The 65,594-nt window shown below is 52.9% G+C and overlaps 4 protein-coding genes and 1 long non-coding RNA gene across 7 annotated transcripts; 3 read left to right on the forward strand and 2 right to left on the reverse strand.

The window, feature by feature from the left end:
• The first annotated feature begins 2,395 nt into the window (after positions 1-2,395).
• SPN (sialophorin) lies at positions 2,396-5,215 on the forward strand. Its single transcript, XM_032328617.1, has 2 exons — positions 2,396-2,590; positions 2,959-5,215. Exons 1-2 carry the CDS (start codon positions 2,411-2,413, stop codon positions 4,378-4,380), a joined length of 1,602 nt encoding a protein of 533 aa, XP_032184508.1. The 5' UTR covers positions 2,396-2,410; the 3' UTR covers positions 4,381-5,215.
• A 6,560-nt stretch (positions 5,216-11,775) lies between these two features.
• Positions 11,776-26,013, forward strand: QPRT (quinolinate phosphoribosyltransferase). 2 transcript variants are annotated; one of them, XM_032327860.1, is made up of 4 exons: positions 11,776-11,884; positions 24,106-24,641; positions 25,490-25,621; positions 25,703-26,013. In XM_032327860.1, the coding sequence occupies exons 1-4, from the start codon at positions 11,872-11,874 to the stop codon at positions 25,913-25,915; spliced, it is 894 nt and encodes a 297-aa protein (XP_032183751.1). In that variant the 5' UTR covers positions 11,776-11,871; the 3' UTR covers positions 25,916-26,013. The 2 variants fall into 2 exon arrangements, with proteins under 2 accessions (XP_032183751.1, XP_032183750.1); XM_032327859.1 differs by having other exon boundaries at positions 25,700-26,012.
• Positions 26,014-30,470: 4,457 nt separating this feature from the next.
• LOC116580962 lies at positions 30,471-49,271 on the reverse strand. 2 transcript variants are annotated; one of them, XR_004281840.1, is made up of 3 exons: positions 49,077-49,271; positions 45,386-46,423; positions 30,471-30,547 (listed from the first exon to the last, which is right to left on the reverse strand). It is a non-coding gene; the product is annotated as an uncharacterized LOC116580962 (long non-coding RNA). The 2 variants fall into 2 exon arrangements; XR_004281841.1 differs by lacking the exon at positions 49,077-49,271 and adding an exon at positions 48,256-48,296.
• On the reverse strand, positions 36,666-38,617 carry C20H16orf54 (chromosome 20 C16orf54 homolog). Its single transcript, XM_032327879.1, has 2 exons — positions 38,086-38,617; positions 36,666-37,644 (listed from the first exon to the last, which is right to left on the reverse strand). Exon 2 carries the CDS (start codon positions 37,642-37,644, stop codon positions 36,952-36,954), a length of 693 nt encoding a protein of 230 aa, XP_032183770.1. The 5' UTR covers positions 38,086-38,617; the 3' UTR covers positions 36,666-36,951.
• Positions 49,272-54,846: 5,575 nt separating the features above from the next.
• ZG16 (zymogen granule protein 16) lies at positions 54,847-56,403 on the forward strand. The gene is made up of 3 exons (XM_032327881.1): positions 54,847-54,956; positions 55,147-55,279; positions 56,007-56,403. Exons 1-3 carry the CDS (start codon positions 54,902-54,904, stop codon positions 56,320-56,322), a joined length of 504 nt encoding a protein of 167 aa, XP_032183772.1. The 5' UTR covers positions 54,847-54,901; the 3' UTR covers positions 56,323-56,403.
• The last annotated feature ends 9,191 nt before the right edge of the window (positions 56,404-65,594 follow it).

The raw sequence follows: 65,594 nt of genomic DNA on the forward strand, positions 1-65,594 counted from the left end.
CCCCAACCCCGAGATCAAGAGCCCCATGCCCCTCTGTGAACCAGCCAGGCTCCCCACCCCCAACCTTAGTAATTTTTTGAAGATTGAGAAATTGGGAATCTTTGTGTAGTCTTACAAATATTTTTGCTGACTTTTTAGAATTTAAAAAGAAATCTAACCTTCAATTATTTTCCAGCCAATTATTTGTACTTTTCTGTTCACCACAGCAAGATGTTGAAATAACCTAAGTGTCTGACAATGGAATGGTTTCTTTCCTTCCTTTTCCCCCTTCTTTCTTCTTTTCTTCTTTCTTTTGTTCAGTAAGTACAGAACAAGACGTGCCAAAGACTTAATGTGACAGATGTCAAGCATATATGTTTGCGTAAACACAGACACAGAACACGACGTTTTTATGAAGGCTCCTCCCGCGGCAGAGTTTGGAGGTTTTCCTCTTATTCCATCCTGACTGTCAGGAGAGGCAATCCCCGAAGCCCCGCGCATCCCTGCGCCCTCCCGAGAGCACGCCCAGACCACCAGGTCCGGCCACTCTCCCTCGCAGCCATTTCTCAGGGCTGTGTTCGTGGTGAGTAACTCGGAGGGATGCAGGCTAGCTCTCCACCTGCTCAAGTAGAGGCAAATGCCCCCAGCTCAGTGTTCCCCAGCTGCAAGCTTCTCTGCGTCACTCCCTTGGGACTTGAGGGAAAGGAGAACTGATGCAAATATTATGCTCCTGCTGTTTGCTCTGCAGTGAGTAATAGGTTCCTCTGTCTCAGACACAGGGGTCTCATGTACCTGCGTCAGACTAACTCTTTAGCTTGAGAGCAGGGTATAACCCCGGGCCCTGAGAGGAGCCTGTTCAATCACTTATCACATACATATACTATTGCCTTTAGAATACGAAAATCGGTGTTGGTTTTTTAAAAAGAAAGGCAAAACAAAGCAAAACCGGCCATACACAGAAAGTCAAAGTTTGCACACCAGAAGAGAGCAGGGGTGCCTGTGGGTGGTTCAGTATGTTAAAGGTCTACCTTCAGCTCAGGTCAAGATCCCAGGGTCCTGGAATAGAGCCTAGCATTGGGCTCCCTGCTCAGCGGGGTCCCTCTCCCTCTGTTTCTTCCCCTACTTATGCTCACTCTCTCTCTTTAAAAAAAAAAAATAAATAATAAATAAATAAATAAATAAATAAATAGAATCTTTTAAAAAAATCAGAAGAGAAAAAAATTAAATTAAATTAAAAAGAGGGCTGCCCGGGTGGCACCGTTGGTTGAACATCGGATTTTTGACTTTGGCTCAGGTCATGATCTCGGGGTGGTAAGACCAAGCCCTGCACTGGGCTCTGTGTGCAGCATGGAGTCTGCTTGGGATTCTCTCCCTCACCCTCTGTTCCTCCTCTCAAACACACACGCACATTCTCTCTCTCAAATAAATAAATAAGATGTGTATATTTTTTAAAGATTTCAATTATTTCTTTGAGACAAAGAGCGAGAGAGAGAAAGAGGGATTGAGAAAACGAGTTGGGGGAGGGGCCGCGGGAGAAGCAGACATCCCGCAGAGCATGGAGCCCGACGTGGGACTTGATCCAGACACCCCGCAGAGCATGGAGCCCGACGTGGGACGTGATCCCAGAACCTTGGGATCACCTGAGCCGAAGTCAGATGCTTACCCAGCTGAGCCACCCAGCTGCCCACAAATAAAATATTTTTTAAAAATAAAAAGAAAGAAAAAAGAAATAAATATATATATACACATACATACCCAAAAAAAGGAGAAGGGGGAGAAAAAAATTTAAAGGAAATTCAGAATCCATCTGAATTTGGATGAAAGCAGCCTTCCAAAGAAGAAAATAAAGAAGCCCATTCACCCTTGCCTAAAGAAACTTAGATTAATGCCCCAATAGCTACTTTTCCAGACTGTTCCCCGTATAGAGGCCTGTATCTTTATTAGTCTACCATAAAAATAAAATTGAAACCTAATGAGAGCTTAGTAACCACCTTGGTCTCGTTAAGCACCCCACTGGGGTGACTGGGGGCCATGGTGGTGACCCCCCCCCCAGCTTCTTGAGCCCACCAGGGATCACCAGTCTACGAAGGCTTTCGCTGTCCCCCAGCCAGAGTCACTGACTCTTTTTGCCCTGGTGTTTCCTGGGAGCTCTCGGGGCAGGAAACGGTGCTACCCTGGCTTTGGGCCTAACAGCTTGGGGACCACAGATGCAAAGGAAACCACCTTCCCGTCCCATCTCCTCCTCCGCACCCCGTGGTTGCCAAGCCTCCGCATCACCGCAGCTCTGACCCTCATCCCGCTTCACCCCTGGCCATCCCAGTTCCCCGCCAAGTACCCGTTCCAGATCCACCCGCCACCAACCCCTCTTGCCTCGGCTGAGACCCCCGAGCACCCTTCCCCCGCCCCGTCTCAGACCTAGAAAGAGCAAGTGATGGAGGCATCACCGCGGCAGCTGTGGGAGCACCGAGGGTGGGGCAGGATGCTGGGGTGGGGTGGGTGGAGCCAGAGCCGCTTCCTTTCCCCCTGGGGCCCATCGGCCCAGTCCCGCTCCCGCTTCAGGAGGAGTTGGAGCTGGCCTGGCCCCAACCTTGTGCCCTCACCGAGTGAGCTGGTAAGGGGTCCAGTCTGGGGGCCAGGGGCCTTTGCGGACCTGGGAATATGCTACGGCTTGGAAAGACCCTCGTAGATGAGGGGAAGAGAGGACCAGCAGCCATCGGGGCCGACTAGGGTCGGGGAAGGGGCGGGAAGGGTGGCCACTGCTGGAGCACAAGCAGCCCAGGCCTGAGGGGCCTGTGGGTCTGAGGGGATGGCAGAGCCGCCAGCGTCTGCCCCCTTGTTCTTTCTGATAATAGTAAAAGCAAGGGTGGAAAAAGCCGTTAAACCACAAGTTAGGCCTGGCAGTTAGCAGGGAAGTGGGCAGAAGGGGAGGGCCTGGCCAGGTTCTCCCCCTCAGCTCTTTCTGTGTGTGTATTTCTCCAGCTTGCCCACCGTCAGTCCCCGCTCCTGCCCATGCCTGCTGCCATGAGGGTGACCCTGTTTCTCCTCCTCCTTGGGGGCTTCTGGACTCAAGAGGTGACTCCAGAGCCTCAGGACCTCACAGCCACTTCAGAGGAGCCTGTACTGGGAGGGTCCTCTGTTTCTCTGGCCTCAACTTTCTTTGAGGCCAAGAACCTCGACTTAGCGACCCCCAGCCCTGTGACAACAAAGGTCCCCGAGGAGGGCAACAGCACCGGGCGCCAGGTCTCCTCACCTTCCTCAGACCTCCGCACAACCAAGGAGGGGTCCTTTCCTGAGGCTTCCACTGCTGCTACCAGTGACCTCCACGTACCCGACCCAACAATCTTCTGGAAAGTTTCCACCCAGGAGTCAACAAGCCTGGAAATTAATGCAACAGGTAACCCTGCTGAAACACCAAGAAACTCTCTGGCACTCCACGTTGTGACTGATGGAACCGTGACACCTGGCTCTCTGGAGACCTCTGACGGAGCAGGCGGACCCCCTGTCACCATGGCAACTGGCACCCTGGAGACCTTTGATGTAACTGGTGGACCCCCTGTCACCATGGCAACTGGCACTCTGGAGACCTTTGATGTAACTGGTGGACCCCCTGTCACCATGGCAACCGGCTCTCTGGAGACCTTTGATGTAACTGGTGGACCCCCTGTCACCATAGCAACTGGCACTTTGGAGACCTTTGATGTAACCAGTGGACCCCCCGTCACCATGGCAACCAGCTCTCTGGAGCCCTCTGACGGACTCCCTGGCACCATGGCAACCGGCTCTCGGGAGACCTTTGATGTGGACAGTGGACCCCCTGTCACCATGGCAACCGGCTCTCCGCGGATCCCCAAGGAGACCCACAGCTCCCCCATTTCCACGGTAAAAGTACTCGCTGCCACTACATCAGCGTCCCTCAAAGACACAAGAAGCACCCAGCTTCCAGGTCAGGGGACAAAGGGCACCCTGCTGGTGGCCGTGCTTGTGGCCCTGCTGGTGGTCCTTGTCCTCATGGCCCTGCTCCTGCTGTGGCGCCAGCGGCAGAAGAGGAGGACGGGCGCCCTGACGCTAAGTGGGGGTGGCAAGCGCAATGGGGTGGTGGATGCCTGGGCTGGGCCGGCCCCGGTGCCCGACGAGGAGGCCCTGATGGTGGGCCCCACAGGAGGCTCTGGGGGCGAGAAGAGCCCTGGGGCATCTGTGGGGGCCGGCGTGGGCCGGCAGCCCACCCTCACCACCTTCTTCGACAGGCGCAAGTCTCAGCAGGGCTGCCTGGAGCTGGGGGAGCTGAAGGCCGGCTCGGGCCCGCGCCCGCAGGGGGAGGAGGAGCCGCTGGTGGGCCGCAAGGATGATGAGGCTGCGGAGGGCCCGGGGGCCGGGGGCGCCGAGGCCCCTCAGTGCTTGTGAGGACCGAGAGCGGAGGCCAGTTCCCACCTGCCACCTTCTTCCCGTCGCCTTGTCGCCAGCGTGTTCATCTGAACCCCCTCCAGCTTCCGAACCGCGGGCGTCTTCCCGCCAGCACCCACCTCGGTGCCCAGGGCCCTAGACCCACGGGACGCTTCCAGACTGAATCCGTCACCCTTCCTCATCCGCTCTGACCTCCCCACCGCCCTCCCCGTGTTTAGTCCTGCTGAGTCTCCACGGTAATGACCTTCTGAGATCGTGATTTCTCGGAGGACTCCCCAGGGCCCCCAGAGTGTAGGAAGGGGGGTGGGAGCAAACTCCCGCCTCGGGTCACTCTGAAAAGTACTTTGTGGCCCCATAGATTAGGACAGTCCTGCTGGGTCAGGCCAGGACCCTCCTTTAACTGCGTGCGGTGCTCTGTGGGGGGCCCCCTGGAGTCACCCAGCTGTGCTCCCCGGTGTGCCCTTGGCTCACTCCGCCGCCCTCCCAACACCTGCGGCCAGAGGCGGCCAGAGGCTACTCCCCCCAAGGGCGAGGGTGAGAAGGGTTTCCGGGCAGGTCAAGTTCTCAGAAACCCCGGCGCCTGCGTGGGTCCAGGCATGGGTGCAGTTGGTGTGCAGGAGGCCGGGCCTTGGCTCTATGTGTGAAGTTGTGGGGGTGAGTACAGCGGCGTGAGGAGGGGTGGGCAGGAGCGCAGGACGGGCTGTCCGAGGGGCCACCCCGAGGAACCGCTAAGAACATCGGGCCTCGTCTTTGCTCAGGTGGGATGGAGGTAGCAGATGTACTTGTCTGCAGCCAATAAAGACGGTGGGGCCTGAGAGAAAGCCCACGTGTGTGACCCAAGTGTGGTTCTTCAGCTCAGGCTGCTGCTCCGTCCGTCCTGCTCAGCCTCCCCCGCCCCTGCCTGCTCTCCAGGAAGGGGGAGAGCAGGGCTGAAGACGGGGAGGTCACTGTTACCCAGGTACCGTGTTTGTACCTCACCTTCCCCAGGGAGGGGACGAGCTCCTTCAAGGGCAATCGGTGAGACTGGCAGGTCCCCAGAACCAGGAGCTCCCCGTGTGGCTCTGGGGTGGGATGCAGTGGGGGGCGCAGAGGGACAAGACCCCACCCTGGCCAGAGCCTGGGGCCCACAGGCGCCAGAGGCCGTTGGTACTTCCCCAGGACAATGAGGAAATTTACAAAGAGGAAGTTGTTGACTCAGAGGGGCTCAGGGGCTGAGGGACAGGTTGACCTACAATAAGAGAGGTCCCTACCCCATGCTGGACCGGAGGGGCAGGGATCTGGAAACAGCCTGGGTGCGTCTGTTCCCAAGTGGGGGTGGAGGGGAGGGAGATGAAGGGACAGAATGGTGGCCCTGGGTCCACACAGCCACCAAGGTTTGTGCCCCCTGTGGTTGGTCTGGGGACAGGCTGAGCTGGGACGAAAGTGCAGCCCTTACCAGCCAAGCCGGGCAACGAGGGGCTGAGTGCCTTTTCGCAGCTGTTCGCTGGGAGCGATGGGGACAGGCCTTAGCCCCAGCAGCAGGGAGGAGTTCGCGGAGTCCCTTAGACACACCGCAACTGTTGTTTCTGATTTGCCCAACCAAGCGCCCCGATTTCAGGTTTAGAAAATACTGTCACGAACTCCAAAGCCATCAGCTCCACCTCCTCTTAATGGACACACTTTTTTCCCCCAAGATTTTATTTATGTATTTGACCGAGAGAGAGACGCAGCGAGAGAGGGAACACAAGCAGGGAGAGTGGGAGGAGGAGATGCAGGCCTCCCTACGAGGATGGAGCGCCATGTGGGACTCCATGCCAGGACCCTGGGATCATGACCTGAGCTGAAGGCAGACGCTTCACAACTGAGCCAGCCGGGCGCCCTGCAATCACTTTTCTGAGCTATTACCGGTTTCTGGGTCCTGGGCAGATCCTGAAGGAAATGGTGCAGGGGAGGATTGGTACGGCTCCCAAAAGGGCTCTGACAGGACGGAAAATAACACGATATGTGAAAAGTGTTCAAATAGAGGTACAGACAAAAATTTTGCCAGAGCACCCAAAGAGGGGAGTGAGACACTGCTTCTGGGGGAAGGGTAGGAACCTCCAAAACCCAAGAGCTGACTTAGCTGAGAGTCTTGTTCAAGGACTTTGAGGCACCGCTACGCTCCCAGTGGCCATGGTGCCAGCAAGTGGTGGGGCCTCAGTAAATATTCATTTGAATGAATGAATGGTGCTAAAAACCATGCTCTCAAAAACCTATGCAATGACTTTGAAAAATGTCTACAATATAACATTACCTGGGAACGAAGGCTAGTTACTAATCTGTAAATAAGTATGAATATAATTTTGTAATGAAAATGCAAAAACATAGGGGCGCCTGTGTGGCTCAGTCAGTCGGTCTAACTCTTGATTTCAGCTCAGGTCCCGATCTCAGGGTCATGGGATCAAGCCCCGTGTCGGGCTCCACAGTCAGTGAGGAGTCTGCTTGAGATTCTCTCTCTCCCTCTGCCCCTCTCTGCCCTCGTATGTTCGAGCTCTCACTCTCTCAAATAAACAAATAAATCTTAAAAAAAAAATAAGGAAAGAAAATGCAAAAACAAGACATTTATAGATAAACAATTCGAAGGAAATATCCCAGATGGTTACTGTGCTTATCCGTCAGGTGAGAGATCTATGAACGATTTTTTTTTTGTTGTTTATACATTTCTGTATTTCCGAGTTTTATAGAATGAATGCCTCTCACTTTTACAATTAGAAAAAAGATGAATAAGAAGGTGTTCCCTGAGGGGATGGGGTCTGGTTCCAGAGAGGAGCCTGGAAGGGCGGGTTGAAGCGTCTCTGAAGCGTGAGGGAGTTTGAGTTCAGCTCTGAAAGAAGTGGGGAGGTCACCAAACCTAAGTCTGTTCTAGACTTTTCCAGGGCTTTCCAGAACCATCACGAACCCCCACTCCTTCTTGTCATTTCTTCTTGGGTGCCGAGTTCGCTGACCCTTCTTCCATAATCCCTTGGAGCCATTCCTTCTCCCGGGCCCTAACACATCTTGCCTGGACCCTACCCAGTCTTCTCTTTGGGTTTCTTGACCCCCAGTCACTTCCATCCTCTGCCCATGATGGTCCCAGTGACCCTTCTAAAAGTGGCTTTCTAAAAGGCCACTCTGTCCCGATTATCTCTGCCCCTCTTACGGCAGTCAGGATGGAACCTTGCAGGGTAAGACCCCTTCAGGATCTGGACCCTGCCTGGTCAGTCCTCAGTGCAAACACTGTGCCCTCCAGGTTCATCAAAATCCTAGTAACTCCCTGAATATGCCATGTTATTTTCTTGGTGTGTGCGGGGGATGGGGTGGGGAGGAGAGTGTGTATAGTTTTTGTTTTTTTTTAAAGATTTTATTTATTTATTTGACAGAGAGCACAAGTAGACAGAGAGGCAGGCAGAGAGAGAGGGGGAGGCAGGCTCCCTGCTGAGCAGAGAGCCCGATGTGGGGCTCGATCCGAGGACCCTGAGATCATGACCTGAACCAAAGGCAGAGGCCTAACCCGCTGAGCCACCCAGGTGCCCCGGGGAGCGTATATAGTTTAAAATGTTAAAAATATTTATTCTGTCCAGGGGTGCCTGGGTGGCTCAGTCATTAAGCGTCTGCCTTCGGCTCAGGTCATGATCCCAGAGTCCTGGGATCGAGCCCCGTATAGGGGTCCCTCCTCTGCGGGAAGCCTGCTTCTCCCTCTCCCACTCCCCCTGCTTCTGTTCCCTCTCTTGCTGTCTCTCTCTCTGTCAAACAAATAAATAAAATCTTTTTTAAAAAATTCATTCTGTCCAGACAGTAAAAAGTACACATTATGATTATGGTTCCACATCAAGCTTTGTCCTACAAAATGAAAATTCCAGAGGGTAAAAGGATTTAGATAGAGAAGGTCATGAGAAATCTATTAGTACAATTCATTTTTACAGACAGGAAAAGGGCCTCCATGCATGATTCTAAGGACATTTCATTTCTGAAAATGGGTATTTATACCTAAGTGTCCTCTGTATCCCTATTTCTGACCCCGGACCATGTTCCGTTTGGCAGGCAGACCCTGTGAAGTGTGGGCTGCAGGCAAGGGAGGAGGCCAGTCGGTTCTGAGTCTTCCAAGCCCTTCTGCAGAGGGAGTGTGAAACAGACCCCATCTTTGAGCCCCAAAACTCAGGGGCCGTGCCTGGAGGCAGACTGAGCTGGAACTGTCAACAAAAGAAGAAAGGAATTTAATCAGAAGCATCTAAGATTCCCAAAGTAGTAGCAAGAGCAAACTCAGCCAAAAGTAGAGAGAAAACTGTCTTAAAAAAAATTTTTTTTTAATTTTATTTATTTATTTGACAGAGAAAGATCACAAGTAGGCTGAGAGGCAGGCAGAGAGAGAGGAGGAAGCAGGATCCCCATGGAGCAGAGAGCCCAATGCGGGGCTCAATCCCAGGACCCTGGGATCACAATCTGACCCAAAGGTAGAGGCTTAACCCACTGAGCCACCCAGGCACCCAAGAGAAAACTTTCAAACCCTCAGAGGGTACTGCTTGAGGATGCTATGCAGGGGGCGGCTGTCCGGTTCTGGGGGAGATCTGGGGTGGAATCACTAGACAGAAGCAGCCCAGGGTACTTTGAAGACAATCTATTTGCTCCAGACAGTGTGCTGCAAGTGGGCGTCTGTGTGCCTCGGTTTCCTCGGGTGCTCAGTGCCTGCCTGCCGACTTTGTGGATGGCCCGGCTGGACTATGGACCGATCCATCCCAGGAGGTAGGCCGCGAAGAGGGGCACTTCCTCAGTCTCACGCTGTAGGCCTCTGCCCGAAGCCAGCCCAGCCCCCGCGTGCCCCGGACACATGTCTTGACTCCTCGCCAGACTCCTCAACCGTCAAGATTCAGCTCAAATGTCACAGCCTTTGTGAAGCCGCCCTCGCTGCTTCCACCCCGGCAGACACTTCCTTTTTTTAAGATTTCATTTATTTATTTGACAGACACACAGCAAGAGAGGGAACGTGAGCAGGGGGAGTGGGAGAGGGAGAAGCAGACTCCCTGCTGAGCAGGGATCCCAACGGGGGACTCGATCCCAGGACCCTGGGATCATGACCTGAGCTGAGGGCAGAGGCTTTAACCCACTGAGCCACCCGAGCATCCCTAGACTAGCATTTCTTCCACGGGGCGTCGTGTGACCACACAACACTGGGCTGTAATTATGGCACAGTGTCCCTCACTCATTAGAGTGGAGCCCCTCCAAATCCACAGGCCATCTTTGTGGTTCCAGGGTCCAGGGCCTTGCCCCCAGTAGCCACTAATATGTGTTTCCTAAATGGAGGGACGAAGGAATTAATGAAAGAACGAATGATGGTTTTAAGTAAACTTGTGGCAAGCTTAGACCTGTATGGGTTTGTTTTTGTTTTTGTTTTTAAAGATTTTATTCCTTTATTTAGAGAAAGAGAGAGAACGCACATGCACTCAGACTGGGAGGGGCAGAGGGAGAGACAGAATCCCAGGCAGGCTCCAGGCCCAGCGTGGAGCCCAGTGCAGGGCCCAGTCCCACAACCCAGAGATCACAACCTGAGCTGAAACCAAAAGTCTGACTCTCAACTGAGCCACGCAGGAGCCCCTCGGATCTGCCTTTTGAGTGAACCTAGCATCCAGAAGGATGGCCTAAAGGTAATACAACCCAAGGGGAGAATATTGTTCCAGTACAATTTGGATGTAGCGGGGGGGTCAGACCTAAGGGGGAAAAGAAGGTCAAGTTTGAAATACACTTACTCGGAAAACCAGATTTCAGACTAACTGGCTATTGGGTGGCGGAGGGAAAAATGAGGCCAGACTTCAAGATTTCTTTCCTGGGAGGTGGAGGAGAGGTGGACGGCGTGACGCAGAAATGCAGAGAGAGGAGCAGTTTGCGGGGAGAACATAATGAGTTCATTTTTAGAACTTGGGAGGGAAGGCAGAGCTAGAGAGAGATTTGAGAGTCACCTGATTTTAGATAGCAATTTGAATAATAGCATCAGGGGCGCCTGGGTGGCTCAGTGGGTTAAAGCCTCTGCCTTGGGCTCAGGTCATGATCCTGGGGTCCTGGGATCGAGCCCCGCATCGGGCTCTCTGCTTGGCAGGAGCCAGCTTCCCTTCCTCTCTCTCTGCCTGCCTCTCTGCGTACTTGTGACCTCTGTCAAATAAATAAATAAAAATCTTTTAATAAATAAATAAAAAACAGCATCAATGCATAAATTATGTCCTGCGCTGTGCAGCATGGGAAAAGCGCCGTGACAAGAATCTTAGGAGCTGGAGCAGGCGAGCTGTTGTCTCAGGGGTATAACTCAGGAGAAGTTTTTTCCTGGCTTATGTGACAGTCCAGCGCTGGTATTGGAAGCCAGCCTTCCAGAAGGTCAATCAGGGACCCAGGCTCCTTCTACTCTGAGGCTCTGCGGTTTCCAGTGGGGACAGAGGGCAGCATCTTGGGAAGGCGTTCAAGAGCCTGGTCTGGAAGTGGCCCTATCACTTTTGCTCACATTCCACTGGACAGAATTCAGCCACGTGGTGGCCTCAGTGCAAAGGAGGCTGGGAAATGTAGTTTATCCGTGTGCAGAGGCGGCAAGAGAAACGACGCACTTCACCCAGGGGACACTGACCTGCGAGGTTGGATGTAGGAAGAAGGACTTGCCAGAGTCAGCAAAGAGCCTTTAAGAGAGAAGCCAGAGTAGGGGCGCCTGAGTGGCTCAGTGGGTTAAAGCCTCTGCCTTCGGCTCGGGTGGAGATCCCGGGGTCCTGGGAAAAAGCCCCGCAGGCACTGCTTCTCTCACTCCCTCTCTCTGCCTGCTTGTGATCTCTGTCTGTCAAATAAATTTTAAAAATCTTAGAAAAGAGAGAGAGAGAGAGAGAAGCCAGAGTAAAGATGACATCGAGGAGAAAATAGTCTGGAGGCCTGGACAGACTGAGGCTAGCAAAGCGCAGGACGCAAGACGGACCTCGGGAAGAGGAGTTAAAGGAGAGGAGGTGTCGGTTTCTGCTCTGTCGTCCACAGGATTTTCTCATTTGAGTATCTGTTGAGCCAGCGAAGGAGGAATTATCCCATCTTACAGCTAAGGAAACGGAGGCTCAGAAAAGGTAAAAAGGTATCCAAGATCAAAAACGATGGAATTAAAGTCTGGACCCAGGGCTAAGGCTCATGAGTCTCCTAGTGCGCCCAGAAGCTTCCCAGCACAGCAGCAGCAGCCTCACAGCCTTTGGAAGGCTGGGTGCATGGAGGGACCTGGGCTTCTGGCTCAGGGAAGCGGGGACTTCGAGTCAGACAAGCGCCAGTTCCTCCTGCGCTGCATAGAAAGCGAAAGGAGGAGGTATGTCCGGCAGGTCCAGCCACCAGGGGTCCTGGGAGTGGGCAGGAGGGAGCTCCAGAGAACTGGGGAAGGGCGGGCCGGGCCGGCCCCTTCCTCCTTCCTCTGGCAGCCCCACCCCCACTCTGGGCCTCTGGGGACACGGGATCTGAGCAGTGGACACACCAGCCCTGCGCCTCCGAGCCCTCATGGACCCTGAAGGTAAGAGAGCTTCCCAGGCCTCTCTTCCCTGTCCCTGCCTGTGTCACCATGTCCCCCAGCCTGCCTGCCCCCACTCCCCTCCCGCATTCCCAGAAAACCCATTGTCCTCCTGCCCACCTACTCTCTGCCCCCATCAGCCTCCAACCTCTCTGAGCCCCAAGCACTTCTGGCTTCAGAAAGCTTCTTCTCGTTCTGTAGTCCCCAGTGAGTTCTGGGGAGGAAGGGGCTTGAATCCCAGGAGAAGTACGGTCCAGGTGGTCTAGAGGAGGCCCTGTCTGGGGAGCAGCGCCGGACTTTGGCCCTTGCTAGCAGCGGGGGCAGGGGAGGCAAAGTCCTGTCCCTGCTGCGGCCGGTGGGGGAGGGGGCTTGAGCCCAGGGTCGCTGCCTGGGGTGGGAGCGCCACTAAGGAGGTCCCGTGTGCGATGACAGAGCCAGGGTCTGGAGTCACAAGGCTCGTGTCTGAACCCGGCTCCACCACGAACCTGCCGTGTGACCTCAGACAGGTCACCTGACTTCTTAGAGCCCCTTCTCCGTGCATCTGTAAAATGACGGTTTTAGTTCCCAGCTCTCAGGGCTGTGAGGACAAACAACTATCTGGCCGGTGCCTGGAAGACCGGAAGCCCCTTCTAAGCTCCCTGCATTTTCCCTTTCCCCTCGCTGGGCTGCTGCTTCCCCAGCTCTGACCTGCCTCCCCTGCTTGGGGCTCCTGCTGGCCCCACACATCTGGAACGTCCGGCTGGCCTGTGGAACCAGCTTTCAGGGGGGTTCCAAGGAGCTCTTGGATTAGAAATGACCTCAGAGTCGGAGCCTGGGCTCAAGTTCAATCCCTTGCCACCTGCGGCCACATGACCTGCTTCTCCTGGCCCTGCGCTGTGCGTCGGTTCCCTCAGGGACGAGGTGAAAACCTTGCCTCCCCTTGGGTTGTGGGGAGGGTTCAGTGGGATAAGACACCTAAAGAGCCTGCTGCACAGAAGCCCCTCGGGGTCCTCGTTCGGACACGGACTCCCTGCGTCCGGCGCCGCCAGATCCCGCTTCCATCCTCGGAAGCCTTGTGAGTCCGTCTCCACCGGGACATCTCCCTGGGCTGTCAGACTCGGAGACCGGCCCCTACCCGCTCTGTTTCTGTTCCTGCCTCTGCGTCCTCCTACTGGACAGGCAACCGCCGGGTCCTCTCTGACAGCCCATTCTCCCTCACACCCCAGTATCCGGACAGTGGCCCTGTCCTCGGCACTTCCCGTCACCTGAGCGCCCCCAAAACCTCTTCCCTTTCTGTTCCCTCCTCCCTCTGGGGTAAGGTGTTTGCTTCAGGCTGCCTTCACTGGGGGACGTGTGTGCAACTCCCTGCGGCACTGGGTCGCTGACCCCACGGGAACTAAGCCCTGGAGGGAGTAGACAAGTCAAAGGGATGGGGTGACAGCTGGGGACATGGGGCCAAGGAGGGGAGAGGGCAGAGTTGGGGCAAAGCAGATGGCAGGCAGGTGGGCAAAGACCAGAGGACGGACGTGGCCGAAGTGTCGGTGGGGCGGGGCAGGTGCCAGCCAGTCTGGTTGTGTGTGTGCGCGCGTGTGTGCGTGTGTGTGTGCGCGTGTGTGCATGTGTGTGTGCGTGTGTGTGCGTGTGTGTGCGTGTACGTGTGCGCGCGTGTGTGCGCGTGTGTGCGTGCGCGTGTGTGCGTGTGCGTGTGTGTGCACGTGCGCGCCGGTGCTCTGCTCTTGCTTTGACGGCACTGGGAGCGGGGCCCTCACCGCCCTTCCCCAGGCCGCTGCTCCTTGCCCCGGCTATTGCGAGAGCCTCCGTCTAGTATCTTTCAAGAACATCAGTCACAGTTTAAATATCTACACTTCAAGTGACTTCTGACCAAAAGTTTTCGAGATTTTCCCATTGCCTGTTGAACAAAGGCCTCACGCGTTCCATCATTCAGGGCCCGCCCCATCTGGCCTCCTCCTGTGGCTCAGCCCTCTCTCTCGCTACTCCAATGAAGCAATCCGCTTTGAAATTCTGTAGGTCGGTTTACCACTGGCGTGATGGGCAGTCCGGTTGGGCCCTATTTGGAGGTCATTTCTCCTCTCTGGGGAGAGAAGGGTTGATAAGGAAAGAACTTTAGCTGGAAGCTGCAGGGCTTACCGGCCTCTGTCTCCATCTGGTGTCAGCCCAATGGATCAACAAATAAATAGCAGGAAGACCAAGGCGGCCAGGGTCACACACCAGGGTTTAGAGACATCTGTCTAGACATGGGCGAGTCACCTCTTTCCCTCCTCATTGTGGCCCTGTGATGGCTTTCCTTTCCTTTTCTTTGAAAAATTATTTATGTATTTATTATTTGAAAGTGAGAGAGAGAGAGAAGCAGGCTCCCCGTCGAGCAGGGAGTCAATGCGGGGCTCGATCCCAGGACCCTGTGATCATGACCTGAGCGAAAGGCAGACGCTTAACCACCTGAGCCACCCAGGTGCCCCTAAACATTGTTTTTAAGATTTTTTTCTTTTTTCTTTTTTTTAAGTAATCTCTACACCTATCATGGGGCTTGAACCCGCAACCCGGAGATCAAGAGTCATATGCTCTGCTGATTGAGCCAGCCAGGTTGTCCCCCAGCCCAGGGGCTTCTGACTCCCGACCCCGATGTTCCCACACACCCGGGCCAGAGCCCTGGAACCATGGGTGTGGCTCACAGAACTCTGCAAATGTTGACATGATAAGCACATAGCAGTTTAAAAAAACCACTTAGTGCTAGATGACGGCGGTGGGCGGGGTGGGGTCAGTGAGGGACTCTGGGGCCATCCTGCCTGAGTGCATGACCTGACCCCCCACTTCCCAGCTGTGTGAACTTTGTGAACTTCAGGTATGTTATGTGGCTTCTCCCTGTCTCAGCTTCCTCATCTGTAAAATGAGGAAAGCAATGGGACCCACCTCTCGAGGTCGTTGTGAGGATTGGGTGTGCCCATATATGTAAGATGCTTGGCACAGGATTTCAGAAGGGCCGCGAGAGTGTCAGCTGCTTTCTGTCTATCTGTCTGACCTCCGCCCCCAGTGCGAGGCTCAAACTCACAACCCCAAGATCCAGAGTCGCACACTTCGACGGAGTCCACCAGGCATCCCTGTGTTAGCCGTCATTATTATTAGACATTATGTCCTTCCAGATTCTATCCTAGACGAATGGTAGCGCACACCTGTTTTAAGAAAAATTTAGGAATGTGAAAACTTTAAAATGGACAACTTTTTTTTTTTAAACGATTTTATTTATTTATTTGACAGACAGAGATCACAAGCAGGCAGAGAGGCAGGGAGAGAGAGAGACAGAGAGAGAGGAAGGGAAGCAGGCTCCCAGCCGAGCAGAGAGCCCGATGTGGGGCTCGATCCCAGGACCCTGGGATCATGACCCGAGCCGAAGGCAGAGGCTTTAACCCACTGAGCCACCCAGGCGCCCCAAAATGGACAACTTCTGAGTTGATTTTTTTTTTCATGTAAATTGGGAAGAACCATTTTTTTTTAAGTTTATGTATTTACTTTTAGTAATCTCTACACCCACCATGGGGCTCGAATTCACGACCCCGAGATCGAGAGTTGCATGCTGCACCGACTGAGCCCTCCAGGCACCCCCTCGCTGACTCGGTTTTAGTTGGAAAACATACCAGCCCCATAGCCACGGGCACAGGGCACAGAAGTAAGAGCAAACACTTGCTATACTCATCTTGGGGACGTTCCCAGAGCCTCCGCATACACCCGTCCACCGCAGACAGGAACGAGGTCAGTGACTGAGGTAAAGAGGAAGGTGTGGGGGTTCTGATTCTGGCCCCGTCTCACGGCCCCGAGCCACCATCCAGGGAGGGCCGCATGGAAACACAGTAAACAACAGTCAGCCATCCAGACAGAACAGCAACAGTGGACATGAGGGAAAATTTTCCTATATTCTGCCAGAGTCATCACTTTTATCTGTTTTTTACATTATTTGTAAAGAAAGAAGGGTACGGGGCGCCTGGGTGGCTCAGTGGGTTAAGCCTCTGCCTTCAGCTCGGGTCATGATCTCCGGGTCCTGGGATCGAGCCCCGCAACGGGCTCTCTGCTCAGCAGGGAGCCTGCTTCCGCTGCCCTCTCTGCCTGCTGTTCTGCCTGCAGGTGATCTCTGTCTCTGTGTCAAATAAGTAAGTGAAATCTTAAAAAAACAAAAATACTCCAGTGTGTGTACGTGTGCGTGTGTGTGTGCGCGCGTGTGTGTACATCTTCTTTATCCATTCTTCTGTCGATGGACATCTGGGCTCTTCTCAGAGTTCGGCTATTGGGGACAACGCTGCTCTAAACATTGGGGTGCAGGTGCCCCCTTCAGGGCACTACATCTGTATCTTTGGGGCAAATACCTAGTACTGTGATAGCTGGGTGGCAGGGTAGCTCTATTTTTAACTTTCTGCGGAAGCTCCTTACTGTTTGCCCGAGCGGCTGCGCCAGCTCGCCTCCTCACCAGCAGGGTAAGAGCGTTGCCCCCAGAGATGCCGACTTCAGTAAGCTCGGGCAGCCACCTACGAGACCAAGGGTACATCCCACAGGGTGAAACGTTAATCTGGGACGTGCAGGCTCCTTGAGAGAACTTTCGCACGTAAGAACGACAAGGAGGACCAGGGCGTGACAGCCGTCCCCTCCAGATGACCGGTTCAGGGCGTCCCCTCCAGATGACCGGTTCAGTGTCAGGTCTCCTCAGCTTCCTGCCCAAACAGCGCTCCCTTCTCGCAAGTTCCCGTCAGTGGCAGCTGCTAAGGAGACGAGATTATGTTCAAAGCTCCCCTTTTGTTGGAAACGCCGCAGAGTGGGGGCCTGGACCAACCGGACGAGTTTATTTTTCACAAATGGAACAGAGAGTGGGTCCCATTCTGGCTCCACAACAGAGCAGCCGTGCAGTGGGTCTGCAGCTCCAGGAGTAACCCCAGCTGGTGGGGCCACCTGGCAGGCTGCGGGGGGACAGGATGACATGGGTCTGCATGGGTCGAAGGGGGTTAGGATTTGTGATGAAATGCCAGGTCTGAGGCCGCGTGGCAAGGGCCTGGCGTATGGTAGGCGCCTGCGGGTGGCAGAGACCCAAAGCTCTGGGCTCTGCTACTAGGGACCACGGTGCAGACCAGTTACGTTGGGATCTCTGGGATTGGGGCCCCGCAGCAGCATTTTGCTGAGCCTCCTAGAGAATTCCGTTGGGCAGCCAAGGTTGAGAATCGCTGCCTTGCTCATCTTAAGGAAAATTTTCCTCGACTCTGACAAATGAGGGTCCTCAGTCTCCTTCCCGCCTTGGCTCTTTCTCCCCCCCTCAGCCTCCACCTCCCCCCTCCCCCCTCCCCCCTTCCTCCCTCCTTTCTTTTAAGATTTTATTTTTAAGATTTTATTTATTTATTTGACAGAGAGAGATCACAAGTAGGCAGAGAGGCAGGCAGAGAGAGGGGGAAGCAGGCTCCCCTCTGAGCAGAGAGCCTGATGCGGGGCTCGATCCCAGGACCCTGGGCTGGGACCTGAGCTCAGGACCTGAGCCGAAGGCAGAGGCTTAACCCACTGAGCCACCCAGACACCCTTAGGACTTTTCTTTTTGTGACAACTACAATACAATGATCACAACTAAATTTTTTTTACACCTAAATTTTTAAAAAATATTTTATTTATTTATTTGACACAGAGAGACACAGCGAGAGAGGGAACACAAGCGGGGGGAGTGAGACAGGGAGAAGCAGGCTCCCCAATGAACGGAAGCCCGAGGCGGGGCTCCATTCCAGGACCCTGCCATCATGACCTGAGTTGAAGGTGGACACCTAACGAGTGAGCCACCCAGGCGCCCCTACATCTAAATTTTTAAAAAAATTTCCTTGATGGGGCACCTGGGTGGCTCAGTGGGTTAAAGCCTCTGCCTTCTCCTCAGGTCATGGTCCCAGGGTCCTGGGATCAAGCCCCGCATCGGGCTCTCTGCTCGGTGGGGAGCCTGCTTCCTCCTCTCTCTCTGCCTGCCTCTCTGCTTGTGATCTCTGTCTGTCAAATAAATAAATAAAATCTTTTAAAAATAAAAATAAAAAATTTCCTTGATGCTATTAAACATCCAATCAGTGTCCAGATTTCCAGTTGTCTCATAAATGCTCTAATTTGGTTTCAATTTGTTTGACTTAGGATCCAGATGGGATCCATATGTTCTGATTGGTTAGCATGTGTCTTAAGATTCTTTAGGCGGGGGGTGGGGGGGGATGGTGGGTGGCACCCGGTGACTCAGCCGGTTAAGCTTCTAACTCTTGGTTTTGGCTCAGGTAGTGACCTCAAGGTTGTGAGATGGAGCCCCGTGTCTGGTTGACACTCTCTCCCTCTCCCTCTGCCCCTCTCCTATGTGCTCTTGAGCATACTTGCTCTCAGATAAATGAATAACTCTTTTTAAAAAAGATTTCTTTTAATTTTTACTTATTTTTTACAAAGATTTTTATCTATTTGAGAGAGAATGTGCACAAGCAGAGAGGTTGGGCAGAAGGAGGTACCCAAAGCAGGGCTCCCTCCCAGGACCCTAAGATCATGACCTGCACCGAAGGAAGTCAGACGTTTAACCTAGGTGCCCCTGAAGATTTTATTTTCAAGTCATCTCTGCACCCAGCGTGGGGCTCGAACTCACGACTCCTAGATCCAGAGTCTCATGCTCTACTGACTGAGCCAGCCAGGCGCCCCTGTTTTGAGATTCTTTTAATCTTTTGTTTTCCTTGCAGTGTGTCCGTTGGAAAAATGAGGTTGTCCTCTGTTAGTTTCCTGTGGTGTGAACTTTGCTGGCTGTGTTCCCATGGTAGAGTTTAACGTGTTCCTCCGTCCTCTGGTTTTCTTACAAATTGGCCGTGGCATCTGGATGTCTCCTCCGACTCTGGCTTAGCTGGTTAGGCAAGAGCATTGCTGGGTGCTGGTGGAGCACCCAGTATCTGGTTGTCTTTCTTCTTGACGTTGAGTTTTGTTGCTCAGCATCTGGATTGATTGGTTCCCTGGTGTTCCAAGATGGCTCCTGCCTCTGGCCGCTCGTCGGTTCTTGCTTCTTTGGTCTAAGTGAACCGTTTAATGATTTTTGGTAAATTTGCGAAGTTGCACGCCCATCTCCACAGATGATTTCCATCACTCCAGTACAACAACATGCCATTTGAGGTTAATTTCCGGCCCCGGGCAAACACTGTTCTGACATCTGCCTCCTTGATTTGCCTTTTCTGGACATTTCATGTAAACGGAGGCACAATATGTGTTTCTCATGTGAGCACTGGTTCTTTTTTTTTTTTTTTTTTTTTAAGTAATCTTTACACCCAACATGGGGCTCGAGCTCACCACCCCAAGATCACCAGTTGCACGCTGTACCAACTGAGCCTGCCAGGCACCCGGGAGCATTGGTTCTTAACCCTCATGGGCATCTGAATCACGGGGGTAGGAGGACTGTCCCAAACCTTCGATGCCTGAGCACCACCCCCTGAAAGATTCTGATTCAGTGGCTCTGGGCTGGGCCTGAGCAGCAGAGAGTCTGAAAATCTCAGGTGGATCCCTGCTTTCTCGGTTCTGCCAAGAAGAGCGATCACCACCACCACCTCCACTTCCCCACCTCTCATGTACTAGTCCTTGACCCTGACGCTGTGGCTGCTGCCTGCACCGCACAGCACTACGGCTGCTCCAGCACGGGCTTCCCCGCTGCTAAGGCTCATGCCCACCTGCAGGCTTCCTTCTACTTGCGTCTGCTCTCATCCTACTTCTTGAAACCCTCGGCTCCAGACACCCACTCCGTCCTGGTGCTGCTTCTCTTTTTAAACACTGGTGCTTCCCAGAACCCTCCTCTTCTTGCCTGACCCGCTGATCTTACCCGCTGCCGGGCTTAGTCATCACCCGCGTCTGCCGGTGGCTCCAGAATCCCCATTCCTCGCCCACTGTCTGTCCGGACGCCAGCACCCACCTTCAGGGCACGGCCAGGGCACATTTTCCTGCTGGCGTTTCAACCCTAACATCTGCAGAGCCGAAGTCTCTCCCCACCCTCCCCACTCTCCCACTGTTGCCCAGCTGCATCCTGCTGCACGAGCCTCCCTGACATTCACTTACTGTGCTTGTAAGTGGGAGAAATCCCCTGTGGTGAGTTTCAGATGAGAAAACCAGAGAGAACCACGGAGCCCACGGCTGGCACCCCAGCGGCGCGCAGGTTGCTGCCTCTGGCTGCCCCCACCCTCTGCCCCGCCTGGTGCCGTGTGGCGGTTTGCAGCTAAACCCGTGGCAGAGACCCAAAGCTTCCACATCCCATAAGATGCTCCTTCCGGCAGACCCTGCCTTAGAAACAGCTCTTGCTTTTGCCCCTGCTTGCTGTTCCCACGGTTCCTGCCCAAGGTCAGGGCTTTGTCTCTGTCTGGCTGGTGGCCTCCCCCTCCTTTTGCCTCCCAGCCTATCCAGTGGGTGGCTAAAGTGACCCTTCCAGAACAAAATCCTCATTCTGTAATTCCCTTGCTTGGGGTGCCTGACTGGCTCAGACGGTCAGTCGGTAGAGTTTGGGACTCTTGATCTCAGGGTGGTAAGTTCAAGCCCCACGCTGGGTGTAGAGATTACTTAAAAATAAAATCTTAGGGGCGCCTGGGTGGCTCAGTGGGTTAAGCCTCTACCTTCGGCTCAGGTCATGATCCCAGGGGCCTGGGATCGAGTCCCGCATGGGGCTTTCGGCTCAGCAGGGAGCCTGATTCTCCTCATCTCTCTCTCTGTCTGTCTCTCTGCCTATTTGTGATCTCTCTCTCTGTCAAATAAATAAATAAAATCTTTTAAAATAAAAATAAAAAAATAAAATCTTAAAAAAAAAAAAATTCCCTTTGTGCTTAAAATTCTGCGATGGCTCCTAAGATCTGTCCAAGTTGCTCAGCTAAATAGTTTAGGCTTTTCTCACTCTGGCCATCCCGGTGTTCTCCCGAAGCCTACAACATTTCTCTACACTCTTGCTTTTTTGTCTCAAACACCTGCTCTCAGCCCGAAATGCCATCCCCCCCCCCACACACCATCACCTCATAACTCTGCCTGGCAAAGATTACTCATCCTTCAAGGCCACAAAAACTACCTCCTCCCTCCTCACAGACACTTAGTCATTTCTTCCTCTGTGCTCCCTCGACCCTTGGGCCGAGGCTCCGTCATCCTTGAGCAAACACATCTACCGAGCGCCGGTGTTCCCGAGAGCTTTGCTGATGGCAACTCATTTAATTTTAATAAAACCCTGTGAGGTGATTATTTTCCTAATCCCTGTCACAAAGGAGGCACCTTCGAAGCCCCGGAGACTTTCAGTCCCTTGCCCAAGATCACTTAGCTGAAGGTGGCCGAGCCCAGACCCTAGGGCCCCAGAGTCTGGGTTCTGATTCCTTCCACTGTGCAGTCTCTCTGCCTGGATAAGTATCGCTGAACACCAAGTATTAAGCAAAACAATACAAAATCACCAATATTTAGCCATTCTTGACCAATCAAAGCAGCACATTTATGTGGTTCTGTGTGTTAGCGCTCGGGATGGAGCAGAAAACTCTCTTGGGATGACTCATTTTGGCCCCTAGCATAGAGCATAAGTGAAGAACAAGCAGCCGACTGAGCACGTGGCCTGATGGGGGTCTCCAAGAGCCCCCTGCCAAGGAAGTGGTATCTGAGAGGAGACTGAAAGAGGAGTGGAGGTGGATGGGGGCGTCTGGGGTGAGGGGAAGGGAAGGAACTTCGGGCAGAGGCACAGCCTGGGAACAGCATAGGCTAAGGCCTGAAAGCTAAGGAGAGCTGCCCACTCTGTCCCCAGCAATTAGTAGCTGACACAGGGCAGGCGTTCAAGAGGGATTTGTCAAGGGGCCCTGTGGGTTGGAGCCGCTGCCTTTGGCTCAGGCCATGGTCTTGGGGTCCTAGGATCAAGCCCCATATTGGGCTCTCTGCTCGGCGGGGAACCTGCTTCCTCCTCTCTGTCTGCCTGTCTCTGCCTACTTGTGATCTCGGTCACAATAAATAAATAATCTTAAAAAAAAAAAAAGAAGGATTTGTCAAAAGAATCAGTGAAAAATGGAGAGAAGGGTCAGCTGGAGTTAACGGGATGAACGCGGGGTTTTAGGCGGGAGAGTGATTTAGTTTTTATCGTCTTATTGTAAGGTCAGTTTTAATGAGGTATAATTACAAGGAATAAAGTCCACCCTTTTCTGTGTATAGTTCTGTGGGTCTTCACAAACACATCAGTGGTGTAGCCACCACTACAGACAAAATACAGAATAGTCTGGCCCCAACCTCAGACTCCCTGGTGCCGTTCCTTGGGGCCAGCCCCTCCCCCACTCTTAGGAAACCACAAGTCTCATCTCTTGCTGTGGTTTTACCTTTTCCAGAATGTCATATGGCTGACGAACTCAAATAGCACGTAGCCTTTAGAATCGGGCTTCTTGATTTAGAATAATACGTTCGAAACGCGTCCCTACTGTGTATGTCTGTAGCTGGTTCCTTTAGTGCTGAGCGGAATTTCGTCGTGGAGGTGCTTCACGGTTTGTTTCTCACGGTCTCACAGCTGAAGGATTCACTTCACTTTAAAAAACAGACATCAGGGCCGCCTGGGTGGCTCCGTGGGTTAAGCCTTCAGCTCAGTGTGAAGTCTGAGACTTCAGCAACTGAAGTCTGCCTTCAGTTCAAGTTATGATCTCAGGGTCGTGGGATGGAGCCCCACATCAGGCTCCCCGCTCAGCGGGGAACTGCTTCTCCCGCTCCTGCTCCCCCGGCTCTCTCACTCTCTGCCAAATAAATAAATAAAATCTTAAAAAAAAAAAAAAAAAGCAAACATCACTGGACCTGGTGTGGATGGAGTGGGAGCTTCGGCATCTCTGCTGTATGTCCGGGGTCTGTATGTCCTGGCTGGCTGGTGAACAGTGGAGATAGGAACCACGACTTTGTCGCTTTTACTGACTGTTCCCAGCGGCCAGGGCACAGCTGGCTCTGGGCCAGGAATGGAAGCCACTTGGAGCAGAATGTGGGAAAGAAGGCCCAGGTACCATCCCCGGTGCTGGGGGAGGTGAAAACTGGGTGCTTGGCTTTGGGGGAGAAAGGTTGGGCAACAAGAGCCCTGTTCTGAGAGTAGATCAAGCCAGAACGCCTGGTCTTAACTTCAGCTTGGAGCAAGAGTGAGGAAGCGAAACAAAACCGCCCAACATAGGGACCAGTAAATCGCCCAGCGGGCCATCCTGTTGATGCCATCCGGGATCTCCCCTCCTCCGCCGCGTCCGTCCGGGCTCGAGCTCTCGAGGCTGCAGGTCTTCTCGTGGCCGATAGGTGGCGATGTCGCGCCGTGCCTGAGCTCACCCGCCCGTCCAACAGACCTGACAGCGGGTTAACCGCTGTACGGCCGCGGAAAGGGCCGCCGTCGGCGCTACTCTTTTTTTGGACAGAAAGAGAGAGATCACAAGTAGGCGGAGCAGCAGGCAGAGAGAGAAGAGGGGAAGCAGAGAGCCAGACGCGGGGCTCGATCCCAGGACCCCGGGATCATGACCTGAGCCGAAGGCAGAGGCTTTAGCCCACTGAGCCCCCCAGGCGCCCCGGCCGAGTCTTTTTCTTACGCGGAAAGGACTCGCCCACGCTCCTGAAGCTGTGCCTCCCAGAGCAACCGCTCAAGCCGTTTCCCCTGCACGTTCCTTGTACAGACCCCATCTCTAGAGAGAGGCCGGCTCGTTGAGACACTGGGTGTGGGGGCGGGGTGCTCCACGCAGGAGGTGCAAAGGCAGAAGAACCCACAGCCACGGCCGTGCAGCGCGGGGGGTCAGACCCTGCCGCCCATTTGCTGTGACCTCAGCCTGCTTGCCTTTACTCAGTCTCCACCGCTGTCCACTGGCGTCCTGCCTGGCCAGCGGCAAAGGCAGCCGGTGGCTCAGGGGTCTTCTCCTTCCGTCGGCCACTATCTGTCCAGGTTTACCGCAGACTGTAGGCCACTCCGTTAAATCTGAATTTCAGATACTCAACAGATAACTTTTAAGTGTAAGTATGTTGTAAGTATCATTTATACTTAAAACCAAAAACATAAAAACCTCTGACGTTCGCCAGAAATTTAAATCTACCTCGGTGTCCCGTGTTTTTATTTACTTAATCCGACCACCTCAGTCGACAAGGCCCTCTCCCGGGACCCCCAGCTCCTGACCCTGATGGGCCCCCAGTCTCGCTGGTCCTTAGATGTTTCGACAGCCACCCCCGACTCCCGGAGCGGCAGCCAAAGTGTGACCCCCGTCTCCGTCTCTCGCCCCCAGGCCTGGCGCTGCTGCTGCCCCCCACCACGCTGGCCGCCCTGGCCGACAGCTGGCTCCGAGAGGACTGCCCGGGTCTCAACCACGCGGCTCTGGTCACGGGGGCGGCCCCCTCGCAGGCGGTCCTGTGGGCCAAGTCCCCCGGGGTGCTGGCTGGAAGGCCCTTCTTCGATGCCATCTTCGCCCGAGTCAACTGCCAGGTCTCCTGGTTGCTCCCCGAGGGCTCAAAGCTGGTGCCTGTGGCCAGGGTGGCCGAGGTCCGCGGCCCCGCCCACTGCCTGCTGCTGGGGGAGCGGGTGGCCTTGAACACGCTGGCCCGCTGCAGTGGGGTGGCCAGTGCCGCCGCCGCCGCCGTGGAGGCCGCCAGGGAGGCGGGCTGGGCCGGGCACGTGGCGGGCACCAGGAAGACCACGCCCGGCTTCCGGCTGGTGGAGAAGTACGGGCTCCTGGTGGGCGGCGCCAAGGCCCACCGCTACGACCTAGGGGGGCTGGTGATGGTGAAGGACAACCACGTGGTGGCCGCGGGCGGCGTGGCAGAGGTACGTGCGGCCGCGCTCCTGCCCCAGCCCGCTCGGGTCTCCCAGCCGCTGCCCTGCTCTACTGGGGACCCGCCCCCCCAACCTCGCCCTGGGGAACAGTGGTGGCCTGGGAGGCGGGGCTGCTGGACCCCCTTTTGTTTTAATTTTGTTTTAATTTTTTTAAAAAATTTTATTTATTTATGTGAGGGACAGAGATCACAAGTAGGCAGAGAGGTGGGCAGAGAGGAGGAAGCAGGTTCCCTGCTGAGCAGAGAGCCCGATGCGGGGCTCGATCCCAGGACCCTGGGACCATGACCTGAGCCGAAGGCAGAGGCTTTAACCCCCTCAGCCCCCCAGGCACCGCTGGACCCCCTTGATCCCTCTTATCCGGGAGCTTTATCCGCGGAATGGGCGAGGGGCCGTCTGTTCTCTACCAGGGCTCGGGGACCTGCTCTGATGTTCAAAAGCGAAGGGCCTGCTGCCGGGGACCCTGGGGTTGGTGGCGCTGGCACCTTGGGCAGGTCACCCTAGCTCCCTGGACAGGTTTCCCAGGTAAAAATGTTCTCGAAGACGCCTTCCAGTTTTATTGATTTATTTTTGTCTTGTTCTCGGTGCAAGAAGGCGTTTTTATTACAGCAGGAGGACAGGACCCCTGGGCAGAAAGAGCCCCTTCCAGGGTCCGTGTTCTCGAGTCAAACCGAACTCCCGTCCCGCGGCCCATACGGCTGGTGTTTGGCCACTTTTCCGATCACCCGAGCGGTCATTCCATGTGGTTTCCCCTCGCGCGAGAGAAACCGCCGGGCTGCCTGGCCCCACTGTCCACCCCAGGGCCGCCGTCCTCACTGTCCCCTTCCCCATCTGCCCCGCAGGCGGTGCGGGGCGCGCGGCAGGCGGCCGACTTCGCCCTGAAGGTGGAGGTGGAGTGCGGCAGCCTGCAGGAGGCTGTGGAGGCGGCCGAGGCGGGCGCGGACCTCGTCCTGCTGGACAACTTCAAGCCCGAGGTGAGGCAGGCTCTGCTTCCCGGGGGGGAAGCGGCCGCGCGGGGAACCCTCACTTCCCCTTGGCTTGTGTCCCCGCAGGAGCTGCACCCCACGGCCGCCGCGCTGAAGGCCCGCTTCCCGGGTGTGGGCGTGGAGGCCAGCGGGGGCATCACGCTGGTCAACCTGCCTCGGTTCTGCGGGCCCCACATCGACGTCATCTCTCTGGGGATGCTGACCCAGGCTGCCCCCGCCCTGGATTTCTCCCTCAAGCTGTTTGCTGAAGGGACCGCTCCCGTGTACCCTGCCTTACCATAGCTCATCGACTTCTCCCTCTAACCCTGCCCTGCCCGTGGCTACGCTCTCTCTTAAATAAAACCTTTTAAAAAGAAAGAAAGAAAGAAAGCAGGTATTAGTCATAATTCCACTGACAAGTTTTTCCAGTGATAGGAAATACATTTTATGGTCAATGTCATCTTATATTTGAGCATTCGTGGCATCAGTTCTGAGGTTCAGCTGGAACATGCTACGTGGTTGGTGCCCGTGTTGTACTGGTTATTAAGTGTTTTGCCTCTCACCTCTGGCAGGAGGTGAGAAGCTGCCCATTCACTTCTGGGGTCCCCAACAGACTCCAGCATGCACCGTCCATTTGGTGCTCTCTCGGTTCTGGTTCCATAGTGCACAGGGTAGCGGGGGCTGGAGCAAAGGCCAGTTGAGGGAGTAAGGGGGTGGGGCAGGTGGAGGTCCCCATTCACTTGTCAGACTTCCTTTCCTGCTAAGTCAGGACTCAAGGGTCTAAACGGAGGCTCTAGATCCAGCCTCCCCTCTCCTACACACCCGAGTGCTTGCTCGCTCTTGTCTGGCCTCCCTACCCTTCTAGGCTGTCTCTGGGAGGAAACGCGACAGGAGAGCTCCCCAGGACAAGTGGTAACTGAGGTGACTCTTCCTGGAAAGACTCCAGTCTGGAGAGGTACTCCGCTCCCAGAACCCACGGTCTTCTCTGCCCTTTGCCAGAAGGAGAGGGAAACAGCTCATCCACAAAGCTCCTTTCCCAGGGGGAGGCTGCGGGTCCCAGTCTGCCTCAGTGGAGGTAACCTATCCCTTGGCCCCTTCCTCAATCCTACAGACCCTTGCCAGGAATGGGGCAGATCAAGAAAGCAATGAGCTCATCTCAGATGTGAAAGGCGCAAACAAGCCAAGACCATCCCTCACACAGCAATTATGTGTGAGCCACGGCTGTGGGCAGGCTCAGAGCACACAGTGGGGATGAATCTAGCAAAGATACCGGGTAGAAGTGGTGAGCCACTGCCTTTGGTGATGCCCTGACCTGAAGGGACCATTCTCCCAGGACACAGCCCAGAGACACCCCCTGGGGCTGCACCTGTGCTTTTAATACGCACTGGGGCCTCCTGTTCTTTCTCCAGGGAAAAGAGTCATGCTCAGTGAGACAGACTTCCCGGCTCCACGGAACTTAGTTAGATCTCTGAGCCTCGGCTCCTCAGCCCCCAAGGGGCATCGCTGAATGCCCACAGAACCAGGGGCACTTCTGGGCATCAAGATAAGCAAATCAGGATTCACGGACACAGTAGGAATGGGAAGGCAAAACACTTGGGATCTAGGAGGGAATCAGAGCCTGACAGAGGCAGAAGGGAGACGTGTACCAGGAATCTGGTGCCTCCAGGACCCAAGCAGATAAAATAAATGGGAGAAGCTGGAATAAGATGGAGAGCAGTGGGCTGCAGCCACCTGGGAATGTGCTGCATCCACAGCACCCCGTTAAGAAAGGAGAAAGAACTCTAGAGGTGCCTGGGTGCCTCAGCCCGTTAAGCGGCTGCCTTCTGCTCAAGGTCATGATCTTGGGGTTCTGGGATCCAGCTCCGCATCGGGATCCCTGCTCAGCAAGGAGCCTGCTTCTCTCTCTCCTGCTGCTGCTTCCCCAGCTTGTGTTTTCTCCCTCCCTCTCTCTCTCTCAAATAAATAAATAAATCTTAACAAAAAAAAAAAAAAAAAGAAAGAAAAGAAAAAACACTCTAGAAGGCTGGGGATCAAGCTCACCCTCAAAGGCGGCAATGGGTCAGCCCGATGGGCACCTCCAGATCCGAGAGCTGGGAGGGGTTCCCATTATCCGAGGAAAAGGAAAGGGATCCTGGGCAGGCAAAAGTAGCACATGGCTTGCTTGCAAGGGAGTGGATTTCCAGGCAGAAGGGACTGCCAGGCTCGGAGGTAGGAAATGGCTTGGATTGTTTGGTGGAAGATTTGAAGACAGGATCAGGAGAGACGAGATGGCTTGGAGCTGGGCTGGGTCCAGACCACAAGATGGTAGGTCGGAGGACTTGGACTCGATTCCGAGAACAATCGGCCTAAAGCTGGAAAGTGAGATAAGCATATTTGCAGTGTAGACCGAGTCCACTGCACAAGGATGCATGTGAGGGGGCCGCGGCGGCTTCAGGGAGCCCAGGATGAGGGTGATGCTGCCCCTCGGAGCCTCGAATGTGGGTCGTGGCAATGGGGCTGGAGACGAGGGAATGCAGGCAGGGGAAGCAGTGTGTGCAAAGGCCCAGAGGGCAGATGGAGCCCCGTGGGTTGAGGGCGGTAGGAAGAGTTGGGTGTGGATGTGCGGGTGGGGGCCAGAGGTTGAGAGGGATAGGAAGAGGAGGACTCTCATACCTTACCGGGAGCACCCTAGCCGGCTCCGCTTCCTTCTTCCCTGGCCAGCCTGGGATTAGGTTTGGGGGATTTCCCCAAGCTGCCCCGTGCCCAGCGGAGGCCCGTGCTCATCACGGCAAATGTGCCCATCCAACTGGGTGCCGCGGTCGGCATAGAATTCTTCAGCAGCGCTGGCTGGTGGGCGAGAAGGGGACGCGCATTGACTGAGCACCCTTGCTCCGTCCGGGCAAGTCTCTTTCCCTCCATGCTGGTGAGGGGTGAGCGTGGGCGTCCCCATCTTCCCCGTGAGGAAACTGAGGACGTAGGAGGTTCAGAGAGCTGCTCAGCGTCCTACATCCACAAAGTGGTGGAGCAGGGTTGGCAACCTGCCAGCCGCCTGCTCAATAAATGTGCATTGAACACCTATTATGGTCCAGGCACTATTCTAGACACTGGATAATCAACAATGAGTAAACAGACACAAGTCCCTGTCCCCGTGGACTTTATAGTCTCGTGGGGGTGCAGGGTTGGAAGAAATGGACAATAAAAATAATTGTACCTAGGACGACCCCAGTGTCCCGTCCCCTCATGGCCACCAGAGGGCACCGCGAGCCCACCGCCTTCCCTGCTGGGTTCCAGAGACAGCCGCCGGGGAGGCCCGAGTGCACCCGAGCATCTGCTCAGGAGTGAGCCGAGGAGAGCTGGGCCAGGCCCCTTCTTCCACCGCCTTTCCAGCTGCATCGCCTCAGCAGGTCCCCATGCAGCTGCTCCGGGTCTCTCTGACTTTTTAAGGCCCCGTGTGCTCCGGAGATGCCCGGGCTCAGAGTCAGGCACCGACCTCCAGGTACCCGCCTGCCCACCCCTGCCGTCTAGTCGTCCCTCTTCCCCGCCCTCCTGCCACCCACCCCGGCGGGGGCACCCGATCCAGAGCGTCGGGGAAGGCAAGAGGTCAAACCAGCTTGACGGAGTCCGTGAACGCCGTGGGCGCTGAGTCGGAGCCTGCCGATCCCAGTTAAAAACGGAAAGCATTTAAGGACGGCAAGGCATTCTTGGTATCTGAAAGCAATTCAGCTTTGGATCTTTAAAAAAAAAAAACCCACTGTGGTATTATGTGGTGTGGACACATGTATTAATTTATTGCTAGCCCTTCAAGACAATATGGTAGGTAAAATTCCATAAATATTTCAGTACCTCTGTACTTTGTTCCAATCACTTCCTGAATAATAGATCTTTTTGGCAGTTACTCAGTAACATTTTAAGACCTGCTTGCTGCGGCCCTAAGTGCTGCAGCTTGTAAGACCAAACTACAAAGTACCAAAGGAAATGTCACCACGAGGCTGTGAATAAGGTCTTCAACTGCTCACTTGTATTAATGGGACTGAAGCAGGGGGATGAGGGCTTTCTGCATTTCGGGTAGGGAGGGCTCTTCAGATCCCTGCAATCTTCCTACAGCCCTCCTGGAAATCGATCGGGGGAGACAGATCTCTGGGTTGGTGGGTTGCTGGGGAACCTCTTTCCTCTCTCCCAGCAATTCAGCACAGAGACTCCAAAGCCTGAGACAGTACCAGTGAAGAGTGCTCCCACGAGCCCCTTGCTTTTTTTTTTTTTTTTTTTAAGATTTTATTTATTTATTTGAGGCAGAGAGAGCATAGTAGGGGGGAGAGAGAGGTGGATTCCCCACTGAGCAGAGAACCCAACGCGGGGCTCCATCCCAGGACCCTGAGATCATGACCTGAACTGAAAGCAGATGCTAAACCGACTGAGCCATGCAGGCGCCCCAAGCCCTTTGCTTCTTGATATTTGGTTGTTCTTTAGCCAAAGGAAAGCATTTCTATTGGGCTAATATATCAATATGTGAAGGACGATGCTGATTTATTAGAGCCTGGATAAAAAAATAATTCTTCCCGCATTACAAAACAACAATAATAGCGCCTTCGCTGTAATCTCCCCAAGAACCAAGCATAGTTCATCGTTTCTTTTTCCATGATTTGTTTCGTTTTCTTGGAATGTTATGAGCCAGAAGGGGATTTCACTGAAGTTTCACAGCATTTTACATAAAGGATTGTCCATACACAGTTTTATATTTTTGGTAAACTAGGGGCTTCTGGGTGGCTCAGAGGGTTAAGCCTCTGTCTTCGGCTCAGGTCATGATCTCAGGGTCCTGGGATCGAGCCCCTCGTTGAACCCCTCATTTGAGCGCCTGGTCGAGCCCCTCATCTAGCCCTCCTCCTGGAGCTCTCTGCCCGGTGGGGAGCCTGTATCCCCCTCTCTCTGCCTGCCTCTCTGCCTACTTGTGATCTCTCTCTCTCTCTGTCAAATAAGTAAATAAAATCTTTTTTTTTTTAAGGTTTTACTTATTTATTTGACAGAGATCACCAGTAGGCAGAGAGGCAGGCAGAGAGAGGGAGGAGGAAGCAGGCTCACAGCTGAGTAGGGAGCCCGATGTGGGGCTCGATCCCAGGACCCTGCGATCATGACCTGAGCCTAAGGCAGAGGCTTTAACCCACTGAGCCACCCAGGTGCCCCAGTAGGTAAACTAACTACCCAAATAGACGAGTGACTTCAGGGGCTAAAGTAAGCCTTGCATTTTTTTTTTTTAAGATTTTATTTATTTATTTGACAGACAGAGATCACAAGTAGGCAGAGAGGCAGGCAGAGAGAGAGGAGGAAGCAGGCTCCCTGCTGAGCAGAGCCCGATGCGGGACTCCATCCCAGGACTCTGGGATCATGACCTGAGCCAAAGGCAGAGGCTTTAACCCACTGAGCCACCCAAGCGCCCCAAGCCTTGCGTTTTTTTAAGTCCAATCTAATTCCAATGGATGAAAAGTACACCGGGGAAGCTGGAGAAGGTGCAGGAGAGCTGTTTCCGTGACCTGTTCCGTGGCAACAATTCAGCAATGCTCTGCATAGAATAATTAAGATAGAACCAAAAAAAGCTTCATACATCTTTTCTGACAGTTAATTTATCTTCGCCTTTATTTTTCATATGTTAATTAATTTAGTTATCAGGTTATAAAATGAAGAAGTAAAAATCTCTATTCACTGCTATTCCCGGGAGAGACTCACTCTTAAGAAGTTGTTTCGAATTCTTCTGGGGCCTCTCTTGAATTGTAAAGATGATGATTTATAGCTTTGAAAGCTCTATCGACTCTGTACATGAAGGACAGAGAATTTAGCTTATGCTCACTTTTTCTTTTCTTTATTTTTATTAGTTTTATTGTTTTCTAAATTTTAATTTTATCTCTATATTTGAGTCACTAATCTGCACCCAGTGTGGGGCTTGAGCTCATGACCCTGAGAGCCAGGGTCCCACGCTCTACTGACTGAGCCAGCCGGGCGCCTGTGTTCAGTTTCCTTTTATTGGTAGTCTTTCTATTGATTATCATTATAACTTTAAATAATATATCGAATCCCCTCTTCTCGATGTAGTCACAGAAAATTGAGATGTAATTTGATACCATAAAATTCACCCTGTTGAGGTGTTCATTCAGTTCAGTGGGTTTTAGTATTTTTATAGAGTGGTGAAATATCACCACTATATAATTTTCAAAAATATTTTTCTGAAGATTTTATTTATTTATTTGCCAGAGAGAGAGCACAAGCAGGGGGAGCAGCAGAGGGAAAGGGAGAAGCAGGCTTCCTGCTGAGCAGGGAGCCCGATGCAGGGCTCGATCCCAGGACCCTGACATCATGACCTGAACCAAAGGCAGATGCTTAATGACTGAGCCTCCCAAGAGTCCTGAACATCCAACTCTTGATCTCAGCTCAGGTCTTGATCTTTAGGTCGTGAGGTCAAACCCCGTGCTGGGCTCCATGCATGCAGCCTATGTAAAAAAGAAAAAAAAAAAAGAGCTTCAACTGACAGTTCATGAACCACACATGACCCACAGACTGCCTTCATTTGGCTTTTATTAGCATACACACACATATATATAAAGCAGCCGACGTTTTGGTTCATTTTACCTAAAAACCCAGATTTCCAGCTTCTGTTGGAAAATCGGGACAAACACGATTCATAGAGCTGAGTGGCTGTTGTCCCTACAGACAGGCGTGTGATCCTTCCCAACTCTGTCCCCTGGTCCCCTTGGCCATCTGCCTCCTGCTTGGCCTCTTTACCCATGTGAATTCATGACCCTTGTCTTTTCTTTTTTTCTGGTTTTATCCTGGGGAGGAATGCTGACCCCGTCCCCAGGGGTAGCTGTGGAACGGTTCTGAGATCGTCTTCTCGTAGTCACCCTGTTTCTCTCCCATTCTTTTTTTTTTTTTTTTTAATCACTGGTAGGTAGGCACAGTTCTTTTTTTTTTTTTTTTTTAAGAGATTTTACTTATTTGACAGAGAGATGACAAGTAGGCAGCGAGAGAGGGAGAAGCAGGCTCCCCACTAAGCAGGGAGCCCAATGCAAGGCTCAATCCCAGGACCCTGGGATCATGACCTGAGCCGAAGGCAGTTGCTTAACCAGCTGAGCCACCCAGGCGCCCTTCTCTCCCATTCTTGCTATTCCTTTGGAATAACAGCAGAGCAGAGCGTATGCATGGGAGGACCATATCTGCCAGCCGGTAGCGGTGGAGACTTAGGGATTGTCAGGTCTCAGACAGCAGGTCTCAGTGAGATTGCTCAGGAGAAGTGTGGCCGCAGAGAGCAAAAGCCGTCCAGGACGGACCAGTGAAGAAGGCAGAGAACAGACAAGTCCGAGAGGATGGCCGGCGGTGGAAAGGGAAATCAGGAGTGTGTGGAGTCACAGAAGTCAAGTGAAGAGCATGGGTCAAGAAAAGAACGAAAACGGGGCGCCTGGGCGGCTCAGTGGGTTAAAGCCTCTGTCTTTGGCTCAAGTCATAGTCTCAGGGTCCTGGGATCGAGCCCCAAGTCGGGCTCTCTGCTCAGCGGGGAGCCTGCTTCCTCCCTCTCTCTCTGCCTGCCTCTCTGCCTACTTGTGATCTGTGTCTGTCAAATAAATAAATAAATAAAATCTTTAAAAAAAGAAAAGGAAAGAACCCAAACGTCTAATGCTGCCCACCCAGGAGGCTATACAGTGTTCTTTAAACTGTGCAGGTCAGGGATGCCTGCGTGGCTCAGTCCATTGGGCGTCTGCCTTCGGCTCAGGTCCTGATCCCAGAGTCCTGCGTTGAGCCCTACATCAGGCTCCTTGCTAAGCGGGGAGCCTGCTTCTCCCTCTGCTGCTCCCCCTGCTGTGCTTTCTCTCTCTCGTTCTCTCTCTGTTAAATAATTAATTAATTAATTAATTAATAACATCGTTCATGATTGTGGTGAGCGCATAAGGGGAGAGGAGAAAATGTAGGCTCTTTCCAGAAGTTTGGCCGTGAAGGCAGTAGAAGGTCACGTGTGGTGAACTACGGAGAATTGGTTGTTGGTTGGCTGGTTGTTTTAAGGTGGAAGAGATTTGAACTTGTTAATAGAGGGAATAGTTTGGGTCTTGTGATGTTGTGAATGGTGTAAACTGACTGGCTCATCTCCACCAGGAAACATGTAGAAATTCGGCAAAAAATCAAGTAAACATCCTTCAGAACGCACAGCTGGGTTTCGAGAAAGGAAGGGGATCCCCCCACACACACACAAAGAGGAAATTAAAAAACCAGAGCTTTGAGGCTGTAGATCTTGGCAACACAGGGGCTTGGGTTCTACCCTCACCTAGAGATTGGAGATGAGGTCTCTCCTGGGCCATTGAAAACAGGGACCCTAATATGAAATTCCTCCCTCCTTAGAGGGGGACACCCTCAGTGAAAGAGTAAACTGGGAAAAAAAGCTTTCCATCAGGGAGCCTGGGTGGCTCAGTCTTAAGTGTCTGCCTTCGGCTCAGGTCATGATCCCAGGGTCCTAGGATCGAGCCCCGTGTTCGGTTCCCTGCTCTGCGGGAAGCCTGCTTCTCCCTCTCCCACTCCCCTTGCTTGTGTTCCCTCTCTCGCTGTGTGTCTCTCTCTCTATCAAATAAATTAATTAATTTAATTAAATAAAAAATATTTCCATCAGCTCAGAGGGCACAGAAGAACCTTGCCGGCTTCACCGAGATCTGATGGCAATAGAAAATCTTTCCCGGCAAGCCAAAGGCTTGCCCTGGCTCAGATTTGGGTTTCAAGTTGACACCATCTGCAGGGTCATGGAAAGCCAGATAGAGTGAACAAATAACACGGTCCAGGGTTGGGAATATCCTTGAAGCATCCTTGAGGGGAGCATACCCGGAACCTTTCTAGAAAGACACCCTCAAACCTAGTCACGTGGCTTCCCACTGATAAGGCCCTGCGGACTCTGAGTTCACAGCCCCAAATTAGAAACTTAAGAGGAAACCATCTGTCATGATTGAAAGTAAGCACCCTAGGACTCCAGACAGCAGTTATAGGAAGAATTTTAAAACGGACTCAATGTGAGAAAGTAACACGAGGCGGTTAAAAACGAGAGGCAGAGGTTTAAGACAAAGAGGAAGGATAAAGGGTAAAACTAACACCCTGTGAATCCACCAGCCTGGCAGTCCATTCCCCTTTCCTTGGGCTCCGGGAACGGGTGGCCCCTGGTCTGGGTCTGGGAACATAAACGTGACTCTGGGGACAGCAGAGGGGGCGCGGCGGTGGCGGGAAGGTCACGTTCATCCATGCACGTGCACACCCGTCCTACATGTCACTGTTTGCTTAGAGGTCAAGCTAGAAAAGTCCGCATGGGGCATCTCGCTCAACTTTCAAGTTTCCTGGGCCAAGAAAGAGCGTGAGTCCCAGTAACATAACCACCACTTTCCTGAGGTCTCGGAGTGCGTGGGTGGCCAAGCCAGATGGCGAGCGGGGTGAGCACCGCATGTCTGTGTGTTTCCCTGCGGGACTCCTTGGGCAGAGTCCCCGCAAACCGGTCCCGTCAGCGGCCGGTGACCGTGAGAAGTGACACCGTTATCCAGCTCCTGAGGGACGGAGATGGGGCGGGAGCCCTGAGCCCTAGCTTGGATCAGTTCTGGGTCCCTGTCTCAGGTCACCCCGTTCAACCCCCACCCCTGCCACTGGAGGGACTGAACTCTTGGAGAGCGGGGCTCGGTCTGACTCCTCCGGCCCCAGGGCCTGGCTCGGAGTGTTCCTTCCACTTCCTTCCTTCAAGCATCCAGGGTGATGAGGGGGGGCCCGGCCCAAGTGCTCTGAGGCTCTCCTGAGCCGGAAGGAAGAGCGGACTCTTGGCCCCTGTCCAGCAGCATTTCCAGGGTGTGACCCGGGAGCGGGGGTGGGGGGTGGGGGGCGGTTTCCTGGCCATTAAGTAGCACAGGATAGCTCTGTCCCTTGGTCCCTTGCACGACTCTCAGTCCGTTTCAGTACTTGGGGGCGGGGGTGGGGGAGGCTGCGGGATGGTACAGAATGGCTAACACTTTCCTAACCCTTGCTGAGCCTTTGGTTCCCTTTTCTTTTAACAAAGAACGGATCTTTGAGTCAATGAATGCTTCCAGCGCAGAGGGAACAAGGTCTAAGTAGTATCTTTGTTTACCTTGTAATATCTTTGTTTACCTTGTTATTTCTTCTCCTGTTGGACCTTCTATTTATGTCAAGTGATACTGGTTTTCCATTTGCAGAAGTGATACCAAAAAGGTTCCTTTCAAAATAAGTTTATTAAGCAAATAGTAAGTCATCTTAAAGAAAAACATAAAGTAAATAATAGGACAGGTGGTAAAGCGATTGGACAAAAATCCCAACCGTCCATGCCTGAAGCTGGGGAAGTCGGACCCCCTGGGAATGGAAAGTCCTTCCCTCTCTCCAGCTCCTGGCTCCGATCCCAGAGAGGAGGTCAGCCCAGAGAGACAACTTTCCGGCCAAGGACATCTCTGGGCTCCATTTCTCCAGGGTGGAGCCTTTTAAATAAGCCTGCCTGGGGGCAGATCTGTCTCTCAGGACTGATTCAGCGAGCTGTAAGGGAGGGTAGCTAGTAGCCACATACTAGGAGCCGCTCTGGCCTCGGGCAGGGTTCCTTTCCACTGGCCTCTCTCACCCCGGAGGGGTCAGAGTCGGAGGGCTGCCGCTGATTGCCATTGATGCGAAGTCCCAGCTGTAGGCCAGGAAGGGGCCTCTCCAGTTGGCTGACCAAGTCCCTGTTGCAAGTTGGGGGTCAAAGCCACAGCTGAGCTGTAATTAGATGTTCCTTTGCCTGGTCTTGACCTCTGTGTGTGTGTTTTTCTGGAGGCGTGATCTGTGGCTCCAGGAGGCTGGCTTCCTGTCCTCCCCTGCTGGCGGGACAGACCCTCGTCACCCACACTCAGCCTGTTCTTTGGCATCCATGGGATCCTGCACTCGATCCTGGCATCTTAGGTGCACAAGGAAGGAAGGTGGAAGCCTCGTGATGATGCTATTTTCTGCCTCTTTGGTACCTTGAGCTCTGAATCTGCAACATGATTTCGGTGGCTTCTGGCCCAGAGTGGGCCCCACCCCCAGTTCTCTGTGCTGCTTGCGGCAGGCTGCAGCCCCAGGCAGCCAAAGGGAGCACTTCTGAGCTTCCCCTCAAGCACCAGGTCTGTCCACACGGAGCCTGTGGTGGGGGATGGGGGCAGATCCAGGGAATTGAAATCCAGATGTAAAAGGCCGGCAGCGCGTTGAGGGGCATTCTTCCTGGGGCCCCAGGTATCACCTTGGGTTCCTGAGCTGGAGCTTCAGGTCTTTAAGGCCTCAGAGAGACTCCCTGAGATAGGGCCTTCCTCAGGGGTCTTTGGGAGGCCAATCCCCCAGGCCGTGGGGATTCAGAACCCCACACTGGTCCGACTTTCGCGCCTCCAGAAAGCGGAGATCTGCTCCAGGGTGACCCGAGGCTGGGGGCCCCACTCAAGATCAGGGCTTCCTAGTTGCTGCCTCTGGGCCTGGGGGCTCCCCAAGTGCACGGTGGTCTCTGGCCTGTGTTCCGGCTCAGCCCAGCTCACCAAGCCTGGGGCGCAGGGCCTCTCGTCCAAGGCCTGGGGTCCCCAGAAGGTGCTGCGGACTGGGGCCCTGGGTGGGGTGTGGGGGCCCAAGGAGCTGGGAGGGGAGAGGGGGGCTAGCGGGGTGGGGGGGGCAGAGGGGGCAGGCGGGGCTGTTGCCCGGGCCTCCAAGGTGCCCCCCGGGGTGGGAGGGTCTGGGGCCCGGTCCATCAGCAGGGGGACCGCAGAGCCGTACCAGTCCTCCGAACGCTCTCGGGGGGTGCCCCTGGGCTCGATCCACAGTTCTCCTCCGGGGCGCCAGACCAGGGTGGGCGCGTGGTGGCTGGGGTCTGCGTGCTGGGAGCGGCGGAACAGGCGTTCTGCCAACACGGCTGTGCTCAGGAGGAAGAGCGCGGCCAGGGAGGCCAGCGCCAGCATGGTGGGGATGCAGGGTCCGCACGGCAGCGGGGGCCACGAGCCCATCTCGGGCACAGGGAGGCCCCCCGTGTGCCCAAAGGGCTGCTCTGGAGTGGAAGGCATCTGGAGAGACAAGGGTGGGGAGAGTAAGGCATCGAGACCGGGTGGGCGCGGCCTAGAGGGCGCGAGAGGCAGCGAGTGTCCGGACCACAGTGAGGACAGAGGCAGAGGCCCAAGGGGCTCGGTATCTGGCCTGGAAAGCAGACCCAGGCGGATAGAGGAACCAAGGGGACCCAAAAGGGCAAGAGAGAGACAGAAGCCTGGAGAGCCAGGGCACCTCTGTGGCCGGGAGCCCAACACTCCTGCTCAGGCTCCCCACCCAGCTCGCTTCCAGAAGCCCTGGTTCCCTCTACGACCCCGGGGTGCCTCAGACAAAACTCTAAGGGCCCTAGCACCCCCCCCACCCCTGCGCCCTAGGTCTTGCTGGAGCCTCAGAGGAAGTCGTGGGTGAGGAAACGAGAGTCCCCCGCCCCCCGCCGGCTCCCGCCCTGTGTGAGCACCCACCCGCCGTGGGCTGGCCTGGACGTTCCCGGGCCTCACGACTCTCCCCGCGAAGCAGGTCTTGCTCTCTCCAGGCTCCGCTTCGCTTGCTGTCGTGCTAGGCGTCGGGCGTCCCCACCGCACCTGTGGCTGTCCCCACCGACTCCGTCTCCCTTGCTTGCCTCTGCCCGCCGGGCCCCACACCTACAGGGGCCTCACGCCGGCGCAGCCCCAGGGCTCCCGGCTCTCTGTTCGGAGCTCTCCTCCCTGTGCAGGAGGGTGCCGGGCAGCGGCCCCACATGAGGGCGGAAGGGAGGGCACCACCTGTTGCCGGGCGACGGTGCCCCAACTCCTCCAGGCCCAGTGGGGTTTCCTAGGCGACCTGGGGGGATGTGGTCAGTGTGGTGGAGAGGCGCTTCCTGGAGAGAGGTGGGGCCCGAACCGGGGCAGTGGTTGGTTGTACTGAACTCCGGCTCACCCCATAGTCAGGCCCCAGGCCCCAGAACGTTCACCCAGAGACAGAGAAGGAGGTCGGTTTGCAGAGCCCCGAGGCTCCTGGCTTCCCCCCGTACGGGGGTGCCCTGTCCCCTGCCTGCCCATAGGACCCCGCCAAACCTGCTCCCGCCGCCCAGCCCACACCCCCTCCAGCCTTCCCCATCCTTCTCATGAACAGACATCTCCTTGTCTTCTGGCCTTGTGGTCTCCGTTTTGGCCGGAAGACATCTGTGAAGTGAGGCGTGGGTAGGAGCGGAGTAAGGCCTCTGGGAAGAATGCACGGTCGGGCTGAGGCCTATCTCCAAGGCTCTGGACATTTGCCACCCTGGTCCTTTCTCCTGGGGTCAGGGGTCAGAGGAGCCTGGGGGCGGGCGTGAGGGAGAGTCCTCAGCCACTTGGGTCCTTTCAGAGATGGTCTAGTTTGACTCGATGGCAGACAGATGACGAGCAGGCCCCACAGAAGGGCCGTGTCGTGCCCAAGGTCGCACAGCCCATGTAGGTGTTGGGGACCGGAGAAGCACAGCTCTAAATTCCTAGTCCAGCAAGCAACCAAACACAACGCAACTCTTACTCAGGGTTCATATTTTCTTTTGCAAAATAACAGCCATCGAATAAGAAAGGCTAAACAATATGTAATATGAATGTCCACTGAAACGTAAGCGTCTTACCAGATGGTCACAAGGGCAGCCGGGCTCCCCTTGCTGCGTCCTGCAGGCTTGCGCACAGGAGGGGCAGGCGGGGGTGGGGCGGGGCGGGTGCAGAGAAAGACAGACAGAATCCCAAGCAGGCTCCATGCTCCTCATGCAGGCTGACTTGGGGTTTGATCTCATGACCCTGATCATGACCTGAGTTGAGATCAAGAGTCAGATGCTTAACTGACTGAGTCATCCAGATGCCGCTGTATGTTTTAATTCTATCACTTAAAAAAAAATGCTTAACATTTTTTAACTAGTTCCTTCAAAAATTAAAAATAGAATTACCCGGTGATCCAGCAATGATATTTCTATGTATATCCAGAAGAACTGAAAGCACAGAGTCAAACAGGTATTTGCACACCACTGTTGATTAGCCGTGTTATTCCCAGCAGCCAACAGGTGGGAAAAACTAAAATGTCCATCAACGGAGGATAAACAGAAGGCCGTATGCATACCCACCTATGCATGGACACAGCGGACTATTATTCAGCCCTAAAAAGGAAGGACAGTCTGACACCTGCTACAACATGGGTGAACCTTGAAAACCATATGCTGGGGGCACCTGGGTGGCGCAGTTGGTTAAGCGTCTGCCTTCAGCTCAGTTCGTGATCCCAGGGGCCTGGGATCGAGTCCCACATTGGGCTCCTTGCTCAGCGGGGAACCTGATTCTCTCATGAGCTCGTGCTCGCTCACGCTCTCTAACAAATAAAATCGTAAAAAAAAAGAAGAAGAAGAAGGAGAAAGAAAGGAAAACTATGCTAAGTGAAATAAGCCTGTCACAGAAGGACAAATACCACAGAATTCCACTAGTACAAGTTCTGCAGAGCAAGCACAGTCACGAGGACAAAGCAAGTAGAATGGCGGTTGTCGGAGGCTCCGGGGACGGGGGCTGTTGTTAGTGGGTACAGAATCTCGGTTTGACAAGACGAAACATTCTCAGGATGGATGGTGGTGATGGTCGCACAGCCGTGTACTGACCTGTACACTTAAAAATCATTAAAATGGGGGCGCCTGGGTGGCTCCGTGGGTTAAGCCTCTCCCTTCGGCTCAGGTCATGATTTCAGGGTCCTGGGATCAGGCCCCGCATCAGGCTTTCTGCTTGGTGGGGAGCCTGCTTCCTCCTCTCTCTCTGCCTACTTGTGATCTTTCTCTGTGTCAAATAAACAAATAAGATCTTTTAAAAAAAATCATTAAAATGGTAAAATTTATGTTGTATGTATTTTACTACAATAAATACGCTAAATAATAAAAAATAATAATATAGAAAATTGAAACATAGAGAAGGAAACTATGGCTTGCGATCGCCTCATTCCCGAATAAGCCTGCATTCTTTTTTTTTTTTAAGATTTTATTTAAAAAAAAAAAGATTTTTTATTTTTAAGTAATCTTTACACCCAACGTGGGGCTCGAACTCACAACCCTGAAAGAGTCACATGCTCCATTGACTAAGCCAGCCAGGTTCCCCAGCCTGCAATTTTTTTTTTTTCCACAACCTTCTGCATGGCAGGGATCCGAACCCCAGATGTCCTGACCCTCAGGCCCCTCCCACTCCACTGCTCAAGAGTTTCTGAAACCAGAAATCAGGAAGTTACTCAAGGAGTGTGGGCGATAGAGAAATCTCTGGGTCAGAAGTCTATTAAACAAGCCTTGGTGGGGGGTGTCTTTGGAGTTGATGATGGGGTGCTCCTGGGGGTAGATGTTCAGGGGGCAACCTGATTGTACCTGGAACCAGCGAGAGAAAACTTAATTCTCCTAGACTAGGTGGCGGGCTTGTGGGCTGCCGTGTGCAGAATTCTGTCCAAGGGGCTCTTCCCTCTTAAGTGTATGTGGTGGTTTTAAAACTTTTTAAAAAAAATTTATTTATTTATTTTGACACAGAGAGAGATCACAAGCAGGCAGAGAGGCAGGCAGAGAGAGAGGAGGAAGCAGGTTCCCTGCTGAGCAGAGAGCCCGATGCAGGACCCTGAGACCACGAACTGAGCCAAAGGCAGAGGCTTTAACCTACTAAGCCACCAAGCTGCCCCTATGTGGTGGTTTTAAAACATGTCTGCAAATTCCTTGACATTCCTTTTATCACAGGGCGGGGTCTTGTCCTGCCTCCCCCCTCCCCCACTGCCCCGTGCCCTCCCCACTCCCCACTCCCGGTCTCTTGACCAGAGGCTGGCCTTAGTGACTGACTTCTAATGAATGGAAGTCAGCACATCCCAAGCCTACGCTGAAAATAAATAAAATCTTTAAAATATATATATTTTAAAAAATAAAAATAAAAATAATTTTTAAAAGGGGCAGAGCTCCCACATGGCTTGGACTCGCTGTCTGTGTATCGATGGATCATTTGTCATCTATCAGCTATGTATCTCAATGCTCCCTCTTGGAACCCCAGTCGCCATGTGTGAGGAAGCCCAAGCAAGATGCATGCAGGTGCCCTGGTCCAAGTCCCCGCTGCAGTCCCAAATGACAGCCAGCATCAGCCACCGTAAGTGAGCCACTCCTCAGATGACTCTCCCCCAGCTTCCACACCGCGTCAAGTGCAACAGAGACAAGCTTTCCAACACTGAGCCCTCTTGAAAACAGAGTTATTGGGGCACCTCCGTGGCTGGGTGGGTTCAGCGTCTGCCTTCGACTCCGGTCCTGATCTCAGGGTGCTGGGATCGAGCCCCGCATCAGGCTTCTTGTGCTGCGGGGAGCCTCTTCTCCCTCTCCCTCTGCCTGCTGCTCCCTTGGCTCATGCTCTCTCTCTCAATCATTCTCTCAAATAAGTAAATAAAATCTTAAAAAGAAAAAAAAAAAACAGATTTATAAGAAAAATCAGTATGGGGGCGCCTGGGTGGCTCAGTGGGTTAAAGCCTCTGCCTTCGGCTCAGGTCATGATCTCAGGGTCCTGGGATCGAGCCCCGCATCGGGCTCTCTGCTCAGCAGGGAGCCTGCTTCCTCCTCTCTCTGCCTGCCTCTCTGCCTACTAGCGATCTCTGTCTGTCAAATAGATAAATAAAATCTGAAAAAAAAAAAGAAGAAAAATCAGAGTCACTGCCTCAGGTCACTAGGTTTGGGGAGGTTTGTAACTGCACCGCTCTCCGGCACGGCTCTCCAGCACGGCTCTCCGGCAGCACGGCTCTCGTGGGAGGAGTAAGGACTTGCTTCAGAGTCGCCCGTGGGCCTTCTCCGGCGTCTCCGGCGCGCAGTCTCCATCCCTCTGTCCCCTCCCCCCACCCCCCCACGGATCTCTTCCACCGTTTCAGGGCCTCAGCTGGGGAGGGTAAAACAGCCGCAGGGGCAGTGGCACTGAGGTTGGTGAGGAAAGGTCACAAGCCATTCGGATGTGCCCTCCCCCCGCAGCTGAGACCCAGGACACCTGCTCTGTCCTGTGCAGTGGTCATCAGCCACGTGCGGTTCTTCAAATTCAGTTTAATTCAAGTAAAGGACTCCAGTCCTTCCGTCTCACTAGTTGCATTTCAGGTACTCAGTGGGCGTGTGCAGCCAGTGCTGGCCCCCGGACCCTGCGGCGCGGCTGAAGAATGTTCCCCCGCCACCCAGAGCTCTGTTGGGCTGCGCTGCACTTGAACCTCACGGCCCGGAGCCATCCGAGGGCAGGGGAGGGCAGCATCTCCTGGGAGTGCCTTGGCTTGGGGATCTAGGGCTCCGCCCGGAACCTGGCCAGTAAGAGGCTCCAGGTGATCTGGGGAGCACAGCGCAGGCAGAACCTCACAAGCTTGGGGCACAGCAGAAGCACCTGGGAAGGTCTTTTTTTTTTAAAAAAAAAAAAAAGCTCAATGCTGTAGGGGCTCTGGGTGGCTCAGCCAGTTAAGGGTCTGCCTTCGGAGGGGGTCATGATCCCAGGGTCCTGGGATCCTGTGCCCTGCTCAGCGGGGAGTCTGCTTGTCCCTCTCCCCCTGCTTGTGCACTCTCTCTCTCTCTCTCTCGCAAAAATGAACAATATCTTTTTTTAAAAAAAGAGAGAGGGAGGAGAATAAACGTTTGACGATGTAGCCACACCCCACATGGAGACCATCAGAGCCTCCCAGGAGGTGGGGCCCAGGCAGTCTTCTTAGGGCTTTCTGGGTGATTCCAACATGCAGCCCAGGTTCAGAACCGCTGCTGTCCTCTGTCCTCGGGGGAGTCCAGCCACTTCTGCCCTGTCGTGGGCACTTGCTGGGTTCTCCCAGGAGCGGGACCATGGGGGGAAGCACCTTTTCTGAGTGGTTCCTACCATGTCACCCGGCTCCTAGCCGTGAGTTACTGGGCCAACACTTCCTGCCCGCTGGACCAGGCAGTTCTCTCCCTTGGAACTTCAGGGCTGAGAGGGAATGACTGCCAGGGTGATTGCACCTGTTAGATGTAAAAGTGAGGAACTCTCTGTGACCCCACTCCCATCACATGGACCAGAGAAGTGGAGGCACCCGCCTGCAGACAGAGCAATGGAGAGACCATTTCTGACGCCAGGAGTCCCTGGTTCTAGTTCCTCCCCGACGCCCAGCTTCACTCCTGTCCTTGGGTTCTCGGGTCCTTATAATACATTTCCCTTTGTGTGGGTGGTATATCTGTGACTGGAGACCAAAAAGTGCTCATTTACGTAATCTTACACCTGTGAACTCTGTTCTAGAATAGAACTTCCAGCTAGAGTCCACAGGTAACTCAAAGGTAGTAAGTAAAAAATGCCTTCATTATTATTATACAGCATGTTTCCTCTTTTTTATTTTTTTTTTACCTTTCTATGGTTGTGTAATATTTCATAATATAAAGCCTTTAAAAATCTACCATCTCCTCCCTCTGAGTTTAGTCTCCTTTATAGCTGTCGGAGTGATCAGGGTCAGCCCTGTGATAATGTTTGCATTATCCTGAAATCTTTCCTCTTCCTCACCCCCTTCAACAGCATCAACTGGTCCGTGCGATTTTATACCTAAGATACCCTGCAAATGTGACACTCCTCTCCGCCCCCACAGCCACCCCTTAGTGTCAGTGACCTGTCTGTCTCAACAGCCTTCTGATGCGGTTTCCCTTACTCAGTTTCTCCCTCAACCTAATCTTTTCCAGGGTCATCTTTTATTTTTTATATATTTTTTAAAGATTTTATTTATTTACTTGACAGAGATCACAAGTAGGCAGAGAGGCAGACAGAGAGTGAGGGGGAAGCAGGTTCCCTGCTGAGCAGAGAGCCCGATGCGGGACTCGATCCCAGGACCCTGGGATCATGACCTGAGCCGAAGGCAGAGGCTTTAACCCACTGAGCCACCCAGGGACCCCCCTCCAGGGTCATTTTAAAAAAGACATTTCTGAACTTATCATCTTCCTCCTTCAAAACCTTTGAGAGGGCACCTGGGTGGCTCAGTCGGTTAAGCATCTGCCTTCGGCTCAGGTCGTGATCTCTGGGTCCTGGGATCGAGCCCCGTATTGGGCTCCCCGCTCAGTGGTGAGCCTGCTTCTCCCTCTCCCTCTGCTCCTCCCCCTGTTCATGGTCTCTCTCTCCTTCTCCCTCTCAAATAAATAAATAAAATCTTTTAGAAAATGATAAAAATGATTTACAAAGGTCTCAAAGGCCACCTCTTTGGGGAAATCTGGATCTTGGAACCAGTCAGCCCCGGATTAAATCTGAGATTCCTGGCTCAACAGCTATGAGACCATCTATTTGGTTTCCATTTTTCAAAAATTCCCAACCCGAGGGGCTATGAGGGGGTAACAGCAGATAGTTTGTATAAGGCACCTTGGAAAGCAGGCGTTCGGCCGTTCTGTGCCTTTCCATCTCGACCCAGCACCGCTTCCCATCTCTGAAAGACCATGAAGGATCGGTCCCTTCGCATCAGAGACCGACCTTAAATCTCGTTACCACTCAGGGTTGCTCTGCAGGGACCAGCAGGTTCCCCAGGCTCTGAGTCTCCACGTCCCCGCACCCACCGCTGGTGCACCTGACTGATACCCCGTTCTCGGAGCGCACGTCCTGGAGACCCTCTTATCTCGGTCCGCTTCCCCCGCGCCGTTGACTCTGTGTATTGCTCCAACCGCCCTGTCTCGGGCACGTGCCAGCCTTGTCCTCCCCACCACCTTCTTCATAAATCTTCTGCCGTGGACCCATACAACCACTTTCCTTTGGTCCTGTTGCGGGGTTGGTGAGCCCCATGGGACACAATCACACAACTCACCGCAGGTCGTACCCCTAACTCCAGCTGGTCCCCTCAGCCGCGATGTCACGTGGATCTGGGCGGTGACGCTCCTTCTTTCCCTTCCGTCCGGGAGCTCTTCCGGACCTCTCACAGCTTCCCTAAGGAGCTTTGCCTTAGGGGCAAAGCCTCAACTCTCGCCGTCAGCAGATCCGCTTTCTCTCTCTCTTGTGCCGAAAGGGGATGCCTTCAGGCGGGAGCTCCGGCTCTCTTCCTGGTTCACTTTCAGCCTCCGAGACTGGGGCTGGCCCCTTTGGCTCCTTATCCCCACCCCAAAATGATGGATTAGCAATCACGAACACCATGCTCGTTCGTGGCTCTGTTCATGGCTTGCCTGGGGATTCTTACTGGTTCCTCCTGTCCCTGTGAGCCGGGTCTGCCCAGATGCTTCCTTCCCACGGTGAAGGACACTGTGAACCACTCTGTCCCCTGGGCTCGTTCTCCTACTTTGTTTCAGTGTCTCCACTCCTCCAGTGTCCCTGCTCCTGGCCTGTGACCCTTCTACATGCCTAGTAATTTACTAAGAACTTTTCTTTTCAAGTAATCTCTGCACGCAGTGTGAGGCTCGAAGTCACAGCCCCGAGATAGCTCTCGAAGTCACAGCCCCCAGGCACCCCTGTATGTCTCATTTCATCCTCTCAAATAACCCCGGCGGTGGTTCTAATCCTTCCTTCTCTAACAAGGACACTGAGATTCTGAGACTTTTAAGTAATTTGCCCAGGGAAAGGGGTAGAACCAGACCTCAGCCGGCTTCTCTCCTTTCACTCTGCCATTCTGGCCGGCCGGGATCCTTGTCCCCTCAGCTGTGCTTGAACGAATCCTTGTATGTCAGGCTATGGTGATTCATGGCCTTCCAAAGACAGGTTTGATTGGGTTTGGCCCTCACTAGGGAAGACGACCTCACAGAGCACGACCCTTCATTTCCATTTCCCCCGCATGCTTAGTAAATGCTTTTGATGATGTTCAGTTCAAGCTATCTTGGCCTTGACCATTTTGCCTTTTCTTTTTCTTCTTCTTCTTCTTTTTGAGAGAGAGAACATGAGAAAGAGAGAGCATGAGCACATGAGCAGGAGTGGGAAGGGGAGAAACAGACTCCCCGCTGAGCGGGAGCCTGATGTGGGGCTCGATCCCACGACCCTGAGATCATGACCTGAGCTGAAGGCAGACACTCAACCAACTGAGCCACCCAGGCGCCCCGGCCTTTATTCTTCTATCAGCTGAGTAGACAGGAAAATGCGATGATGGTAGCAGAGACGTGACTTCTCATCACTTTGATGGGAAAGGACCCGAGTTGGGATGCAGTAAAATCAGTGAGTCTGGTCTCAGGCAGAGTAGCAGGGGGCTTTGGGGCTCTAGTCTGCCTGCAGTGTATTGAAGTATCGAATCAGGGAAAGAAAAGAACAAGATTAAAGTGTATGAATGGAAGGCTAGCAATATACGATTTCGGTTTATAACTAAATCACGAGCGGTAAAAATAAAGAGAAAGAAAAGAAAAAGGAAGGAAGGAAGAAAAAAGAAAGGCAGGCAGGCAGACACGTGTGCGGAATAATTAAGAATTTTACAATTTTCTCATCTGCAGAGGACAGAGAGAGAAACAAGCACTCTTCCTCGGCATTCTGCTTGCACCAGGCAGTGTTCTGGAGCTTTACCTACATAAACTATTTCAGAACCACAGCAACCCTGCAAGATTATCATGGGTCTTTTTTGTCTGTGTTTGTTTTTTCAGATGAGAAAACAGAAGCAGAGAGAAGTAAAATAACTCGCCCTAGGCACCAGGCTTCGGAGGGGGCGAGCCCGTCCCAGCCCGTCCGGGGCACACTGCACTGCCCGATTTCATGCGTTTGCAGAACACATCAAGGGCTCGAGCAGAAGACCAAGCTTCATGCGATTTATGGGGGAAATGAGATCCGTTCATATTGTCAGATGAATTCTTCCTGACACAGCAAGAATGATCACATCCTGGTGGAATGACCTCACCTCATTCCCACTGATATCCTTGTATCAATATTTGATATTGTTACATTGTTATATGTTCTGGAGGGTGATTATTCTTGGTGAGGAGTTAAACAAATATAGGAAACAAAGGAAAACACAAAGAGTTGGCAATTGATCAAGCCATTCAGTAAGAGGAATGGAGGCTGAAGGCAAAAACACAGAGGTTCGTAGCTCCTGGCTGGCTTGACTTGATCTCAGGGTTGTAAGTTCGAACCCCTCACTGGATGTAGACAGTATTTAAAAATAAAATTTTAAAAAATATTCATTGGGTTTTTAAAAAAAATTATTATTATTATTTTACTTTTTTAAAAGAGAAAGGGAGAGCAAAGCAGGGGCAGAGGGAAAGGCACAGAGGGAAACCAAGCAGGCTCCATGCCCCTCGTGGAGCCGGACTTAGCGCTCAATCCATAACCGTGAGATCGTGAACTGAGCTGAAACCGAGTTGGACATTCAACCAACTGAGCCACCCAGAGACCCCTTAAAAATAAAAATAAAAAAAATTTTTAAGATTTTATTTATTTGTTTGACAGAGAGAGAGAGAGAGCACAAGTAGGCAGAGCAGCAGGCAGAGAGGGGACCCAGGCCCCTGCTCAGCAGAGAGCTGGATGCACGGGTCCATCCCAGGACCCTGAGATCTGAGATCATGACCTGAGCCAAAGCAAACGTTAACCCACTGAGCCACCCAGGAGCCCCTAAAAATGTCTTAAAAACAAAAAACAAAATGCATACACAGAGATTACAAAAAGAATGACCATGTCATCATAGCTCAATAAAAGGAAATTAAAACCAGATCCCCAAGTGACTTTAATTGGAGATGTACAAATCAACTTGCAGAAAATTCTTTCTTTGAGGGGCACCTACCTGTCTCAGTCAGAAGAGCATTCGATTCTTGATTTCGGGATCATGAGTTCAAGCCCCGTATAGGATGTAGTGATGACTAAAAAAATAAATTAAAAAAAAAAGTCTTTCTTCAAGTCTCGTGATGCACTTGATTAAAATCTCCGGGATCTGACGAAGCTAAACCATAAAATAAAGCTACCTACAGATAAGAAAGACAAGGGCTGCTGCCCTCATCAACTTTATCTGAAAGAGATATAAAAAGTAAAGGCCACGGGACACCTGGGTGGCTCAGCAGGTGCAGCGCCTGCCTTGGGCTCAGGTCAGGATCCCGGAATCCCTGAATGAGCCCCACGTGGCATCATCCGGCTTCTTGCTCAGTGCGGGGCCTGCTTCTCCCTCTCTCACTTCCCCTGCTGTGTTCCCTCTCTGGCTATCTGTCTCTGTCAAGTAAATAAATAATTTTTTAAAAATATTTTATTTATTTATTTGAGAGAGAGACAGTGAGGGGGGCGTGAGAGGGGGGGTCAGAGGGAGAAGCAGACGCCCCGTGGATGCCAGACTCCATCCCCGGATTCCAGGATCACTACCGGAGCGAAGGCAGACACCTAACCGGCGGAGCTACCCAGACACCTGACAAAGTGACTGCGTTGCATTCACCCAGCTCATGAGTGTTGGATGGAGGACCTCAACCCGAAAGTCTATCTTTATGTCCAGGAATCTGCCAAATACAGAATTTCACCCTAAGATTCAGACATAAGAAGAAAACTCAAATAGGACTCTGCCAGAAAGAGAGACAGACAGGAAAAGACCAAGGAGGGGCATTTAACAGAGTTCTCACCAGCAGCCAGGGCGTCTGACCGTCATTACTGGGGCGCCTGCTCGGTGCCAGGTGGGGAGTAGGAGCGGGGAACTCAGAGGTGGGGAAGACACGGTCCCCACCTCGGAGTGGGCGCCAGGCAGGGTTCCGGGTAAACAGATAGATTGCGGCGCAGGGTAATCAGAGCCGGGCTGGGGCCGCAGGAAGCACAGCCGGAGGCCGAGGAAAGGAATTGTTTGGGGGGGGGGGGGGCTGGGGAGGGGACAGCTGCGGCTGAAGGCTTGGTGGGGGGTGCAGGGGGACGGTGGGTGCAGGCGGACGGTGGGTGCAGGCGGAGGGGTGATGGTAGGGCTGAACGTCTCGCGGGCCGAAGATGCTAGGAGGGCAGAAGGCGGAGAACAGAGGCAGCAGGAGTGGCAGAAGCAGATTGCGGGTCATTGTCGCACGTGGGGCCCTGGGGACAGCAGGGACTCTCCTCTGCGACGTGGCGGGGTCACGTCTCTCGCGACCTTAGTTTCCTCACTGGGACCGTGAAGGATGAACGCAGAAAGAAACGTTCGTTTTGCTGTTGTCGTAAAGCCCTTGGTTCCGATGGAGCCAGCGAGGCCGCCAAGAATCGGCTTCCCCAGCGGGAAACAGAGCTGCCACCGCTTGGAAATACATTTTGGAAAACCCGTGATCTGGGTGAGGGGCGGATTCTCACCCCCGCCCCCGCCCCCACTGCAGCCCTCCGTCGCCTGCCCCTGGGTCTGAATTTGCACCAGCACTTAAGCCGCTTTGTCTGGGAGAGGAAGTAGTTCCCGGGCGCCCAGCAGGAGGGGGGGGGGGGGGGGGGGGGGGGGGGGGGGGGGGGTCGCTGGGGTTGGGGGGGTGAGAGCGCCCGCGGCTGCCGCTGTGGGCGCCACCTGCACTGGTGCCACCCACCACCCCTGCCGAGCTCCGGTCTCCACGTTTACTTTTTTATTGAAAAAAAAATTTTTTTTTTTTTTTTTTAATTGGGGCGCCTGGCTAGTAGCTCAGTCCGTTAAGCGTCTGCCTCGGGCTCAGGTCATGATCCCTGCACCCTGGGATCGATCCCGGCATGGGGCTCCGGGCTCAGCGGGGGGTCCTCTTCTCCGCTCCCCCTGGGGCTCCCCCTGCGTGTGCTCTCCCTCTAAAACAAATAAATAAAAGCATTAAACCTTTAAAAAAAATATATATATATATATATACACATACATATATATATACACACACATATATAGTTTATTTTCTTGAAAGACCCAGCCAGCCTAGGACTGAGGGGAAGGAGACGGACAAGCAGACTGGGGCCGGGGGAGCCTGAGGTGGGCTCAGCGCACTGCGGGAGATCACCTGTGAGCGGAACCGAGAGTCCCGGCTCAACGGGCTGAGCCACCCAGACGCCCTGCCACTAGCCACTCTTACTTTTTTTTTTTTTTTTAAAGATTTTATTTATTTATTTGACAGAGAGAAAGATCACAAGCAGGCAGAGAGGCAGGCAGAGAGACGCAGAGAGAGGGGGGGGAAGCAGGCTCCCTGCTGAGCAGAGCCAATGCGGGGCTCGATCCCAGGACCCTGAGATCATGACCTGAGCCGAAGGCAGCGGCTTAACCCACTGAGCCCCCCAGGCGTCCCCTCCACTTGCCACTTTTAAAAGGCAAAACCCAGGGCACCTGGGTGGCTCAGTCTTAGCGTCTACCTTTGGGGGGGGGGTTCCTGATCCCAGGGTTCTGGGACGGAGCCCTGCACCGGGCTCCCTGTTCCAAGGGAGGCCCCCTGTTTCTGTTCCCTCTCTTGCTGTGTGTCTCTGTCTCTGTCAAATAAATAAGTAAATCTTTAAAAATATAAAAATAAAGGCAAAACCCCTCAATGGCTCCCCTTACCATCAGGAGGAATCCAAACTCCTGACCACAGGGGCTGCCCAGAACCTCCCTTTGCCCCTGCACACAGCCCGCACCCTCCGTGCTCAGGGCATTGGTAGCCGTGCCTTCGCCAGGCCCAGTCTTCACCCGAACATCTGTCCTCTGTCCATTGCTTCCGTCAGGTCTTTAGGAATATTACCCAAGGAGGGTGGCCTCCCAGGCAGAGGGAACAGCTTCCACAGCCTTGCTTTTGGTTCACTCTTTCTTTTCTTTTCTTTTCTTTTCTTTTTTTTTTTTTAAGATTTTATTTACTTATTTGACAGAGCGAGAGATCACAAGTAGACAGAGAGGCAGGCAGAGAGAGGTGGGGGCGGGGGGAAGCAGGCTCCTGCTGAGCGGAGAGGCAGATGCCTGGCTCCATCCCAGGGCCCTGAGATCACGACCTGAGCGCAAGGTAGAGGCTCAGCCCACGAGCCAGCCAGGCGCCCCGCTGTATTTTCTCACTGTCTGTCTTGTGCTGTCAGTGCACTGGTTGTCTGATGCTCCGTGGAGTGACAGCTTCTGTGGGTTCGGGGACTCCCCCTGGGGCGGGCTGTCCAGCGTCTGGGCACCTCCAACACGCAGATGCTCCTTCAGTGTATTCCGTCAGTTGCTTTGCCAAGAGGGCAGGGAAGACGGACAGACAGACAGAATGCAAGCTGCCCCAGCCGCAGAAAGCCTGGGGAGGCTTTGGACTTCTACAGCCTGTGGAGGGGGGAATGTAGGCTGGGCATCCGGTGACTCCCACTCCCTCTAGGACTAAGGTAGGCCCCCGGCAGACACACGGGTACATTGCGGAACGTTCAAACCGGAGCCAATGAAGTGGAAGCGGAGGGGGGCCTGGTGTCCCTCTGCCTCCGTCATCTTCCTCCGGGCTCTTCAGGCACGGAGTCAGAGTGTTTGCCGGACGTCCCCGCATGCGGGGCACAAGGGCCCATCTGGTCTCCGGGACCGACAGAGGATGAGCCTGGAGACCCCTCCCACGGGAAGAAAGGCCTCTCTTGCCCTCTGGAGAGGGGCTGGAGGCCTGCTGTGGGGAAGCTAGGGACCAGGCTGCAGGCATAGGAGACACTCCGGCTCTCCTCGTAGGCGGGGTCCGCGCATCAGAGTGAAGCTATGATAAGCACGGGAGCCCCTGTCCTGAGGGTCCCAGGTCTGTCATGCGTGGAAAGACCCGGGCATTCTCCCAAGGTCTCAGACCTCTCTGAGCTGCCGTCTTCAACACTCGGTGTTCGGTTCCATCCTGTGGGATCTACTCCTAAGAAGGAAGAGGAGAGAGAGGGACTGGGGGGGGGGGACAAAGAACAGCAGCAGCAGGAAAAAGGCACCGAGAGAGGGAGTTTAAAGAAAAATCCTCAGAGCGGGAGATGCGCCGCGGGGTTTAAGATCAAGACAAGGAGAGAACCGGGAAAGAAAGGAAAACCGGAGAGGGCCAGAGACAGAACAAAATATCTGGAATGAAGGAGAAGTTAGGTCAGCAGGACAGGCTTGTTTTGACCTTGGAGAAGAGAGGTCAGACAACACATCCTCGGCTGCCCTCCTTATTCTGGAACCGCCGGGGGAGGAGCCCTGTCCTATCTCCGGCTCCTTCAGGTGGGGCTGCCTGGCTTTCTGGGGAGGAGTCCGCACTCCCGGACGTCGAGCCGATGAGGGGGGGGTGGGTGCTCTGTGTGTCCGGCTCCTGGTCAGCAATAAGAGGCTAATGACTCCAGCCCCTCCCTGGGCTCCCTCCTTCCCTCTGCTCGGGAGGATCAGCTGACGCAGAGGGTCAAAGAGCCAACCCTAGGCGAGTCCAAGTAGGACTCAGGAGTCCATCCTAGGGACTTACAGGGAATGGAAGGGCCTTCGAAGAGAAATCTATGAGGTCAGCCCCGGGGAGGTTTCAGACCTTGGGGCTGGCACGTGGGGGCACTGGGGACAGGACCGGGGAGGATGGTTCTGTGTGGGCGTAACCCCCAAAATGTTCAGCTGTGGCTCCCAGAAGTCCTAAGTTCCTGAGCCCCGATCTGCCCCCGAAGGAGGACCGGTCTACTTCGTTAGCTTCCCACTTGGCCCTCTGGCCGGACTGTCTGACCCCAGGAGGGGATCTACAGGTGTTCAGTGTTCACCTGCAGCACCATGTTACCCTTTCAGAAAAGGTTTGTGAACCATCTGGCAGGTTGAGGATAGACAGATGGGCGGGCGTGGCGATGGGGAGCAAGTACAGCGAAATAGTAACTAGGGCAGAATGGACATGGGGCTATACGGGTGTCACTGTGTAATTCTTTTCATTTTTCTTTATGTTTGGATATATATATAGTAACAGGGAAGACAGAAACAATTGTCTGGAAGATAGTAGGCGCTCCTAAGTACAGGACGTGGCGACTAGAATCCCTTTCCAGCAGGATCTATGATTCAAATGCCCTACGAGGACAGTGCTTATCCTGAAAGATGACAGCTTGCGGGGGGATCGCACCTGCGGACACCCAAAGAGGGGAGAGAGAGACTTAGACCACACCCAGCAGTGATCGGTAACTTCTCCCACCCAAAGCTGCCGCCCCTTCGGTTGGTGAAGTTTTCTCAAGTGCGTTCTGGGAGTCCTGAGATCTGGGCCTTGGCCCCGAGCGAACCCCACCCTGTGATCTAGAACCCGTGCTGGGGAGAGGCAGGATAAGAAATTCAGGACTCGGCCTGACGACTCACCCTAACAGATTGACCGTATTTGCTCAGGAGGTGAGGTTCACACGATAAACAGCAGGGGGAGGACTTGGACCTGGTATAAAAGATCAGAAAGCGTCAGGGGGTTACTTTGCACTTGAAACAGCCAGGTGAGGGGTGACCGAGGCCTGAGCGAAGGGGTGACAGGGATGGCTGGGTTGAGTTGGGGGGAATTCAAGCTGAGCTGGGCAGGAACCTGCCCGGACTGAGTGGCAGAGGACACCTGCGTTGTCAGCGAGGCTGGGACGCTGCGGCTGAATGGGGTGCTAAGATATCCGGGTCTCTGTGGAAGGACTGGGGATGCCTGGGGTGCTCGGGAGCATTGATGTGGCCAGATTTGTGTTAGTGGGGAAAGAAGGATGATACGTGGAGCAGGCGTCTGAAATCTATTGTCTTTTTTTTCTTTTTAAAGATTTTATTTATTTGACAGACAGAGATCACAAGTAGGCAGAGAGGCAGAGAGAGAGAGGGAAGCAGGCTCCCCGCTGAGCAGAGAGCCTGATGAGGGGCTCGATCCCAGGACCCCGGGATCATGACCTAAGTCGTAGGCAGAGGCTTAACCCACTGAGCCCGCCAGGCGCCCCTGAAATCTATTATCTTGAGCCGGTCCAAACTCCCCGTGCAATCTCTCAGTGTGTCCACCTCTGCCTGAACTACTCTGATGCTCATGGTGGCACAGTCTCGTCTCTCATCACCTCTGCTCCCCGGGTGACACAGACACAGCTCTAAAATGCTCCTTTCCTTCTGACCTGAGACCAGCGCGAAGCTAAGAATTTTACCTCTGCCCAGGAGGTCCCCCGAGCCAGGCCAGTGCATCACAGGCAGATTTCAGCTGGTCATGCTCAGACTCTTGGTTGGAAAACTCAACCGTCCCTAAGATCTGGAGACGGTCTCCACTTCTTTGCAAACTCTCTTCCTGCTTCGTGCTGGGAGGGAACAGGACGTAACACAGCTTGGCCCAGATAGAAGGTTAGGATTGATCTTCTGACCTGGGATAGAAGAAGGGTGTTGGCTACCTCCAGACCAGGGAGGACAGAGGGGTTACGGACACAGTAGATAGTCTTCCAGGAGCAGGACCAGAGATTAGAGACAATCCTTTCCAAGCCCAAGACTAGGTCAGTTAGGTCTGAGTTGAAGCATAAAGAAGGTGGAGTCTCAGCTGGAGGTCAGGGATGCCTGGCTAGGATGAAGTCCAAAGGAAAAAGGCTAAGCCTTGACTTTCTGCTTTCTTTCCACTTCAGCCCCAGAATGTTGGCCATCGCTCTTCTGGCCCTTCTCTGTGCATCAGCCTCGGCCAAGGCCAGTAAGTGAGAAAGAAGCCAGGAGCCCAGCACTAGCATCATGGGAAGGCAGCCTTCTGCAATGCTGGTGGCCACGGCTCAATTTCAGAGGCTGGCTTGGGGTGGTGGGCACTGAGTTGTGGGAGGTACTGGGGTGGTGGGGAGAAACTCAGCTCCTGAGGTTTCTTCTCTGACTCCTCCTGTCCCCTCCAGTTCAGGCGAGGGCCTCCTCCTACAATGGAGAGTATGGGGGCGGTGGAGGAGAGCGCTTCTCTCATTCTGGCTACCAGCTGGAAGGCCCCATCACCGCCATCCGCGTCCGCGTCAACAGATACTACATCGTAGGGTAAGATTCTCTGCGTTTCTCTGGTTTGAGGATCCTCTGATCTTGGTGAACTGGGAAGTTCTCAGTCTACTTGGGGTCACGTCTGTTCCAGTCAAAGTCCCAGGGATAATATGTATGTGAAAGAGATCTGAGGCCAGCGCTGCCACAACCAGCCCTCCAGCCCCCAGCACACGTGACCTTGGGCAAATCTTCTAGCATGGCTGCTGGGGGGCCTAGAAGCTGGCTGGTTTGGTGCCCAACCCCCCCCCCCCACCAGAGGCATAAGCCCCCTCAGGCATTTCTCCCTCTTTGCTGATGTTTCTCCCCCGAAATATGCATCTTCTGAGCCTGGACTACATCCTGGGACAACAAAGTCTCTGCCCTCATGAGAGGCTTCCAGAATATTCCTTCTGCTCCTTTCGCATGGGGTGGCGGGGGGTGGGGGGCGTGTGGTGGCCGGCACAGCGGGAATCTAGAGTTCCCCAAATCAAGCTCCTGCACTGGTCTGGTCTGGCTGACTCTGGCTAAGTTACTTTTCCTTTCTGAGCCTGTGTGTGTTTTGGCAAAATGAGTTGAAGTTCCCCGTACGATCTCAAGGGCTCCCTCATCCCTCCCATGCCGTGGGACTGGCAGGAGACTTGTCCCCCCTGTCCCCGGTTTGCGGGTCTTGGAGGGTACGCCAAGAGGTCCTGCATCCTGGTCAGCCCGCTCAGTGTGCGTCTTCCTCGCCTCCCCGCCCGGCCCCTAGTCTCCAGGTCCGCTACGGCAAGGTGTGGAGCGACTACGTGGGAGGCACCCAGGGCGACCTGGAGGAGATCTTCCTGCACCCCGGGGAGTCCGTGATCCAGGTGTCTGGCAAGTACAAGTATTACCTGAGGAAGCTGGTCTTCGTGACTGACAAGGGCCGTTACCTGCCTTTCGGGAAGGACACAGGCACGAGTTTCAACGCCGTCCCCCTGTACCCCAACACCGTCCTCCGGTTCATCAGCGGCCGCTCGGGTTCCCTCATCAATGCCATCGGCTTGCACTGGGACAGCTACCCCAGTGACTGTGGCAGTTGCTGAACCCCAGGCTCGTCCCAGGCCGGGCACTGCGGTGGGGGTGGGAGACCGTCTCTACCACTAACCTCATCCACGTGGCTCCATCAAAAAAAATAAAAGGACATAGCGGCCACTTGTGTCTGTGGGTGTGTGCACTGGGACCCGCCTCCCGGCTTGGGCTCCGGAGGTGCGGGTCTTGTGTCTGGCTGTCTGTGGGACGTCGCTCTGGGGAAGAGTGGGAGAGAGAGAGAGAGAGAGAGAGAGAGAGAGAGGGAGGTGTAAGAGTCTTGGGCTTTTCTTCGTAAGTTATCAGAGGAGATAAGATTCCAGCTTGTACCAACTCGTTTTCAAGGAGAGCTTCTGGGACTGTTTACCCAAACTGGGGTTCTGAGGCGGAGGGTAAGGACTAGCTGTGTCTTATCACCCAAGTCCCAGATGTTCCACTCTCTAGCCCTCCTCGCCCCTGGAGATAAAGCCTTTCCACCAAAAGGCCCTTGACCTTGACTCACTTGCTGTCTGTGGCCTGGGCCGTTTTCCTTTGTTCTTTCCCAGAATCCACCTGACTCCTGAAGCTTGGCCTACGTTACTCCTGCCTAGCTGCCCCCCACCTGTGCCCAGCAGCACCGGTGTCCTTGCTTAGCTTAGCTCGTGAAGAACTGGGCTTCCTTCCCTAAGAAGCCATCACCTTCCCAATGCCTTGTACTCGGCCAATACTATCCTCAAGAAAGGGCATGATCAGAAGGGTGGCTTTCCATCATGGCTTTTCAGGGACAGGAGGGTTGCTGTTGGCTACATAGATACAGCGAGAATATAAAATTACTTCGAAGAGAATTCTTCGGACTCTAGTTGCCAGTCCTAAGATTGTGAACAGTTTTTTGTTTCTTCTTTCCGTGTGGTGGTTGGGGCTGGGGGAAGTCACTCAGTGCTCCCAAAAGATTGATTGACCTCAGGGGGATCATTTCTTTCCAGTGAGACAAAGATGACAAGTATGTCCACGTAATTTTAGTTTTGTTTTTTACAGATTTTGTTTATTTATTTGTCGGAGAGAGAGGAAGAGAGAGAGCACAAGCAGGGGGAAGGGCAGGCAGAGGCAGAAGCAGGCTCCCCGCGGAGCAAGGAAGCTGATGTGGGACTCGATCCCAGGACCCTGGGATCATGACCTGAGCTGAAGGCATCAGCTTCACTGCCTGAACCACCCAGACATCCCTACATGTAATTTTAGAAAGAAATGTTATATAAAAAAAAGAAAGAAAGAAAAGAAATGTTAACATTACAGAAGCAAACTCGTATCTAGCTTGTTTTTTTTAACAATTTCTTTCTTCCTCTCAAACAACTCCACAGAATGGAGTAATGATGTCACTGTAATTTTTTTCTGAGATACACAGCACCGAAGATCCACCCTTTTAAAGTGTGTCATTCCGGTGGCTTTTAGTACATTCAGATGGTGCAACCATCATCTCGAATTCCAGGATACTGTCATCAGCTCAGAAAGAAACCTCGTGCCCGTTAAGCAGTCACTCCCCATTCCTCTGTCCCAGCCCCTTGGAACCACTCATCTACTTTCTGTCTCTATGGATTTGCCTATTCCCGACATTTCGCCATTTCGTGTAGAAGGAAGCATACAATACCGTGGCCTTTTGTGTCTGGCTTCTCCCCCTGGGCATATTTGCAAGGTTCATCCATGTCCTAGCACGTCAGTACTTTGTTCCTGTGTGTGGCCAAGTCTGACCGCAGCTATCTGGTCAATTTTAGGATGGGCTCTAAACCAGCGCTTTCATCGGAGGCGGGTGGGGGTGGTTTGGGGGGGGGGAGGTTGGACCACACTCTCATCTAAGAGGCAGAAACAGCAGAAGGGGATGGAGTAGTGCGATTCCTGGCTTTTGCCTAGTTACATTAGGCTTTTGTACCAGATTTGACTTCAAGAAAATTTTTCTTTACTTATAAAGTCTGAAAATTGCTGAAGTGAGCTAATCATTTATCAAATATTCTCTGCTCGGTGCTTTGGAATACAAAGACCACTGAAAGTTGGGTTCTCTTCCTCTAGTTGAGGGGAAGACGTGGTGATGGGAGGGTGTGTGTGTGTCTCTGTGTGTGTGTGTACGTGTGTGCACATGTGTACAGGGGCCCAGTCCTGGGCGCAGGCTCCAGGTTATGCAGAAATATGAACATACAAAAATGAAAAGTGGTTTAGCACAGCTAAAATGCAAAGTACAACTGGGTAAAGATGAAATGTCATGGAGAGGCTGGAGCCGTGAACGTCACGCTAAATCTATTGTTTATTTTAGGGGCTCCAGGAAGCCATTTAGCCAAAATTTCGCCCGAGGGATTGATAAGATTTATAAGAAAGTCATTTTTTTCTGGTACAAGTGGGGAAAACAGATTGAAGGGGAAGCAGGGTACTGGCTAATAGGTCTAGATCAGAGAAGAAAGGCAACAGTGTGAGGAAGAGAAGGGGGCGGATTTGAGAGATTCCCGGCAGAGGGGGCTCCGGAGAACTTGATCCATGAGCGCAGAAAGGTACGTGAAGGAGCGGAGTCTAGAAGAGCTGCCGCGTCTAGTATCAGCAACTGGGAAGAGTGGGATCCTCTCTGGGATGAGGAGAACAAGGGAAAATTAGCCTTGTTTTAAAATTTATTAATTTTTAGGGTGCCAGGGGCCGAGGAAGACGGAGAGAGAATATTAAGCAGCCTCTATCCCCAGCATGGGGCCCGACACGGGGCCCGATCTCACAACCCCAGGATTAAGAGTCACATGTTCTACCCACTGAGCCCAAGAGGTGACCCCGAGAGATGACAGGATTTATTGCAGAGACTTGGCTCCCCAGATGTGGAGGCGGGTGAGGCAAGTCTAAAATCTGGAGGGCGGGCTGGCCGTCTGAGAACTCGGGCAGGAGGGTGTGCTGCGGTCCAGAGGCAAAATTTCTTTTTCCTCAGGGAAACCCCAGTTTTTTTCTTTCACTTCCTTGTAAATTAATGTCTTATGTTATCAAAATTTACACATTTAGTAACTTAATTTTCTTAAATTTTTTCCCAGCTTTGCTGAAGTATAATTGACAAGTAGAATTCTAATATTTTTGAAGTATACAGTGTGATAGTTTGATACATGTGCGTGGACAAAGCACTCCCACAGTCAAGCTCATTAACACACCCATCATCTCACAGTTGCCTTAAAAATTTTTTTTAATTGAAGAATAATTGACATACAATATTGTATTAGTTTCAGGTGTGCAACATAGTGATTCAGTATTTATATACATGATGAAGTGGTCGGATCGTCCGGGTGGTGCAGTCCATTAAGCATCCGACTCTTGGTTTTGGCTCGGGTTGTGATCTCAGGATGGTGAGATGGAGCCCTCCGTGGTCATCAGAGTCGGCTTGTCCCTCTGTTTCTCCCCCACCCCTGCTCATGCTCACTCTATCTCTCAAATAATAATGATAAATAATAAAATAAATAAGTAATATCTTTAAAAAATTGTTACAATATCATTGACTGTACCCCGTACATTGTATATTACATTCCCATATCTTATTTATTATTTTTTAGAAAATATTTTATTTATTTATTTGAAAGAGAGAATGCACAAGCAAGGGGGAGGGGCAGAGGGAATGGGAAAAGCAGACTCCCCACTGAGCAGGGAACCAGAGGAGGGGCTCCATCCCAGGACCCTAGGACCATGACCTGAGCAAAAGGCAGACGCTTAACTGACTGAGCCACCCAGGCACTTCCCATATCTTATTTTAATCAACAGTTACCTTAAGAAAAATTTTTTTGTTGGTGAGAATGCCTAAGATCTACTCTCTTAGCAAACTGCAATCATTTAATATAGTATTTTCCACTAAGTCACCGTGCGACACGGAGGAAAGTCTATGCCCTTTTACCAACATCTTCTCATTTCCCATATTTCCCAGCTCTTAGCAACCACATCCTACTGTTTCTTATGTGTTTCACTTTTTTTTTTTTAAAGATTTTATTTATTTATTTGACAGAGAGAGAGGGAGAGAGCATAACCAAGAATGGCAGAGGGCACCGAATCCCAGGACAACCTGAGCCGAAGGCAGACACTTAGCTCACTGAGCCACCCAGGTGCCTCCTCCCCTCTTTTTTAAGTAATCTCTACTCTGAAGGCTGGGCTTGAACTCACCACCCTGAGCTCAAGTGTAGCGTGTATCACACATAAGTGATACCATGCAGTACCAGTTTTGCTTTTATTTCTTATTTATTTTATTTTAAGCCTCTCAACTCACTGGGTGAGACCCACCCAGCTGACCCAGGATCATTACTTAAGGTCATATGATCGTAGATGGTAACTGCCTCTACAAAGCATCCTCACGGCAACACCTAGGTTAGTTTGATTGAATGCCCTCCTACAGCCCTAGTCAAACTGAACTAGAACTACCTGTTGCACCTGAGCAACCCTAGGAGGGCTGGGGTGAGGAGTCAGGACAACCGCAGGCAGTGAAGGAGTTTGCTGACCGAAATCAGATAAATCGGTTACTGCGGAATGCTGGGAACTTAGCTATTTGCTTCTAAAGGTCACAGTGAGTTGACAAGAGTAATGTCCAGAGACTTGGGAAAGCTAAGTCCTACCTCCCCGCACAGCTACACAGCCTCAGTCAAATCCCTTAACCTCTCTGGCTTTCAATCACCTATTTGTAAAATGAGCTCCTCTGGGTCACATGCTTTCTAAGATGTATCGGGCTCGTATATCCTAGAAATCTAATTTCTAAGACTTTATTGTTACGTGAAAACAACTGGCCTCATTGTGCACTGGTTGAACGCCATCGAGGGATAACCGAGCTCCCCCCAAGTAGGGAGTGCTCGGGAGCATGCCCGGAACGAAGGTCGCCAAGGCCCACAAGCTACAAAGAGAGCCCACAGCTCCTCTGATGGCAACCTGCAGCTGAAAGGCACCCTCTCAAAAAGGACGCCTCTCCCCACACCTCATCACCTTGTCCCCCTCGGCCAGCTACGGGCGCCTGGTGGGCTCAGTCGGTACAGCATGGGACTCTTGATCTCAGGGTTGTTAAGGTCGAGCCCCATGTTAGGTGTAGAAATTATTAAAAATAAAATCTTGAGGGGCGCCTGGGTGGCTCAGTGGGTTGGAGACTCTGTCTTCAGCTCAGGTCATGATCCCAGGGTTCTGGGATCGAGTCCCGCATCAGGCTCTCTGCTCAACAGGGAGCCTGCTTCCCCTTCTCTCTCGCTCTCTGCCTACTTGTGATCTCTGCCTGTCAAACAAATGAAAAAAAAAAAAAAAAAAAGAAGTAAAATCTTGAGGGGCTCCTGGGTGGCTCAGTCGACTGGGCGGGTGGCTCAGTCGACTGGGCGTCTGCCTTCAGTTGAGGTCAAGATCCCAGGGTCCTGGGATAGAACCTTTCATGGGGCTCCGTGCTCAGCAGGGAGTCTGCTTCTCCTTCCCACTCTCCCTCTGTACTCTCCCTCTCTCTTTCTCTCTCAAATAAACAAAATCTAAAATAAATGAATAAAATAAAATATAGAAAAACAAAACAAAAAACTTCCTCCCTACAGCAGGTCACAAATAAACCAAATCAACTGGGTGATAATGTAACTATGGCTATTTCCTCCTTTGGATCATCCGGAACTCCACAGTGGCTGGAATGGAGTCCTCCAGCTCCCACTGCAGAGGGTCGGGGGCAAAGAGCCATTTCCAGTAAAGACCGTGCCAGGCGTCTGGCGCATTCCCGGGAGCAGAGAAACCTCAATCCGCCCCGCTGACGCAGTCACCCAGGAGACAGCCAAGGTCAAATCCGTGAACGACAACCACCAACAGAACCCGACTCTCCAAGAAACCGAGGACTCCCCTCGGCCTACAGCTTGCGGGTTTCAAGAAAGTTTTGCGCCCCATAACTTCAAGGCCGGCCACTGAGAGGAGGCAATCCTTAGTGTTAGACGCAGACTTGTGTGTGCTGCGGCAGGACAGCAAATACAGAAGAAAACAGCAGGGCGGGACGGGACACGGAAAAAGGAACGTGCACTTACTTTGCATCATGCGTGAGGAGTCCAGGCACTCTGTCAAAGTACCTCATTTCATTGTGACAAAGATCCTGTTGGAAAGTAGTAAGCGTAGTCTCAGTTTCAGATGACGTCACCAGTGATGTCACCAAGACTGAAATCAGTTGGGTTTGTAGGTTTGAGAGTTACAGTGGCACGTGTCGCGGGTCACTGTGTCTCCACCCCTCCAGGCCTTCAACTCGTGCTCATTCCCCCATCGGTAATAACCGAGCAAACCCTGGTTTTTCCCCTCTTTTCTGCATCAGTGTGCCATCAAAGAAAAGTCACCCGGAAACCCTCTAAAGCTTAGTTGGGCCAAACGAAGTGGGCGTTCTCAGACTTAGCACAAACTAGACTCTGAAAGATTACATGGCTTCCTTCGCTCATACTGCAAATACTTATTAGGTGCCCGTGAAGCTTCAGGCACTCCGCTAACTGCTGTATCACGTTCCAAGTCACAAACACAGCAGCCGGCGGGATCAAGGTCAGGGTCAAACTCAGGTCTTTCTGACGCGAAAATCTGGGCATTTTCCACATGTCCGTGATTTTCAAACACCTTAGAAACAACACCTTACAAGATTCTGCACATGATTTCTGTCAAATGCATATACCTGTTGAACCCAAACCCTTCTATCAAGATACATAGGATATCACCCCCCCACCAAATTCCTTCTGGGTCCTTCCCTGTCACTTCCTGTCCCCAACTCCCAAAAGGCAACCCATCTTTCGTGACTTTTCGCCACCAACTAGTGAAGCCTGTTCTGCATTCAAACTGCCATTGCAAGGAGCTTTTGGAAAACTCATTGTATACCCCAGAGGAAATGAGTGAAAAGGCAAATGACTTCAGTATTATCATGAAAATCATTTTAACTCTGCGGCGGCCAGGGGTCCCCAGACCACATTTTGAGAGTCCTTGCTCTAGGGATTACAATATTTTGTTTTGTTTGAAATGTTAATATACTACTCTGTTTTGTGTTCTCAAAGCTGGAATCCTTTGCTGGGCCAGCCTCATTCCAGCAAGTACATCAAACTGGCCCAGGCACAGCAGCCTCCAAAGCTTCGCCGCCACCCGGGGCAGGCTGGCAAGGCTTCCTGGCCACCCGAGGGGCTCTATTATCTCTCTCAGGAGTGTGTATGCGAGGCCAAAGCTATTTTCATAATAGAACTAGGATGCCACCTGCCTCCTCCCTTGCATCCTTTCTTGAGAATGCGGTGGAGTTTTCAAGAAACTATATGACAAATTGGTCTCACAACATCCTGAATGCACAAGCAGATAGCAGAATACAGCTATTTTCTTTTAAGCCACGCATTCTATTTGTAAAACTGTAAAACAGTGTCATTCTTCTATTTTTTTCCTTTCCTTTGAAAAAGTTACTTTTAAAATTAAAATGTTATTTATATATTTTTTAAAGATTTTATTTATTTACTTGACAGACAGAGATCACAAGTGGGGGGGGCAGGCTCCCCGCTGAGCAGAAAGCCCAATGTGGGGCTTGATCCCAGGACCCTGAGATCACGACCTGAGCCGAACGAAGGCAGAGGCTTTAACCCACTGAGCCACCCAGGCACCCCAGACTTTTATTTATTTTTATAAGTTTTTTTAAAAAAAGATTTTGTTTATTTGACAGAGAGAGACATAGCAAGAGAGGGAACACAAGCAGGGGGAGTGGGAGAGGGAGAAGCAGGCTTCCTGCTGAGCGGGGAGCCCAATGTGGGGCTCGATCCCAGGACTTTGGGATCATAACCTGACCTGAAGGCAGATGCTTAATAACTGAGCCACTCGAGCAGATTTTTAAATGGAGATAAACGGACTGCATAGCTCAGTTGGTTAAGGGGCTGCCTTTGGCCCAGGTCATGACCCCAGGGCCCTGAGACTTGGTCCCAAATCCTGCTCCTCGTTCAGCAGGGAGCCTTCTCTGACTGCTGCTCCCCTCCTCTTGCTCTCAGACAAATAAATAAAATCTTAAAAAAAAAAAGTAAATGGAGATAGAATTCACACAACATAAAACTTACCATTTTTAAGTGTACACTTCAGTGGTTTTCAGTACATTCACTATGTTGTACAACTACCACACTAATTCCAGAACATTTCTATCACCCAAAAAGAAACTCCATACCTAATGGTGATAGTCATAATTCACCCTTTCACCAAAGCCCTGATCTACTTTCTGTCTCTATGGATTTGTTACTGCAGTTTTGAAGTGCGTGAATAAGTATTTTTAATTTGTTTTAAGTTCTATGGAATAGACACAACCCATATAAACAAAAGATCTTTGGGGTTTCAATTTTTATTGTTTTTAAGATCTGTAAATTGTGGGCACCTGGATGGTTCAGTGGGTTAAGCCTCTGCCTTTGGTTCAGGTCATGATCTCAGGGTCCTGGGATCCAGACCCCATCAGGCTCCCTGCTCAGCTGGAAGCTTTCCCCCCTCCCCACCCCTGCCTGCCTCTCTGCCTACTTGTGATCTTTGTCAAAATAAATAAATAAAATCTTTTTAAAAATCTATAAATTATTTTTTAAGTAATCTCGAGATCAAGAGATGCATGTCCGCCAACTGGGCCAGTCAGGCACCCCTGGTGCCTCATTTTTTAAGAATGTAAAAGGATTCCAAGGCCAAAAAACTTGGGAACCACTGATCTAACACTTTTTTTTTTTTTAAGATTTCATTTTTATTTATTTGTCAGAGAGAGAGAGAGAGCGAGCACACAGGTAGGCAGAGGCAGCGGAAGAAGCAGGCTCGCCCCCGAGCAAGGAGCCCGATGTGGGACTCGATTCCAGGATATGGGGATCATGACCCTAGCCCAAGGGCTCCGCTTAAACGACTGAGCCACCCAGGCGTCTCTTACTTTTTTTTAATAGATTGGACCTACTTTCTAAGCCAGGACCCTACCAGGAGCTCAAAGATGGATATTCATCTCTGGTTAAGCTTCCAGAAGGAACAGGTAGCTACTTCGCAGACCAGTGAACCCCAGGACGTCGGGTGGGTGGAACCGCGGTGAAAACCACAAGCTACAAGACCGCACACGTCTTTAACTCTCACTCGGATGTGCTGAGTTACAAAGTAACATCTGCGCCGGTCTCCTGCGCTCCGCTCTGACCTAAGAGGACACAGACGTCACCTGGCGCCTCTGGGCTCAGCCAGAGGTGAGTGCGCCGTCATGAGTGTCCGCATGCAGAGAGCGTGGTCCAGACCTCCAGCAGTGACAGAAGTGACCAGAAGGTCAAGTACCGTTGACTGGCCCTGAGTTCAAGTCCCGGAATCCACAAAAAAGACCCCCCTCCAC

The sequence above is a fragment of the Mustela erminea genome, chromosome 20, assembly GCF_009829155.1.
Source record: "Mustela erminea isolate mMusErm1 chromosome 20, mMusErm1.Pri, whole genome shotgun sequence".
Taxonomy (NCBI): domain Eukaryota; kingdom Metazoa; phylum Chordata; class Mammalia; order Carnivora; family Mustelidae; genus Mustela; species Mustela erminea.

What these genes read in the sequence shown, in the direction of transcription:
- ZG16 (XM_032327881.1), top strand. Translation starts at nt 54,902, where the DNA reads ATGTTGGCCATCGCTCTTCTGGCCCTTCTCTGTGCATCAGCCTCGGCC. An exon ending in ATCAGCCTCGGCCAAGGCCA is followed by an intron (nt 54,957 to 55,146) that starts GTAAGTGAGAAA and finishes TGTCCCCTCCAG; the next exon opens with TTCAGGCGAGGGCCTCCTCC. An exon ending in AACAGATACTACATCGTAGG is followed by an intron (nt 55,280 to 56,006) that starts GTAAGATTCTCT and finishes CCCGGCCCCTAG; the next exon opens with TCTCCAGGTCCGCTACGGCA.
- SPN (XM_032328617.1), top strand. Translation starts at nt 2,411, where the DNA reads ATGGAGGCATCACCGCGGCAGCTGTGGGAGCACCGAGGGTGGGGCAGG. An exon ending in TGCCCTCACCGAGTGAGCTG is followed by an intron (nt 2,591 to 2,958) that starts GTAAGGGGTCCA and finishes GTATTTCTCCAG; the next exon opens with CTTGCCCACCGTCAGTCCCC.
- QPRT (XM_032327859.1), top strand. An exon ending in CCGCGGGCGGCGTGGCAGAG is followed by an intron (nt 24,642 to 25,489) that starts GTACGTGCGGCC and finishes TCTGCCCCGCAG; the next exon opens with GCGGTGCGGGGCGCGCGGCA. An exon ending in TGGACAACTTCAAGCCCGAG is followed by an intron (nt 25,622 to 25,699) that starts GTGAGGCAGGCT and finishes GTGTCCCCGCAG; the next exon opens with GAGCTGCACCCCACGGCCGC.
- C20H16orf54 (XM_032327879.1), bottom strand. Translation starts at nt 37,644, where the DNA reads ATGCCTTCCACTCCAGAGCAGCCCTTTGGGCACACGGGGGGCCTCCCT.